The sequence below is a fragment of the Manis javanica genome, chromosome 11, assembly GCF_040802235.1.
Source record: "Manis javanica isolate MJ-LG chromosome 11, MJ_LKY, whole genome shotgun sequence".
NCBI classification, from domain to species: Eukaryota; Metazoa; Chordata; class Mammalia; order Pholidota; family Manidae; genus Manis; species Manis javanica.
Window position 1 is genome coordinate 114,422,713 of NC_133166.1, and position 60,583 is coordinate 114,483,295.

At 53.1% G+C, this 60,583-nt stretch overlaps 4 protein-coding genes across 21 annotated transcripts; 3 read left to right on the forward strand and 1 right to left on the reverse strand.

The window, feature by feature from the left end:
* The first annotated feature begins 2,137 nt into the window (after positions 1-2,137).
* LOC118967855 (calcium-binding protein 2) lies at positions 2,138-23,984 on the forward strand. 16 transcript variants are annotated; one of them, XM_073217475.1, is made up of 10 exons: positions 2,146-2,427; positions 2,593-2,813; positions 10,174-11,214; positions 17,514-17,669; positions 18,804-19,031; positions 21,197-21,227; positions 21,976-22,110; positions 22,607-22,716; positions 22,985-23,132; positions 23,744-23,984. In XM_073217475.1, exons 5-10 carry the CDS (start codon positions 18,867-18,869, stop codon positions 23,770-23,772), a joined length of 618 nt encoding a protein of 205 aa, XP_073073576.1. In that variant the 5' UTR covers positions 2,146-2,427; positions 2,593-2,813; positions 10,174-11,214; positions 17,514-17,669; positions 18,804-18,866; the 3' UTR covers positions 23,773-23,984. The 16 variants fall into 16 exon arrangements, 10 of the variants coding, with proteins under 10 accessions (XP_073073580.1, XP_073073576.1, XP_073073584.1 ...); XM_073217483.1 differs by having other exon boundaries at positions 18,804-19,010; XM_073217481.1 differs by having other exon boundaries at positions 2,148-2,427; positions 23,747-23,984.
* Positions 23,985-29,433: 5,449 nt separating this feature from the next.
* CDK2AP2 (cyclin dependent kinase 2 associated protein 2) lies at positions 29,434-31,612 on the forward strand. Of its 2 annotated transcripts, none has more exons than XM_017653814.3 (4): positions 29,434-30,100; positions 30,406-30,506; positions 30,594-30,726; positions 31,101-31,612. In XM_017653814.3, the coding sequence occupies exons 1-4, from the start codon at positions 30,019-30,021 to the stop codon at positions 31,166-31,168; spliced, it is 384 nt and encodes a 127-aa protein (XP_017509303.1). In that variant the 5' UTR covers positions 29,434-30,018; the 3' UTR covers positions 31,169-31,612. The 2 variants fall into 2 exon arrangements, with proteins under 2 accessions (XP_017509303.1, XP_017509304.1); XM_017653815.3 differs by having other exon boundaries at positions 29,440-30,241.
* A 1,121-nt stretch (positions 31,613-32,733) lies between these two features.
* Positions 32,734-45,519, forward strand: PITPNM1 (phosphatidylinositol transfer protein membrane associated 1). Of its 2 annotated transcripts, none has more exons than XM_036995401.2 (24): positions 32,734-32,934; positions 33,856-33,974; positions 35,303-35,517; positions 35,604-35,725; positions 35,928-36,152; positions 37,361-37,687; positions 37,776-37,871; positions 37,955-38,062; positions 38,731-38,792; positions 38,885-39,135; positions 39,452-39,641; positions 39,737-39,844; positions 40,083-40,240; positions 40,325-40,530; positions 40,999-41,169; positions 41,793-41,957; positions 42,190-42,338; positions 42,470-42,580; positions 42,929-43,045; positions 43,287-43,435; positions 43,524-43,673; positions 43,754-43,937; positions 44,219-44,347; positions 44,999-45,519. In XM_036995401.2, the coding sequence occupies exons 2-24, from the start codon at positions 33,897-33,899 to the stop codon at positions 45,260-45,262; spliced, it is 3,735 nt and encodes a 1,244-aa protein (XP_036851296.2). In that variant the 5' UTR covers positions 32,734-32,934; positions 33,856-33,896; the 3' UTR covers positions 45,263-45,519. The 2 variants fall into 2 exon arrangements, with proteins under 2 accessions (XP_036851296.2, XP_036851295.2); XM_036995400.2 differs by lacking the exon at positions 32,734-32,934 and adding an exon at positions 33,168-33,317.
* A 554-nt stretch (positions 45,520-46,073) lies between these two features.
* AIP (AHR interacting HSP90 co-chaperone) lies at positions 46,074-56,885 on the reverse strand. The gene is made up of 6 exons (XM_017653811.3): positions 56,666-56,885; positions 48,867-49,046; positions 47,533-47,721; positions 46,925-47,101; positions 46,705-46,846; positions 46,074-46,377 (listed from the first exon to the last, which is right to left on the reverse strand). Exons 1-6 carry the CDS (start codon positions 56,762-56,764, stop codon positions 46,172-46,174), a joined length of 993 nt encoding a protein of 330 aa, XP_017509300.1. The 5' UTR covers positions 56,765-56,885; the 3' UTR covers positions 46,074-46,171.
* Between the last annotated feature and the right edge of the window lie 3,698 nt (positions 56,886-60,583).

Sequence of the window (60,583 nt, forward strand, 5' to 3'; positions counted from 1 at the left end):
CCAAGGGCTCCCACCCAGATATACAGCCTGCTGCTCCTTCCGCCCAGCCAGCACTGGCTCACTTGCAAACCTGCTGACCCCGCCACTGTGCCAGGCCAGCCAGAGGGCAGCATAGAGGCTTCTTCCTGTGCGCTTAGCCCACTGGCCCTTGCAGGTGGAGGCAGGCCCTGCACTCAGGAAGCAGAAAAGAGCTCTTTCCTCCCAGCAAGCACCAGTGCCACTTGTGTTGCAACCCCAACCATCACTCCAGGGACAGAGCAGCTCCAGAGAGTAGAGCTTTTAGGCAGTAGAGAGTGCTGCCTACACCAAGTTATTATTCCAAATATGAAACACCAAAAGAACCAGGTACAAACCAAAATCCCACAAACACCAGAAAGAGGGCAAGTGAAACCAAATTCACCAACCTTCCAGGAATGTGACCTTGTATCAATCAGGAATTTTCTGGTCAGCACCAGTGAGGTCATCTGTCACACGGACCCTCCTCAAAGAAAATGAGAAAATCTGTAGCCTGCTCTTCCTTCTAAAGGAAAGTAACCTTGCCTGAAACAATCCTTTCTGTTCTTTTGTTAATAACTTTTTGCTCTACCTCCTTCCTACAAAAACCTTCCCTTCTACACAGCTCCTCAGGGCATCTCTCATCCTGCCGGGTGGGATGCTGCCGGATTCATGACTCTTAATAAAGCCAGTAAGATCTTCAAGTGTATGCTATTGAGTTTGTGTTCTAACAGCTGACTCTACGAGGTGCTCTGTCAGAGTGTGGGGCCACCTGTGCCACTGATCTTATAGCAAGTCACCCAGAGTCAGAGCAGGATTTAGGCAGAAAAGAGCAGCGGCTTCCCCAGACGCCATCCATAAAACACAGCTGGAATAAACCAGTTATAAAGTGCCCGTGTACTGCCCCCTCCGTGGTTCCTTAAACAGCTGGTGAAACAGGATTGGCCCTGCCCCACTGAAGGAGTCAGGAGGGAGAAAGAAGACCTTGATAACCTTGGCCTCTCTTTCCTGAGCACATTTGCAAGGCCTATTCACTAAAAGTCATTGTCAACTGAAAGTCAGAAATTATAAACCGAATACTGTATGAGGCCATGCTGTGTATTGGCAACAAGTGACTTATTGTATCATCTACACGAAAGGCTAGCATAGGCGTCCCCACTGGTTCCCTGGCCGGAAATGGGAGGAGACAGGGGCAACGCCCTTAGTGTGACAGAGGGAGCCAGGAGCCTCGGCACCCCCACGCCACGGACCCCCCACGCCACGGAGTACGGACACCAGCCCCATGCACATGGCGCTGGACTTCCAGTTGGGCGAGAGAAACCTAGCTTGGCTCTGCAGGTTTTGTGACCTCAGTTGAACTTTTATCTAATTAATACACAACCTGAAGCAAGAATGAAAACTATAAGGAAGTAGGAAAAGGTTGGGGATTTTTTTTTCAGATACTCAAAGTGAATCTGTTTCAGTAAGCAAGTTACAAAAATTAAACCAGCTTCTATGCAGTCAAACTAAGTATATTTTCAACAAATATTTAAAGACTGGTTTGAAGGAGAAGCAAATTGCTAGCACACCTGTGCCCATATTTCACAGCCAGCCCAATTCTCAATGTAAAGAAAAAACATTTGCTGTCTTAAGGTTATAGCAGGTCAATAGTCAGGCTGAGCAGGGAGGGGGGTGGGGACTTTGGTAAGTATTTACATTCGGTTAGATTCTTGTATATATTCTAAACATTCCATGTAAACTGCTCTCTGGGGAGGGAGGGTATAGATACCAGACCTGCCCAAACTTCCCCTGAAAGTACACGCTATTAGCATACTGAAAACAACATCCCTTGGGCCACACAGTTCCTAGGCAGACCATCTAAGGACAAAAAGGGGATGTCAGCCTATTTCCCAGAAATCCCCTCGTTACTCCGAGAGGGCCTCACCTGTCCAGGTGAGTATTCCATGCCCTGCGTAAACACCAGCCATAAGACCACCCACCAAACCCGTCCGCGCCACCCGTCTCTGGCACATGGCCGCGCTCCCCCCTTGAGTGTGTACTTCCACCTCATTCAACTACCCTTTGCTTGTCCTGCTCCACCTGCTCATGGTGCCAATCAGTCAAGACCCCTTTCCCCCGCTGAGGTCTCACCCAGCGCACAGGGGCATCTCCCCGGATTGGCCGGCCCGACAACTTTCAGTAGTTTGTGTGGCAATATTACACAAGCCTTAAATGTACGCAAAGTCTCTCGGCATCATTAGTCATCAGGGAAATGCAAATTAAAACCACCTCACGTATTGGATCACCACTACACACCCATCAGAAAAACGGAAAACACCGACAATTCCAAACGTTAGTTCACAGGGATGTGGCAGCCACGCTCAGGCACTGTTTGTGGGAGTGTGAAAAAGGCCCCGCCACCTTGAGACTCTGTCTGCGGTGCTCCGTTCCCAGGTATGTACTGACAATGGTTAATTTTATGTGTCGGCTTGTGTATGCCATAGTATCCAGACATATGGTCAAACATTATTCTAGATGTTTCTGTGAACGTATTTTTTTAGATGAGATTTTTAATGTTTAGTAGACTGTGAGTAAAGCAGAGTACCCTCCATGTTACAGGAGGGCCTCATCCAATCCCTCGGAGGCCTTAAAAAAGCACCAACCCCTCCCCAGGAAGAGGGAATTCTGCCAGGAAACTGCCATCAGACTCACCCGCAGCATCAAATCTTCCCTGGGTCTCCAGCCTGCCAGCCGACCTGCAGATTTGGGATTTACCAAGCTTCCATGATCGCATGAGCTGATTCTTCATTCATAAGAGCCCCAAACTGGAAACAACCCAGGTATCAACCAAGGGGGGAGGGGAAAAATCAGCTGTGTGGTCACCCAGTGGGACAGTGCCACACTCTACGGTGAATCCCACAGATACTGCGCCAAGGGAAAGAAGCCCACAAAACAATACATATGTGGATAAAATGAGAGTTCCTGTGGCCAGGATTCTCACCCAGCCGTGCTTGACTAGCTTCCTGCACACCTGTGGGCAGTACATGGCTGTTGACTCTATAATAGAGCTCTGCCCAGTGCTCTGGGCGTGACACAGTGGCAGGGCTGCCAGGCTGCAGGAGAGCAGAGCAGAGAGGCTGGAGTGGTGGCAGCGCCGAGGACAGAGGCCCAGAGGACGGCTGTGAGGACAGAGGGGCCCAGAGGCAGAGACCGGCTTCTTGCATGCAGACTCGCTCTGAGTGAACGGGATTCTAGTGACTGACCTGCCACCTGGAAATGAAGTTGGGTAGAACCCTTTCACCCCAAGAACGTTTTGCTGTCATTTTCTTTGGTCACACTGAATCCATAGCGAATTTGCACGGGGCTGAAACCCATTGGCAAGACAACATAGTATAGAACTCCATTTATATGAAATTCAAAAACACATGTGGTACTCATTTATAGTGTTAGAAACCTGAACAGTGTGTCCCTCTGAGGGTGTTAACTGAAAGAGAGCCCGCGGACCCCTCTGGGGTGCTGCAGATGTCCCGTATGATCTGGTGGTGGCTGCCCAGGCGTGCACACACATGAAAGCTCACCGCGAAGCCACTCACGAGCAGTGCACCTTACAGTACATGCAGGATGCCTCAACAACAAAAATTTAAAAACATTAAATCCCTAAAATTAAAAAGAAAAACAGTTGAGGAAGATTTTCCTTTGTGTGAAGGCTTACTTTCAGTGAAGTAATGAATTTCCTTAGCACTTGTGGTTCGGTGATTCTGAACACGGTGTGAAGGCTCTGCAGACCCTCCTGAAGCAGTTCTCTGTTTAGAATTGGACCCCAGCTCACTTTATTGTGTACAAAACATACCCTACGATTTCCATCCACCGAAATGTGTTGACTTTTCTGGCCCACTGTAGGATCGATTTTGTGGACATTCCACGTGTGCTTGAAAAGCAAGTGTATTCTGCAGCTGTTTAACTGTTCTGTATTCTGATTGTTTTCTCTGTCTGTTCTATCAGTTACTGAGAGAAGTGTGTTAAAATATCCCACAATGGACTGGGAGAAAATATAAATGAAACAATATTGGCAAATAGACACACACACACTATCACAGTTTAGTTTATTTCTCATTGTGATTCTATCATGTTTTGCTTTATGTAGTTTTGAGGCCATGTTATTAGATGCATACAAATTTAGAATTTTTACAACTTTCTGATTAATATGGAAACTTTTCCCATGAACAAAATTCCCTCCATATTTTTAACTGTTTTATTTGTTATTTGTTTTTTGTGTGTTTTTTTGCAATAAAGTACTGCCAGCCTGAAATTAATATGATGCACGGGGTTTCTTTAGTTAGTGCCTGCTGGCATACCTTTTCCATTTTTTCATTTTCAAACTTTCTATATCCTTATGCTTTGAATGTGTTTCTTGTAAAAAAGAATACAATTTAATGTTTTTTTGTAAGTTTGACAGACACATCCTGTCTTCTAACTAGGGCATGGAAGTCTATTTCATTTTTTTAACTAAACTCTTTCCTTTGGGACAAGTCAACCTCTTGTCTTGTAAAAATGAATTACAATATCACACCCAGGATGTTCACATTGGTACAAACTATCAGCCTCGTTCATATTCCTCCCGTTTTAGTTGGACTCCTGCGTGTGTGTGTGTGCATGTATGTGTGATCTATGCAATTTTATCACCTGTGTAGATACATGTATCCATCACCACAGTCAAGACACTCAGCGGTCTATCACCCAAGGATCCCTTGTGTCACCCCTTTACAGCCACACCTACTTCCCTCCCCACACCTGCCCTCTCCCGTCCTTAATCTCTGGCAACCACTAAGCTGTTCTCCATTTCTATAATTTAGTAATGTCAACAACATTATATAAATGGAATCAAACAGTATGTAACCTTTGGGATTCTTTTTTTTTTCTCACTCAGCACAACTCTCTAGATTCATCCAGGCTGTTCTGTGTATCAGTATCTTTGCTGTTCAATGTATCCTTTTTTGTTGCAGTTACTCAGTGAACCACAGTTCATTTAACCACTCACCACTGATGGATATCTGGGATTTCCACCTCGGGGCTGTTATGAATATATAAACACCCATGCACAGGGTTTTATGTGTGTGACCACTGATTTCCATTTCTTTGGGATAAATGTCCAAGAGATTGAAATTGCAGGGTTGTATGGTAATTTGCATGTTTAGTTTTATAAGAAACCGCCAAGCTGGTTTTCAGTGACTATGCCGATTTCCATCCCCACTGGCCCTATAGGAGTGATCCAGTTTCTTCAAATCCCTGCCAACACTATCTTTTAGCCATTCTGGTAGTACTGTCTCTTTGTGGTTCTCATTTGCATTTCCTGAGTGGCTAATGAAATTGAACGTCTTTTCATTTGCTTAATTTCTATCTGTATATTATCTTCACTAAAATCTCTTCATTTCTTCTACCCACTTTCAAATAGAATTGCTCGGGGTTTTTTGATAGTTGAATTTGAAGAGTTCTTTATGTATTCTAGATACTAGTCTCTCATTGGGTATGTAGTTTGCAAATATTTTCCTCCCACTCTAAACTAGTCTCTTTATCTTCTTACTAGGGCATTTTACAGAGGTCCAATGTATCAGTTTTTTCCTTTTATGGGTCCTGCTTTCAGTGTCAAGTCTCAGAACTCTTTCCCTAGCTCTAGATCCTAAACATTTTCTCCCATCTTCTTCCGACGGTGCTCTAATTGCTCCAGCACCCTTTATTGAAATATTGTCATTCCTCCCCTGAATTGTCTTTGCATCTTTGTAAAAATAATCAGTAGAGCATATCTGTGTGGGTGATCTATTTACATTTAGTTTAATTGCTAATACATATTTGTGTTTCAGTCTGCCTTATTTTGTGCTGTTCACCCTGCCTGCTCTGTTCTCTTTCTATTTTGCTTGCCTTCTTTTACATAGGTTGAATATATCATTCCATTTTTCATTACTATTAGTTTATGTGACATACATTCTGTTTCTATTCACTTAGGGTTACTGTCTTGCCAATGGGTTTCAGTCCCAAACAGGTTCACTACAGATTCAATGTGACCAAAGAAATGACAGCAGAACGTTCATGGGGTGAAAGGGTTATACCCAACTTAATTCCCACGGTGGCAGGTCAGTCACTAGAATCCCATCACTCAGAGTGAGTCTGCAGGCAGCAAGCCGGTCTCTGCCTCTGGGCCTCTCTGCCCCCGCAGCCATCTCGGTCTCTGTCCTCGGTGCTGCCACCACTCCAGTCGCGTCTCTGCTCTCCTGCAGCCTTGCAGCCATACCGCCGTGCCACCCAGAGCCCTGGGCGGAGCTCTTTATACAGAGTCAATAACACCATATTGCCCACACGTGTGCAGTGAGCCAGCCGACCAGGGCCAGGTGAGAATCCTGCCCACAGGAACCTCCACTGTCTACTCTCACCCTAAAAATAACCCACACATCCACCTCTTTGCTTGCTTGCATCTCAGTTCTTCCACCTGACCAGTCACTTTCTGCTGAAGAACATCAGTGACTGACAGCAAATTCTGTCCATTCTCCTGAGCAGCCCCTCTGCAATGTGAGTTCACTGCTCCTCCACCAAGGACTTTTCTGCCTCCTGAGCCTGGGCCGGGCCCTGCGGCATCCCTAATGTCTGTGGCCATCAGCAAAGTGAAAAGCCCTTGAGCACTGAGGTGAGCCCTGCTTGCTGCTGGGAGACCTTCTGCCGCTATTCGACCAAGCTTGGGTTGGTCTCCTGGAGAACAAGGGATCGTGTGGAAGGAGGTCATTTCAGCTGCAGGGTGTCTGGGAATGAGGGAGACCTGGATCATCAAGCCCCAGCGAGCTGGCCCAGACTAGGAGAGTCACTGGGCCATGTCCCAGAACTGGGAGAAATAAGACATGTGAGTTGTCTTATTCATATTGGGATGGCTTGTTATGTAACAAATAAACATAGTTACAATCATTTTGGGTTTTCTTGGGTCCCGTGACACCAGCAAACAGAGAATAACTCTCCTTTGGGAGGCAGAACTGCACCTGTCCCCATGTGGAAACATTTGTCGAGCTATGTAACTGAAGTGCACCTACTGTACGGAAGTTATAGCTCAGTTAAAAGGTGAGAAGAAGAAAATGATAACATAGTCCCTCTCTGTAAAGGTTTCTCATCATATAATACGGAAACAGACATGTAACTGGGCATGTGAACACAAAACACAATGTGCTTTTAAACCTAGAGGCCCAGACAGTGGTCTGGAGGCATAGTGGAGGAGAAACGAGGGCCACCTTGAGAGCTGGTACAAATTGTTGGGGTGCAAACTGACCCTATCCATCAGCACGTCTTGCATTGGGCCAGAGTGAATGCTGAGCAGCTGCATCTCTCACTTCAAAACAGCTCAGGCCAATTCCCGGCTCCTCGCATCAGCCCTCCCAGGAATCAGGGAGATGTTCTAGATCCGAGGGCATCTGCGGCCTGGGAGAACGTCGCCATGTGGAAAAAGACATGAAGCCTCGGGATGTGCAGCGTGGACAAGCTGAGCCGTTCCCCACAACCGGGTGTGACGACCCTGTAGATCTGAGGGCTCAGATGCACACCTGAAAGGAGCAGAGATGCAGAAGGGAAAACTACCAAAGCTCTTTGTGGTGGTTTTACCTTTATGTGCCAATTTGACTGGGCCAACAGATGCCCAGGTAACTGGGTAAACAGTATTTCTGGGTGTTTCTGTAGGGGTATTTCCAAAAGACATTAGCATTTGCACTGGTGGACAGTAAAACAGGTGGCCCTCCGCACTGTGGGCAGGTGTCACCTGATCTGTTGAGGCCTGACTAGAACAAGAAGGCAGAGGAGGGGTGAACTCACTCCCGGCCTGGCTGCTGAGCTGGGACAGCCAGCTCCTGCCGGCCGTGCTCCTGGTTCTCAGGCCTTCCAGCCCGGACTGGACCCTCTGTCAGATCTCCGGCTCTCAGGCCACACCACTGGCTCTTCTGCTCCTCCAGCTTGCAGACAGCAGATGATAGGACTTCTCAGCCTCCATAATCATGTGATCCAATACCTTGTAATAAATCTCTCTATATATATAAATATAGACAAGTAAAGCTTTATAAATGCATATGAATAAATCTCTTTACATATATGTATCGGTAGGGAAAATGGAAGTTTGCATGGCCAGGATCCTCACCGGACCTTAATCTACTTGCTGGGCTACTGCTGCCACACCCATTGACAATGAGCCATTATTATTGGTGTTATTATATAAAGAGCTCCGCCCAGTGCTCCACCTTGGAGGCAGAGACAGAGATGGATTGCAAACTTGCCAGAGGCAGACGTGATTCTGGCACTTGACCTGCCACCTGAGAATTAAAGCTTGGTATAAACCCTTTTACCCCCAACTTTCCAAGGTTGCTATTCACTCTCACTGAAACCAGAGCAAACTTTCCTAGGGCTGAAACATTCCAGCAAGATGGTATCTTTTTGATTTTGTTTCTCTGGAGAACCTTGAGTAATTACACCATTTAAGCAAATCACATACTGAGGGCTGTGTGTGAGAAAAGAGCTTTTCAACCTGCTTAATGTGATTAGAACAATTAATTTCATTTTTATTCTTAAATAATGTATTGATTTTCAAAATGGAATAATAAAGAACTTGGCTTTAAAAAATTCTCTTGGAAGCCACAGTAATCAAGACAATTTGGTACTGGCACAAAAACAGACCCATAGACCAATGGAACAGACTAGAGATCCCAGATATTAACCCAAGCATATATGGTCAATAAATATACACTAAAGGAGCCATGGACATACAATAGGGAAATGTCAGCCTCTTCAACAACTGGTGTTGGCAAACTGGACAGCTACATGCAAGTGAATGAAACTGGATTATTGTCTATCCCCATACACAAAAGTAAACTCAAAATGGATCAAAGACCTGAATGTAAGTCATGAAACCGTAAAACTCTTAGAAAATAACAGTCAAAAATCTCCTGAATATAAACATGAGCAACATTTTTTCTGAATGCATCTCCTCAAGCAAGGGAAACAAAAGCAAAAATGAACACATGGGACTACAGCAAACTTAAAAGCGTCTGTATAGCAAAGGGCACCATCAACAGAACAAAAATGCATCCTACAGTATGGGAGATTACATTTGTAAATGACATCTGACAAGGGGTTAACATCCAAAATATAAAAAGAACTCATGCCTCAACACGCAAAAAGCAAATAACTCAATTAAAAAATTGGGTGGAGGATATGCAGACAGTTCTCCAAAGAAGAAATTCAGATGGCCAACAGGCACATGAAAAGATGCTCCACATCACTAATTATCATGGAAATGCAAATTAAAACCACAGTGAGATATCACCTCACACCAGTAAGGATGGCCAAGATAAAAAAGACTAGGAACAATAAATGCTGGTGAGGATGTGGAGAAAGGGGAACCCTCCTACACTGCTGGTGGGAATGTAAGCTAGTTCAACCATTGTGGAAAGCATATGGACGTTCCTCAAAAAACTAAAAATAGAAATACCATTTGACCCAGGAATTCCACTCCTAGGAATTTACCCAAAGAATACAACTTCTCAGATTCAAAACAACATATGCACCCCTGTGTTTATTGATGCACTATTTACAATAGCCACAATATGGGAACAACCTGAGTGTCAATCAGCAGATGAATGGATAAAGAAGATGTGGTACATGTACACAATGGAATAATATTCAGCCATAAGAAAGAAACAAATCCTACCATTTGCAACAACATGGATGGAGCTGGAGGGTATTATACTCAGTGAAATAACCCAGGCAGAGAAAGACACACGTGCCAAAAGATTTCCCTCATTTGTGGAGCATAACAACGAAGCAAAACTGAAGGAACAAAATAGCAGCAGACTCACAGACTCCAAGAAGGGACTAGTGGTTACCAAAGGGGAGGCGTGGGAGAGGGCAGGGGAGAAGGGAGGGAGAAGGGGATTGAGGGGTATTATGATTGTCATACAGGGTGTTGGGGGGATAAGGCAAACAGTGTGGTCCATCTTACTACACTGATGGACAGTGACTGCAATGGGGTGTGCGGGGGTGGGAACACGATAATATGGGTGAATGTAGTAACCACATTATTTTTCATGTGAAACCTTCATAAGTGTATATCAAGAATACCTTAATTTAAAAAATTCACTTGGAGAGGACATTGCAATGCAGTATTATTTCTTTGTTTTGTTCTAGAATCAAAGACCCAAGTGAGGATTTGTTTGAAAAGTCAAACTTCGAGTTTTGCTAGAATTCAACTCATCACCTTTTTCCCCCTCTTGTTTGATTGCATATTTGTACAAAACATATGGTGAAAGAAGGAACATGGCTTCCACAACATGTTGATGGGGATAACACCAAAGAAAACGGTGCTGTTGATATCTCCAGAGCAAAGTTGTTTTCGGCCATTTACCGAGCACTTATTCGGAGCCAGGCCCCGTGCAAATGTTTTAGGTGTGTTTTCTTCTTGGGGAGTCTAGCTCAGGATCACACAACTACTCAGGGGCACCGTTGGAGCCTGAAGCCCCTCTCCTCGCCTGCTCCCTTAGCCACCGTGGGCCCCGCCTCTTCTCCAGGAACGAGCCCCACTGGGGGGGCTTCAGGGCAACGCGCATCTTTCAGGCTCCACCACACTGGGTTCACAACCAGGAATCAAGATTATCAAAGGAAAGACTCCTGTAGGAAGGATGAGAACTTGTCCCAAGCACCGACCACCACCTGTGCAGGTGACCTCCGAGAAGACACCAAACCTCCACCAGAGCAACGAGAAAACCTCCGGAAAAGGCTCCTGGAGCCTCCGAGCGCCTGCGTCGCGTTGTGAGCCGTGAAAGCTGCGCCCCTCGCGTCCGGCCCTGAAGCCGGGTGGTGTCAGCTTGGTTGCAGCCCTGTATTAGTCATCTACTGCTGCCCAACAAATTACGTCAAAAGTCAGCCACTTAAAACAAACATTTTCATCTCTGTTTCTGAGTCAGAAATTCGGGAGTGGTTTGGCTGCGTGGTGTCTGGTCAGCGTCCCTCTTACACAGAGGCTTTAGTGCCGTTATTTAGGTGAGGCAGGGCCAGCAGACTAGGAGGCAGTGCCGTTGAGAGGGTACTTCGTTCCGATCCCAAGGGGAGGGAGCACGCCACACCACAGGGGCCACGCGAGGAAGGGCCCCCCACCGGGGTCGCTCAGGAGGCACAGGGAGGTGGGGGCTGTGCGCAGGAGCCTTCCTGGGGTCTTCATGGGAAGGACAGGTGAGGCAGGGGAAGCAGCCTGAGAACTGGCTGGTCTGGGTAATTCCAGGGGCTCTCAGGGGCAGGGGCTGTCCTCGGTCGGGTGGTGCCTGCCCTGGGGTGATGAGGGCAGGTGGACCCAGTGGAGGAGGCAGTGGAGGTGTGGGCGCTGCATCGCTTGGTTTGCAAGTGAAAGGTGTGGTTCTCCGGCAAGTTGTTCAGCAGCTCTGGGAACTGGCTCACCCTGGGAGTTCTCCAAGCATCAGAAGACAGGAAGTAAGACACGAGGTTAGCACAGCTGTCATGAGGCTGCAATCAGGATGGCGGCCTGGCTGCAGCCATCTGAAAGCTTGATGGGCTGGGGGATCCCCTCCTGAGATGGCTTGTCACATGGTCGCTGGGTCATGTGACACGCCAGCAGCTTCAGTGCTGGCTTGGCTGAAAGCCTCGGTTTCTCGTCCCCCGAAGCTCTCCACAGGGGCTGCTTGACTGTCCTCCTGACATGGTGGCTGGCTCCCGCCAGAGCGTAGCATCTAAGGGGGAGTGAGGAACAAGCCACTGGGGCTCTGGTGACCTGGTCGTGGACAGAATGTGCCATCACATCGGCCATACAGAGGATTGGAAGGCAGTCACTAAGTCCGGCCCACCTTCAAGGGGTAGAGGATTTGGTCCAAACTTTGCAGGGAAATTATCAAAAGAATTTCTGGACATATTTTAACACTACATCAGTTTCAGCTAGTCACAGAAACTCAACCCCAAAAAGGAGGCATTTATGACAAAAGCAGGGAAGGATGGAGTAGTGCTGGCCTCTCGGTATGGCAATCATGTCCACCCTCTCTGTCTCTGTCTCTCTCTCTCTCACACACACACACACTTCTCTGTGTAGACGCTGCACTCTCTCAGCTATGAACAACCCCACAGTCTGCTCCAAATTTGCATCCTTGCAGGCTCTTGAACAGCAAAGCCAGCTTGTGGCCCCTGGCCAGCGGCCACCTGGGATGGGTCGGGGCAGGACCCTGAAGGGGACCAGCTCTGCCTGGGGGCTCATGCCTTGGACCCAGCACTGTGCCTGGGACTGGGGATCAGCACGTGCATGGGCTTGGGTCGCATGTGTCTGGAGTTCAGGACCTGGTCCCAGGGGGCAATGGGGTGGGTGGGGGTGGAGGGAGAGATGCACACAGATATGGCCAGGCTGGGGCTGGGGGAAAATCCCTGCTGGGCTTGCGACTCTTCCTTGGCTGGATTTATGAGCCAAAGTTGTAGTTGCCCTATTTTTGGAATAACAGGAAAAGCAACTGATTCAAATTCAAAATAGTAACTATCCACAGGTGTGGCCTGATCAGTGTGTCTCTAAAGACTTACAGGCACTGAGCCTGACTCCTTGAGAGGCCACGCCCTTCTCATTGCTGACAGACACACTTCTGTGCCAGAATCCAGTCGCAGACTCATCACATGGGTAGTGCAAACATCTCCATTCAGTCCCCCCACGCCGGGGTGCCCCCCTTAAGAACAAGTTTATACAATGAGTTCAAGGGGCAGCAAACCTGACCTTGGGGAAGATCCTGCCTGGAGACCAAAAGGCTCCCCCACACCCTGTCCAAAGTCTTCCAACGGGAAGACTTGGAACTCAAGTGCAGTTTTGTTGCCAAAAACGCCTTCCAGACCAACATTCAGCAGTTCTTGGGTAAATGTCTCTGTAGGTTCTGCGAGGAGGCTTCCGGCCGCTCCCGCTTACCGGATTCACCCCCACAGGGGTGCAGAGTGGCTGCGGCCCCGCCAGCTCTGAAAGCAAACAACGCAACAGGCCAGAGGTTGGACGTGACCTATACTCTTGCCTCTAACATTCCCGAGGCTTCCACTGGCTTTCAGTCAGGGTATTTAACATTTAACTAACATTAGATTTTAGAATAACCACTTCATTGATTCTGGATTCGCCCGGAGCATGTTCAAGCCCTGAGCACTTTCCGGGGCTGTTTGGGAAGCTTGCAGGCTTGGGAGTCAGGCTGCCAGGGAGAAGATTCCACTCTCACCTGTTTGCTCATCTGTAAATACAGATTTTAAGAGCTGCCACGTGTCTGGCCAAAGGAGGTGCTCGGTAAATAGTGGGGCCCTCGGTGACACTCCCTGATGTCAGAGGAGGAAACAGACCCACTTGTCCAAGTCTGCACATCCGGGTAAGGATAGCCGGGGCCTCAGCCTCCAGTTCTAGGACCCCGACCAGGGCAGGGAAGTCCTCAGGCAGCTCACAGGCCGCGAGGGGGGACAGTGGGGACCGGGACGCAGCTCACGCCAGGGCCACGGGGATGTCGGCAGCTGGAGGAGGTGACGGAGGCGGGAGCCGGAGGGGAACAGAGCTGCAGCTCCTGCAGCAGCTTTCCAGCCCGGCTGTGTGGATGGGAGCCGCCTCCGGGTCTATCCGGGTCTATCCGGGGTCTGGGACCACTCCCTGCGCCCCGCCCCGCACCTCCCCAGGCTGCTCTCCCAGCCCCTGGGCTCCACCCCTTCTGGCCCAGCAGCAGCAGGCCAGAACCAGGAGCTCCCAGGAGGACAGAGCTCCAACCTGTAAGGAGCACTTCCCACCCCCTCCCCCAGCTGGGGAGCCCACCGCACCCCCAGTCTCTAAACTTCCAGCCTTCAGAGTAGAGCCAGCCCCACTCCCATCCCCACCCTGATAGCCAGACGCTCAACCTTTCTTCTAGGGTTCCTGTTCCCCATGTAATTAGGGGGTCACCAGAGTTACCCTGTACCAGGATACAAGAAATAGTAGCTCAAGCTTGACCTATGGCAAAGAGAGCTTGGAACTAGGGTGTCTGGGTTCAAGTCCTGGCCTGGCCTCTTAACCAGCTGTGTGTTCTTGAGCCGGTTACTTCACCTCTCTGTGTCTCAGTTTCATCTGTAAAATGCGGATACTAATAACCTCTACTCCTGGGTTCTTCTGTAAGGATCAAATGAGTTCATTCATGTAAATGCTTGGGAACCGGGGCCTGACTGAGCCTGACCTCTCCACCTGGTTTTCTTGGCAGAGCAGCCTGGGGAGGTGCGTATCCTTCCCAGGTGCAAAGTACCCACTCAGTGCGTGGGGAAGGCCTAATCAGGAGCCTCTTAGCCTCCTTTGAGCCCACAGCTGCCTGCGGCTGGGAGAGGGAGGTTTTATCCCCAACTCACAGCTGGAGGAACATCTGCTGAGCTTTTTGTAGCAGCTTACAAAAAGCTTTCATGCACATGGTCTCATTTCGTCCCCACAAGCACCCTGGGGGGAGGGGGTCTTATTCCCTTCACACAGGTGAGGACAGCAGGGCCCAGAGAGCTGCATGCACCTGCTCCGGCCTGGAGCGTGCACACCCTCCCTTTGTGGGCGAGCACCACACACCTGGGAGAGGGGAGCTCTCCTGTCCAGCTGCCGGCTCACGCCCTCCAGCCACCACGGTGGGGGCCCCGGGCAGGCGGCACCCCAGGAGGACTCGGCACTGTGCTGTGGTGTTACAGGTGACTGCTTTTACCCCCAGTCCTCTGGCTGCACAGCCCCTGACTGTGGCCCAGCTCTGTGGCCACCCGGGGCTTCCTCCCCTGGGCCCAGAAGGGGCCAGGACCTTCCACCAGGTATTCATCAACGCCTGTCTTTGGAGGGTTTTTAAGTATATATAAACAGCTTTATTGCCACTTAAAATTCACCTTATAAAGTGTACATCCATGGGGTTTAGTATATCCAGCTGTGCAGTCATCACCACTGATTCCAGAACATTTTCATCACCCCAAGAAGAAACCCCACACCTGTTAGCAGTCACTCCCCATTCCCCTGCCCCCCCTCCGCCCATCCCCTGGCAACCACTAATCTATTTTGTTGCTATGGATTTACCTCTCCTAGACATTTCGTGCTGGAATCCTGTACGCTGCGGTCATCTGTGTCTGGGTGCTTTCACTGAGCATAATGTCTTCCAGGTTCAGCCACCGTGTAAGGTGTGGGCAGTGCTTCACTCCTTTTTATGGCCGAATAATATTCCATTACACAGCTAGGCCACGCTTTGTTTGCCCGTTCATGCACTGCTGGTCACCTGGGTTGTTTCATTTTTTGACTGTTATGAATCATGCTGCTCTATACATTTGTGTACAAAGTTTGGTGTGAACTTGTTTCCAGTTCCCCTGGGTATACACCTGAGTGGAATTGCTGGGTCATAGGGTAACTAGTTTTGAAGAACTACCAACCCCTTTCCAAAGAGGCTCTACCATTTCATACACCCAGTCACAGGATATGACATTCCAGCCTACCCACATCGTCACCAACAACTGGTGCTGACCGTCTTTTTCACTTTAGCTATCCTGGTAAGTATGAAGTCGTATCTCAACATGGCTCTGTGCGTGGTGCCTATCAGGGGCCAGGCTGGGAAGCAACCATGGTGGAGAAAGAGCCCCCGTCTTTGCCATCAGAGGAATCCCAGCTCAGGGTTGGGGGAGACGGACACAAGTCTTCATTCACACGTTGCTTAGTATGTATCATGTGACGAGTGGGCCAGACGTCACCAGAGACACCCAAATAGGAAAGATGTGCCTCCATTCTAATGGACTTTAAATGCAGAATGTGAGATCTCTGCCAGCAATGCATCTACCCAGCTATCTGTCTGTCTCTCTATACACCCATCTACCCCATCACCCACCCATCCAACTACCAAACATTTGACCAGGAATCCATCAAAACATTTACCTATTCATTTATCCACCCAATCTATCCAACTACTCATTTACCCACCCAGGCATTCTCTACCTGTTTACCTCTCCGGCTTGTCATCCATCCATCTATCCATCTGTATAACCATCCACCCAGCAATCTCTGTGAACAATCACCCATCCATACACCTACCAACCAGTTAACCATAGCTCATCACCTACCCCCCTTCCATCCAGTCAGCCATTCACCTCCTACCCAAGCATCCATCTGCCCATTCATCCACCCAACTTTCCATCTACCCAAAAAACTATCCATCCACCTATCCATCTGTCCAGCTACCTGTCTATGCATCCATCCTTCCATCCATCTGTCCATCTATCCACCCATCTACTCAATCATCCATCCTTCCAACCACCAACCATTCAAACGCTGATCTGTCAAATCACCCACCGAGCCAGCCAGGCAGCAGCCACTCACTTACCCACCTAACTATCCATACATACATACATACATACATACATACATACATACATACATACATACACCCACCCATCCATCCATCCATTCATCCATCCATCCACCCATCCATCCATCCATTCATTCATCCATCCATCCATCCATCCGTCCTTCCACCACCTGGACATCCTGGACACTGGAGCAGGGTCTCCAGCTTAGCTAAGTCAGCCTGGACAGTCAAGGGCAGCAAAGGACATGTCCTGGTTGCTGTCCATTGAACACAAGCCAGGGAGGATTTCCAAGCCAGGCTTTCTCCCCCTAGACACAAAGGCTTTGCTTCTTGATGGAAAACTCTTCTACCCACTAGACCCTGACCAGGTATAGCCCCCACTACCTCAGCTTATACTTTGGGACACACATTTCTCACTACTTCCACCTTCTTAGATGGTCATTTGGAAATGGAATTGTTCATCATATGGCATCTACCATTTTTTAAGCCCTTCCTATCTGCCAGGAACCTGCTAGGTCCTTTATCACTTAATTTTCACAAAGACACCGTGAGACAGATACTAGGCCAACCCCCATTTTGCAGATAAAGGAACTAAGGCACAGAGAGGTAAAGTGCCTTGTCCAGGGTCACACAGCGAGTGCATGAGAGAGCTCAGGCCTGCAGGCCCTTCGTATAAACTTGCAGAAAACGGAACTCTCCTCTCTGAAGGATGCTTGCAGTGTGTGGGTGGGATGCAATGCAAGGAGATGTAACCCAGGCCTCCGAGGGCCGAAAGGATCCTGAAACTGAGCATTTGGTTTGTGTGAATGGTTCCAATGAGCCCTTCGCGCCCCTGACCACCTGGCTGGTGTGCAGTTGTCTCTCAGCCCTGGCCTTCCTTAGATCCTCAGACTCGCTCAGGCTGTGCACAGGCTGCTCCGTCTGCCTGCAAAGGCACCCTCCCTTCACGCGGTCTCTCCGTTGTCCCCTGGTTTGGGCACATGCCCCCCAGTCGTAGTTAGGCACCCTCTGCTCCCTCTAGGCAGCCTGCTGGGCATTTCTCTCCACCATTGAACTGGCTGTGTGTCTCCCCCAAGTGCAATTTGCCAGGAGGCAGGGGCTGGTTCCCAGGACCCAGGAAACCCCGTAGCAGGTACTCCACAGATGACTGCTGACGATTCAGCCCCTGACATTTTCTCCAATTTCTTGCAGCCCATACTCTCTCCAGGGGCTGCTGACCCCTGCCACCCTCATATGGCCTCCACTCAACATATCCTGCCAGATTCCGGTGCCTAGAACACTCCAAGTTCACAGCTGCTCCCTGCCGAGGAGCACAGCGCCCCCCCGGGGCTAAGCCTGGTTTAAACCGTGAGCAATGCCTGGAATGTTGCCCTGTCCCCTCATCTCCCCCGTGAAGGCTCCCGATGCCCCGTCAGGACCCCCAGCACTGGAGACTGTCTGCTGACCCTTTCTGAGTTAGATGTGCCTCAGAGCAGGGCCCCCAGGGCAGACAGGGTCTGGCGTGGTCCCAGGATTACATGAATGGATGGCCACAAGTGGCCGAGAGAGGCCAGAACCACTCGCTCAGGTGGCAGGTGTCTGGGGGGATCTGGTTCCCTGGGACAAAGCCTGGTGCGGGGGACAGGTGAATAAATCATGAGGGGCCTGGAGCAAGGCCGGGGCAGGAGACTGACCTCATTCTGGGAGGTGAGGAGCAGGCGGCTGGGTGGGAAGCAGACTGGGGGCATGACCAGGGGGCACAAGAGGCCAGTGGGGCTGCCGGCCCACCCTCAGCCTCGTCCCCGAGGAGCAGGAGGTTGGAGGTCAGCAGAAGCTGGGTGTTCAGTGTTGGCAGGGGATAGGGCAGAGCAGGGGTGCCCTGGGGCTCTGGGTGGGGAGAAGCAGGCAGAAGGGGTGGGGCCTGGTGGGGGGACCCAGGAGCCGGCCTGGGAGAGCGGGTGGGGAAACAGAATGAGCCCGGGTGAGCAGACAGAAGGTCAGACAGATGAACGTGAGCGTCTCCCGCGACAAGGGGAGGGAACTGGTAGAGAGACGGGCATGTGGGGGCAGAGAGACCCACAGAGACGAAGCTGGACAGAGGGCGGAAGGGGCAGGGGTGCCGAGCGAGGGCGTCCAGGGGAGACAGGCACAGAAGGCACCCACAGAGCAGAGGGTGCGGACATTGAGACAGAAAGAGGGAAGGAGGGTGTGGGGAGATGCCCAGAGACCAGGGGCCTCAGAGGCCAGGCATCCTGGGGTCTGCAGGGACAGTGTCGCGGAGCCCTGCGGTGCGTTCTGGGGCCAGCATGAAGGCTGGAGGGTGGTGGGGTGCGGGAGGCCTGGGGTCTGTGGGAGGGGCTGAGCGAGGGACCCGGGAGCTAGGGAAGATATGGGACTTGGGAGGTCTGGGGCCCGACCAGCCCATGGAACAAGAAATAGGTAAGAGTACAGGGACCTTGTGGGGCCAGCCCCACACATGCCCACTAGGCCCCCCTCCCACAGGAGCGGGGACCCCGGAGTGAGGCAGTGTCCCTCAGCCAGAAGGAGGTGCCCACCCTGGTGTCTATGGCCCTTTCCCAGGGCCCAGAAGACAGCAGTCTCCCCGTGGGGGACCCCAGCCCCTCTGAGGCCACTCCAGGGCCCAGCCAGGCCCCCGCCAGCCCAGCAGCGACCAGGCGGCGGGCGCTTCTCCGGGAGCTCGAGGCCCAGGTGCAGGCAGCCTATGGGCAGGTAAAGGGGCAGGGGTGTGGGGCTGTCATCAACCAGGGGCCGTGAGGGTACAACGGGTGTCCCACGCTTGAACAGGGGCTCTGTAGGACAGCCTGAGGGGCAGAGGCCCGGCAGGAGCCCTTGGACATGCGTGTTGATGGACTGGTCAGTCAGTCAATCAGCCACCTGGGAAGGAGGCTGGCGTCCCTCCCCACCTCTGCCCTCCTGGAGCCTGGCTCCCGGCACACAGGGCGCAGTCTGCTCTCCTCCGCTCCTGGCCTGAGTGCAGGGGTCGGGCGGCTGGTGAGGTCAGGCAGGCAGGGCAGGCCCTCTGAGCGGGAGCCCCGGGTCCGGCAGGAACAGGCAGGGGTGTCCGGGGCTGCGCAGACGTCACCTCCTCGCTCAGGACAGACTTTGCGGGAGCGTCTGCAGAGCTCATACCGCCTGGTATCATCTGCCATTCTGAGGAGAGAGATGCCCCAGCTGGCCTGGTCCACTGGGCACCTGGTTTCCCCATCCCAGGTCCAGGCCCTGCTTCTGAAGACATTAAATCTTTCCTGATTGGGAGACATTAGGGGTAGGGGTTGGGGAGAAGGCTGATGGAGAGGGGGTGTCTGGCAGACCCTAGGAGTGGGCATGGGATGGCCGTGCCTTCCAGGGGCCTTGGCCTCTCAGTAACCCCCCTCACCAGCAGAGATGCTAAGAGATAATCCCGGATCAGGGCCCAAGCCCCTGGGCCCAGAACTCCCCGCCTGCCCACCCGCCCCTGATCTTCCCTGCAAAACGCTAGAAAAATCCCCTGCAGTGCTCCCAGCCTCCCCCTGGGCGCGCAGGGGCGTAGGAGCCCGCAGCGCCCCACGGCCTGCCCAGGGCTGCTCCCCAGGACTCCAGGCCCCGCATGTTCCAAGGGCCCATGGGAAACTGTGCCAAGCGGCCTCAACCCCGGGGGCCTAAGGTAGGAGGGCTAAGGCTGGGCTGGACCCTGGAGGGCCCGGTGGGGGGAGGGACAGAGCCCTGTGAGAGGGCCGGGCTGGGCCTAGAGGTGGGGCCTGGGAAGGAGGCACGGGGTGGAGGTACTGGCTCCCCCTGCCCTCGCCCACCCAGATCTCCCCTGCACCCCCACACTCCGGCCTGTTCTGCTCTTGGCTCCACAGACCCCTGTGCCCACCCTGCCCTTGCTGGTCAGGCTTGGCCTGGGAGACGCAGAGACTGAGTTCGTGGTCTCACTCAGCCACTGGCTTTCTGCATGACCTTGGCCAAACCTCCTGCCTTTCCTGGGCCTCAGCTTGCCCAGAGGAGGTAGAGGTGGACCTTGCCAGCCCAGGATGTGGGTGGGGAGGAGAGGGCACTGCCCCTGCTCATGGCCTGCTCTGCTGCGGTACGGCTGGCAGTGGCCTGGCTGCCCCCCAGGGGACTCCCGCCCCAGCCCAAGCCCCAGCCCCAAGCCTGAAGAGCAGGGCGGCCCTGGGCCGGGCATCCAGGGCTATGCGGTGCTCAGCCGCCCGGTGGGGCCCGCCTGCATCTTCCTATGGGCCAGCGTCGCCGCCACCCAGCTCGTGTGCACAGCTGCCCACTGGCCTGCCTGCCCCTGCCCCTGCCCCCCACTTTGCCTTTCCTGAAGGAATGGGGGGAGGGTGGACTGGGGACACTGGAGCAAAGTCACACAGATCCGGGGGTGGGGGCCAAAGAGCAGCGGAGAAACAAATGAGATCAACCATCGCGGGGTCCCAGGGAGACGCCCAGGAAAGGGAGAAAAGGGGCAGAGAGAGACCCAGAGAACCAGCAGCAACAGCCCCCCGGGAGGGTGGGCAGGGGTCACAGGGTTCTGCAGAGGGATAGCGAGCAAGAGAGACATACAGTGAACCTGAGGCTCCCAGGGCCACGGCTGAGCTTCTGCCCAGCCCCAGACCCACCTCTGGCAAGTGAGCTCCGTGCCCTAGAAGCGCAGGGTGGCAGGGGTCGGCCCTAGGGGAGGTCTGGCAGAGGGGCAGTGAATGGGGATGAAAGAGGCCCGCACAGTCAGCAGGGGTGGGTGGGCGGACCCCGTCTGAGCAGCATCAGGGGACGCAGGCCCTGTGCACGCATGCTGTGGGGGGCTGAGTGGGACGCCCCAAAGAGCAGGGAGAAAGGGGTACAAGGCGCTCACAGTGACCCAGGAAGTTCTTGCCTTCTCTGTGCCCCCTCAGGACCGGGAGCTGCGGCCAGAGGAGATCGAAGGTAAAGAGTTTGGGGAAGAACCACAGGTTTGGGGGGGCATGGGGTGGGAAATGGGGCGGGGTCCTCAGCAGTGTCCAGGGGGAACTAGGAGGAAGAAGAATGCCACGGGGACCCGTGCCAGGACAGAGGACGAGACGGAGCGGGGGGAGCTGACAGCTGTCCGTTCCCTTGCCTCATCTGCAAGGCAGGTCATGGGCTTCAGGGAGCACTTCCTGTGTGTCCACTGTGTGCTTGTCCCTGTGCTGAGCACTGGGAAACGTGCAAACTGGACAGATATGGCCCATGTCTTCTGAAGACAGATGTCATTAAGTCAGCTCTAAGTACAAATGGTGCTAAGTGTTGTCAAGGAAATAATCTATGGGCTGGAGGGGACAAAATTTAGAGGGAAGGCTCCTTTGAGTAGGTGACATAAGGAGCAAAGCGGAGAGGAGAGTGTTCCAGAGTACGAGCTCCATGAGCGCAGGGATTTGTTTCTCTCTCTTCCTCCCTGCCTCCCTCCCTCCTGTTTCCTTCCTTCCTTCTTTCCTTCCCTACCATATTCCCAGTACCTAAAACAGCTTGGCGTATAGCAGATGCTCCTTCAGTATTTGCTAAAAGAATGCATAAATACCATGTGCAAGGGCCCTGAGGCAGTAAAGAGAAGCTGATGTTTAGAAGGCCTGATTGGCCCAAGGGGAGAAGGGTGGGCTGGCCCAGGCTGGGGTCCGAGGGGATGCAGGGGAAGGACTGACTCCACCCTACCTGGCAGAGCTGCAGGCTGCCTTCCAGGAGTTTGACCGAGACCGGGATGGCTACATCGGCTACCGGGAGCTGGGCGCCTGCATGCGGACACTGGGCTACATGCCCACAGAGATGGAGCTCATCGAGATTTCACAGCGAGTCAGTATGTGCCTCAGACCTGCCCCACCCCCAGGTCCCCAGAGGTCACGGCCATGGCCAGCTCAGCTGGGCGTCCTGCAGAACAGAGGGGCCTGCACAGGCTGGCTTCCAGAGCCAGGGCCCAGGACTCGGTCATCTCAGTGCAAGTTCTCCTCCAGGAAGTTTTCCCACCCCTAGGAGGTGGGTGGGACACGGCACATTAGCACCATTTTTAGATGAGGAAACTGAGTCTCAGAAAGGTCAAATGGCCTGTGGAAGGCCACACAGCCAGGTCACTGGAGCCAGGATTGACCCTGGTTGAACTGGTCAGGAAAGTGAAGGAAGCTGTCAGGAGACATGGATGACCAGCCTGTTGGGCCTAGAGGAGGGCAGGGCCCATGTGGGGCAGAGGGAGGCCAGGAGCACAGGGACAAGGCCAGAAGGGAGGGCAGAGGGCAGGGCAGGGCTGGGCAGGGGTCTCGTCTCGGATGTCCCAGTGTCTCCAACGGCATGGCCCCCAGGCGGCGGGAAGGTGGACTTTGGAGACTTCGTGGAGCTGATGGGCCCCAAGCTGCTGGCAGAGACAGCGGACATGATTGGTGTCAGGGAGCTGCGGGACGCCTTTCGGGAGGTGCGCTCACTGGGGCTGGAAGGCAGGGGGTGCCTACGGGGCTGCTGTGGGGGGATGCCTATGGGGCTGCTGTTGGGGGTGTGCCTACGGGGCCGCTGTGAGGGGGTGCCTATGGGGCTGCTGTGGGGGAGCGCCTACGGGGCTGCTGTTGGAGGGGTGCCTACAGGGCCGCTGTGAGGGGGATGCCTACGGGGCTGCTGTGAGGGGTGCGCTGAGCTAAGTGAATGATTTGGTCAGTGACCTCATGCAATGACCAATGTCACTACAGTTCGATGCCAATGGGGATGGCTGCATCAGCTTAGGGGAGCTCCGGGCAGGCCTCAAGGCCCTGCTGGGGGAGCGCCTCAGCCAGCGAGAGGTGGATGAGATCCTCCATGACATTGACCTCAATGGGGACGGCCTGGTCGACTTTGAAGGTACTGCCCACCACCCACCATAGTCAGCACCACGCACCCTGGCAGGATTTCAGCAGACAGAGAGGCGAGAAAGGGGGCATCAGCACCGTGCGCCTGGCCCTGGGCTTCACCTGTGTCCTCCCCCAGTGAATGGTCACGGGAATCCAGGAGGAAGGAACTATTATTATCCCCAGAGGCATAAGGAGAAAGTAATTTCGTAGAAAGTGTGGGTTCCTGGCAACAGAGGTGGGTGGCCCAAGGTTCGAATCCAGGGGCCCGGCCAGAGCGCTGCCCTTCCCCTGACTGCATTCCCACCGAGGAAAAACGAGGGTTAAATAACAACAGGGAGTCCAGGAAAATAGGTATGTAGAAATTCTCCAAAGTAGGCCTCAGCATTGCTCCTGAGATCCTAGTGGCCAAAAAAAGAGGAAAACAGGTTCAGTTACAAAATTTTCTTGTCCCTAAGACAAAACCCCTCTTTCCCAGGCTAGCAGCCCATTCCCTATCAGGCCCAGAGGACCCCCTTGCAGGCCTTTCCCTTGACTGCACTCCCTCCTACCTCAAGGCCCCTTTTCTGGTCTCACCCCTAATGGGGTCCAGAGAGCAGACCCGAAATCATGGCTTTGTCTTAGCAGAGTTTGTGCGAATGATGTCTCGCTGAGCCCGCACAGATGCCGGAGGCAGCCCAGGACTCGGAACCACAACCACTGCCCGCCCGTGTGCTCCTGGAATCCCGCCGCCTCCGGCTGGCAGTCTCCGCCCCGGTGGGCTCTGCCCTCACCCCACTCCTGCTCCTCTACCAAGCCCCCTTGCCCAGATCTGTCTCTCTCATAATAAAGGATCGCTGAGCCCAGGTGGACAGCTTTCACCCCACTTGTTCACCCTGGAGGACCCACTATTTGACCGCCAAAAGTTGAGTCCTGTGCCACAAGCCCCCTCTATTGTGAACTCCAGGTGGGCAGGGGCCCTCTTTAGATCCTGGGCCCAGCCCAGAGCAAGTGTCAGGAAGTATCCCTGGGTAAGAACCCGACTTCCTTCTCCCAGAGCTGGGGTGGGTGCTGGCCACTCATCCTGTGAATGATGCCTGCCAGATCCAGGTGGACATTAGAGGGAGAAGCAAGTGCCCAGGGGCTTTTCCCAAGCCCCATCTCACTGACTCTTGGCAGGTGCTGCTCAGAGCTCCCGGGGAAAGACCGTGCCCAGCATGGGGGCAGAATGAATGAGCTAACAGGCTCTGGCTGTCGGTCCCTTCAGGATACATCTCAGCTGATGCTTTGCCCTTCCCAGGAGCTATTGACCACTGACTGAGCACGGCGGGGCTGGGATGTGCCCATTTCTGCCTAACTCGAGGCTCCTCTCATAGCTGGCCCCCTTTAGGTAGTGGGCTGTGGTCAGGCTGGCCTTGGGTAGGAGGCTCTTTGGCCCAATCCCACCCCCAAGGCCTGTTCCATTCCTGCATTCCCGACTCGTCCCAGTGTCTGTCTCATCTCTTCCTGGGAGACCCAGTGCTGCACCTCCTCATCCCAACCTTGCCATGGTCATCAGAGACTCACTTTACAGATTGAGAAAACTGAGAAGTCGAGATTAAGCAACTTGCTAGAGTTCATGCAGCCCCCACCCCCACTCACCCCCACTGCCATTGTTCCTTTCCCGTCCATGTCACGTGCTCCAGAATATTCTTCCTAAAATTTTGCATTTTGTCACACAGTTTAGGAGCTGGCCATGATCCCCCATGACCCCCATTGCCAATGCAGTCCCTTTGCCTGGTTCCAGAAGGTTCCCGGAGGATGAGGGGCTGGCACAGAATCACACACAATTAGGCTCAGCAGAGGTGGGACTTGCACCCAGGCCCAGAGACTCTAAAATCACTGTGCCAACAAGAGAAGGTGTCTCAAGGTCAGAGTGGACCCAGGAAGGGCCTCATCCTCTTCTAGCTGCAGCAGAGGCCTGGTCTGCACTGCCTGACCAGCCACTGTTCCAGCCCACTGGGTGGGGGGATGAGCCCTGACCTCCTAGTCAGGAAGGAATGGGAGCTCTCAGCGTCCGTGCCGGTGCTCACCAACAAGACGGCCTTGGGACAGAGCAGACAGGAACCACAGTGCCTTGCACAGCTGGAGCCGGGACACCAAGGTGCCAGGGCTGGCTGCAGCTCCAACATCACAAGCCTGGCAGATCCCAGTCAATCCCTGATCCTCCATTAGGCGATACGGCAGGCCTGGAATGAGGAGCAGGTTCTCTGGGAGCCGTGGCCCCCTCCCACTGGACGGCACAGATGGCATTGCCACCTGAGAAGATGTTTGTCCCTCTGCCCTGGGGGTAGTGAAGGACCGGGACTGGGGAAGACCAGAAGCCTGCTCAGAGCCAGCCACCCACTGCCCCCTGGCCTGCGGCCTGGCAGGCTTTATGACTGGGTGGTGGGGCAGTTGTGGGAAAGGTCTCCATTGGCTGCAGTGTATCTGCTGACACCAGAAGTGCCCACAGCTCCCCAAAATCTCATGCATGCCCTGCCACCCTAAAAAGGCTACTGGCCCAAAAGTTCCCAGCAGACAACAGCTGGAGCTGGGACCAGGGCCAGGAGGGAACAGTGGGCAGAGGAAAACTGCTGAGCCAAGAGCCCCTTCCCCACCTGAAGGGGCACCTGCCCCCCAGGTCCATCAACTGTTGTCAGTTGGAGCAGGCCAGAACTACAAGATCTTCTGCTTTTCCAAGAGAAACTGTAAATTCAGATTTTTATATTAAGTACACTTTAAATAGTATAACATATATTCAGTAAGGTATATAAATCTTAAGTGCACAGCTCAGTGAATTTTTATACGTGTATGCACCCAGGTAACCGTCCCCAGATCAAAATATTACATCTGCTTATTTTACTTTAGAACAGTTCTAGGTTTACAGAGTTGTTTCAAAGAGAGTACATGGAGTTCCTGTATGCCCTACACCCAGCTTTTCCTATGTGTTAGTTGAGGCTCTCCAACTGAGTGTGTGTGTGTGTGTGTGTGTGTGTGTGTGTGTGTGTGTGTGTGTGTGTGTGTGTGTGTGTGTGTGTGTGTGTGTGTCTGTCTGTGTGTCTGTGTGTCTGTGCGCGCACGCGCGCAAAGATGTTTATGGTAAGGAATTGGCTCAGGTGATTGTGGGGCACAGAGCAGTCCCAGATCTGCAATCAGCAAGCTGGCAACCAGGAGAGCTGGTGGTGCAGTTCCAGCCCAAGCCTGAAGGCCTGAGAACTGGGAAGGTCAATGGTGAAAGTTCCGATGAGGCCAGAAGACCAATATTCCAGCTCACCAGTCAGGCCGGCCAAGTTCCCTCTTACTCAGCCTTTCTTTCGTTCCATTCAGGTCTTCAACTGATTGGATGAGGCCTGCCCACCCTGGGAAGGACCATCTGCCTTAGTTAGTCCACCAGTTCAGTGGATGTGATCCTACCCAGAAACACTCTCACAGACACACTCAGAATAATGTTTGACCAAATGTCTGGGCACCCCGAGGCCCAGTCAACTTGACACAAAAAATTAACCATTACACTCTATTAAACATCTTACATTAGAATGGTACAATTCTCACAGTTAGGGAACAAATGCCGATACATTAACTAAATGTATTATTAACTAAATTGCATGCACATTTTATCCGTTTTTCCCTGACTGTCCTTTTTCTGTTCCAGAAAGTCCCCCTCCCCCAGGACACCACGTTAGCTATCACATTTCTTTAGGCTTCTCTTATTTCTGATGATTTTTCAGACTTGCCTTGTTTTTTAAACTATCTTTAACCTCTGAGGAGGACTGATTAGGTATTTTGTAGAATGTTCCTAAATTGGGATTTGTCTGATGGTTTTTCTCCTGATCAGTCCAGGGTCACAGGCTTGAGGGAGGAAGATCACAGACGGAAGGTGCCGCTCTCATCCCATCATATGAGGTGCGTGCTGTCAACGTGACACCACGTGCGATGTTGACCTTGATCACCTGGCTTGAGGTAATGTTTCTCAGGTTTCTGTACTGGAAAATTGCTCTTCTTTCTTCTGTGACACACTATACTCTTTGGAAGAAGTTGTTATGCACAGCCAACACTTACATGGTGGCGGATTACCTCATTAAGTAATCTATATAAATTACTTGGAATTCTTCAGTACAGGAGATTTGTCTCCTCTCCCCTATTTATTTATTTATTCAATCAGTTATTTCTATCAGTATGGGCCCATAGATATATATTTTATACAAGTTATAATCCAATACTGTTTTATTTTGTTGTTCAGATTGCTCCAGCTTTGGCTGTAGGGTGCTCTTTTGGGGGGTTTGGGATTGGTGAACTTTTTTTGTTGTTGTTGTTATTAATCTACAATTACATGCAGAATATTTGGTGGACTTCTTGTTTGTTTTTTGTTGTTTATTTAGCATTTTCTTACTTTCTGCCACTACAAAATGCTCCAAGATATCTTGTATATTTCCCACCCCAGTCTGAGAATCAGCCATTTTCCAAGAGAGTTGGTTCATTTTATTGGAGAAAGATATTAGAAACCAAGGTCTGGGTGCTAGGTTGCTTCTAGGCCTCCTCAGCTGGTAGACTGAGGAGACATGTATGTATACTAACCTGTAAAAATATTTCTGTATGTAACCTCCCATATGTACATTAAGCTAAACATGAGTTCACATTGATGTCTCCAAACTCTAATCCATTACCACATGGATCATTCCAGCCTCCATCCACCCTTTGCTTCCTGATCACTTCTCACCCCAGCAGTGAGAAATCACCCATCCCACATTAACTTACTTTTCAATTCCAGTGTACATACGTGGTGGTTTCAAAATTTTTAACCCATGCCCCGTGGGAAACCACCTCATCAATGAAAGCACAGTGCATATGTGAAGTTCCTTTAGCCTCCATTCTCACAGACTCCACTCATTCCAGATTAGCACCTTATTCCTCCACCTTCCTCAGTGAGGCTGTTTCATACATGTGTAACAGACCTAGATTCTTATGTCACATAATAGTCTGCATTCCATCCAGGGACCCCACCCCCACCAACTCCTAAATGATGTTTTTAATTTGCATATGTTAAAGTTTATTCTTTGACAAATGCTTAATGTCTTGTATTTACCATTACAGTATCATATAGAATAGTTTCACTATCCTAAAAAAAAAATCCCTTATGCTTCAGCTATTCAGTTCTGTCCCTTACCACCCCTGGTAATCGGTAATTTGTTCACCTTCTGTATAAGCATACTTTTTCCAGAATGTTATACAACTTGAATCATGCAGTATGTGGCTCTTTCACACTGGCTTCTTTCATTTTGTGATACATCTACTTGTGTCTCTTAATGGCTAAATAGGTGATTTCCTGTTATTGCTAAATAATAGTCCATTCTATTATATATCACAATTTATTTGTCCATTCATCTACTGAATGCTGCCTCCTCTGGGAAGATTTGTATCGTGTCACTGGCAGTCCCCTTCCTCTAAGTTCCAAAGCGTTTGTCCCAGTCTCCACATTGTCTTACTGTACTGTGTGTGCTGTCTGTCTCTCCCTGAGACTACTAACTCTTTGAGGACAGAGGCCATGGCTAGTTCATTTCCATATCACCAGGGTCTAGCACAAGGCCTGGGATGGAGGATGGAGTCAGAAAATGTTTGTCAGATAAATGAATGAATGCCCTGGGGATGAGGAAAATCTGCATACCTGGGGGCATGAAGGGTACACAAGGCCTGAGAGGTTCTGGGGAAAAGTAGCCTGGGAGAAAAGGTTAGTGTTTGGAGGAGAGCCTAAGACCTAGGATTGTGAGGAATGAGATTTGTTGGGGAGGAGACTGGGTGAAGAAACAGGAAAGTAGAGAATGAAACGATCACTTTGTGAATATTAATTTAGTTCTCACAGCAACTCTATGAGTTGTTATTAGCATCCCAATTTTACAGATAGGGAAACTGAAGCACATCGAGATAACTTGTCCAAAGGAAAATCGCTAGCGGGGGTGGTGTGAGATAGGAACCGTCAGTCTGACTCCAGTCAGTGCTCTTGTCCACGATCTGTTTGGTACCGGGCCGGCATTCAGTAAGTATTCAGCGAAGGTTGACTGTTCCTATTGTCATTATGAGGCACAAGCGCGGGGCCTTTGGAGGCAGGTTGAGGGGCCCTTGAGGTCGACCTAGGACCTAACACCTGCTTAGACACAAGGACCAAGCAATGGGGAGGGAGAGGACCTGCGGTAGCATTGGCTGGAGACCTGTTGCCATGGGAACAAACTAAGGCTTTAGGAGGGCGCATGCGCAGCTCGGGGAAAGGGTGTTGAACCGGTGAAAGGTGACGTAAAAGCGCGGGTGTGGGGCGCCGGGTTCTGAACGTCAAACCCCTGCGTCCTACAGCACCAGAGTAGAGGAAAGGCGCGCTCAGCGGTGGTGGGAGCGACAGCGGCACCAGCTGGACCGAGGCCGGGTGGCGCAAGACTGACGTGCGAAGGAGCGCGAGCGAGGCGCGAGGGCGGTGTCTGGGCCCGGGAAGACCCCCATTGAGCGCGAACCGCGGCGGACCAGACCCAGGTCCGGGCCGCTGAGACTCCGCCTCTCGGGCCTTGGGACTAATCGGATTGAGAGCGCGCGGGCCCGAGCCGCGAACTCGCCAATTGTGGAGGGCGTCGGTCACCGCCCAATCCGGAGCAGACAGGTGCGAGGTCCGGAAGGCGGAGACCAATCAACAACGGTTGCGGCCTGTTGGGGCCGGCCTCGGCCAATGAGGAGGCTCGAGTGACATCTTCGTCTACCAATCGAGAGTAAGAGAGCCGTGGTGCCCGCCCACCCTTCCGGCCTGAGCTCTATTTACCAGGGGCGTGCAGCCGGTTTGCCAATCAGAGTGCGGCTGAGCGGCCAAGCAGCCAACCCCGGAGGAGCCGCCGGCCGGCGTCCGCCGCACCCAGGAGTTGGGGATGTCCTACAAACCTATCGCCCCCGCCCCCAGCAGCACTCCCGGCTCTAGCACCCCTGGGCCCGGCACCCCGGTCCCTACAGGTGAGGATCCACCTCCACCCCTGCTCGTCTGCCCAGGCGGTCGAGGTCTGGAAGAGAAGACGGCCTGAGTTCTGCCATACTGGGCCTGCTGCCTACCTCGCTGAGCCTCAGTTTGCTGTCCTGTGAAGTGGGCGTGGTCACGTAAGGGCTTGTTGGTGGAGCTCAGGGGGAGGGGTTTGTCTGAAGTTGAGCAACCTGGCGTGAAGCATCCCTTGGAGGGAATCGAGCGAATCCGGTTGGGGGCTTAGAACTTTGGGAGGAGGTGTCCCGGACCTGCGCTGACTTCTTACTCGCGCATGTTGCAGCCGGAAGTGTCCCATCGCCGTCGGGCTCGGTACCGGGAGCCGCCGCCCCTTTCAGACCACTGTTTAACGACTTTGGACCGCCCTCCATGGGCTATGTGCAGGTGAGTGGGGCCGAGCTATTTCCTGTAGATGGGTACTGGAGGCCCCCTCAGGGCCTGAGCTCACTGTGCTGTTCTCTTTTGACATAGGCAATGAAGCCACCCGGCGCCCAGGGCTCCCAGAGCACCTACACGGACCTGCTGTCGGTCATAGAGGAAATGGGCAAAGAGATCCGCCCCACCTATGCTGGCAGCAAGAGCGCCATGGAACGCCTGAAGAGAGGTAAGTGAGGTCAGTCCAACTCAGTCTCCTGACCGGGAGACTAACACTGGACAATCCCTCATTAGGGAAGGAAGGACATCTGGAGGCCTCCTGAGCAAGCCTAAACTAGGGCAAGTATCCCTACCCAGAGAGGCATTTCAAACTGAATTGAAATTGAGTCAGTTTACAGGGAAGGATCAGAGAAGTTGTATTTCAGCGGAAAATTTAAGAATTAGCCAAACCTCTAATCTCATCCAGCCCCTTATTATATTATGATTACTGAAAAGAAAGGGGGTGGAAAGGGCGGGGTGTTCTGGAAGGTCGGAGTGGGACTTTGGACGGTTGCTGAGACCCTGTATGTTACCTCCCCAATCTTGCCCTCATCCCCACCCCAGGCATCATCCATGCCCGGGCCCTAGTCAGAGAGTGCCTGGCAGAGACAGAGCGGAACGCCCGCACGTAACAGGACGTGCCTCCGCCTCGGCGTCTGGACCTTTCCCGGCCACTGCAGAACACCCGCTTCTCCCTGGCCTTCACCCCAAGTTGCACTTCCCGTCCTGGGCTTCCTGTCCTGTGTCCCCTGGTGGGTGCCCTCCAAGAACCAGGGGGCGACTCTCACTCCAGTCGGCAGCACTGGGACCCCTGCAAGAGTTAGCAGTGAGGTCGCTGTGCGTCCCACCCATGACCTGCCAACAGTGTTGATCCAACTGGAGCTTTCTCCCTTCTGTGGCCCCACCACTCAGCACTAACCCAGGACTTCTCATCACTTTTTCCAAGACCTCCTTGTCCCCCAACAGGCCTTTGAAGGCCTGTCACCTCCCTGCCTTGTCTTCTGGGCCATAGCGACTCTTTTCTGTGTGTCTTTTGCTAAATATGCCATTTTTGTATAAATAAAAGATAATTTGGAGTTGTTCTCTCAGGTCTTAGTCTTTGAATCTGGTATTTCCGCTAAGCCCAGATGGGCCAGGAAGAAAGAGGCAGAGAAGACTCCGGGAGTGGGAGGGGCGCCTGAGCCTGGCTTGGTCTTGCCTCTGCTGTGCATTAACCTTGGGTGGGAGCCTGCCCTTCTGTGGCCCTTAGCCTTCCCACCTCTAAGTAGGGGAAAGGATTGAACTCCAGTAGGTGAGAGCCTTGCCCTCCTTCATTTGGTGCGACGAGGGGGGAACGCAGGGGCCTTGGCTGCCTCCGCAGCTGGAGGGCACTATGCCCAGCAGGACCTAGATGGTTCTTTGGATTGGCGGTGGTGGTGCTTGACAGGGTAGAAATGCAAGTTCACTTAATGCCCTCACATGCCTCTATGCCCTAACATCCTAAACTCCGAATCAGCTTTGAGAGACTCTTGACTATTATACCCCATCTCTGACTCAGAGGAGAGGGGCCACTGCTTCCTTCCCGCCAGCACCTAGGACGCAGAGCCAAGGAGAGAGACCCAGCCCGCTCCTGCCATCCCGTTTGAGCGCCTTGTAGCCGACTGGGTGTGGCCCCATGAACCCAGCCCTCTGGTGTCTCAGCCTTTGCCCGGGGTGGTTGGTTGGTCATATTTGTGGACCCGGAAGGTATAGGTGGGGAAGGCCATGGGACCCCATGCGGGGCTAGCCCCAAGATCCGGAGTGCCTGCAGGCTTGTGCCAGGGTGTGTGGCTGAATGATCCTAGAGGCATGGGGTGCTGGAACCCCGCCCCCTAGGTAGAGGCAAGTCAGAGATCAACTTCTTTCCAGTCTTGGGGGCTGGGGGAGGATTTCCACTAGCCTGGGTCCCAGGTTGGAGGGCTTGGGAGGGAAGGGGATGGGGCTCTACCCTACTTCCATAGCACACAGGAGGGCACGGTGGAGATAGGAACCTAGAGTGCTTTGGGATCCCAAAAAGCCCTGAGGGAGTGCAAACGCGCCTGCTTTTGCACACCGGCCTCTTCCAACGCTGCGTTAGGGAAGGAAGGCAGGGGCCGTCCTCCCCGCTACGGGCGGGGCTGAAAGGACCCCGCCGGGGTAGGGGGGGCCAGCCGGGCCCAGGAAGAGGGCGGGGCGGCCGCAGTGACGCGGCGGGGAGGGACGGCAGGGGCGCCGGCGGGCGGGCGTTGAGGAAGGTCGGGGCCATGGGCCCGCGCTGCGCCTCCAGAGGGTCCGGCCTCTGCTGGAACCCGAGGCCGGGGCTGGGGGCGCTCGTGGCTCCGACTCACGGCCCGTCCGCCCTGGCCCGTACAGGGTGAGGGGAGCCCACCCTAAATTAGAGGTGAGCCGGGACGCCGGCGGGAGGGCCAAGAGCACGGCTGGGGACTGGGACTCTGGGGAGCAGAGGGAAGTGGGGACAGCGGGGCCTCTCGCCTGCTCACTGGGTGCGAGGTGGGGGTGGGAGGGGTACCTGCAGCGGAACCGGGGCGCAGGTGGGCCGAGCGGGTCTCCCAAGGCGAGGGCCCGTGGGATACCAAGTGTAGCCGCTCTTGCCTCAGCCCGAAGAGGGGTCCACCCCCGGGAAGGACGGTGGCATGGCTGCGTGGACGAGTGCCGGGGGTCTGGGAAGGATGCTGGGGAAGAGGAAGTCGAGGTCCGGGCTGCCGGCCAGGGCGGGGAAGGCAGGTCCTGGGGCCGGAGGGATTAGTTATCCGGTCCTGGGAGGTATGTTCGGGTTCGGGGGTGGGGAACACAGATGCTAAGAGGAGGGGTGCACGGGGCTGTTCCGCGGAGAGACACTCGGCGGACAAGGTTCTGTGTGGATGTCCAGGAGTGAGGGACACGGGGAAGCGGATGCAGGGGGCGAGCCCCGAGGGCGGCCGGTTGTGGAAAGCGGGCCCGCAAGGAGGGGTCCGGGAGCTTCTGGGGACGAGTCCCCAAGGGATGCTGTTTCCAGGGGGCTCAGGACGCGGCCGCTGCCGATAAGGCGAGGCTGGCCAGCCGGCCCGAGTCCGCAGCTCGGGGGGGCCCGCGTCAGCGAGCGGTTGCCACGGCGACGGACGGGGGGTGGGGGTACGAGGAAAAGAGGTCAGCGCTCAGCCCTGCTGCGGCTCCCGGCCCCCGGCGGCGCTGGGCTCGCCTCTGCCTCCCCCGTGGCGGCCCGGGCGTGGGGTCTCGCGGCCCGAGCTCCGTGGCCTGCGCGCCGGTCTCGGGGCCGCGCACCGCCGCCCCGCACTGACTGCCGCGCGGTGCGCTGCGCTAGGCGGAGCAGAGGCGGCGCGCGGCCGGCCGAGAGCCGTCAGGATGCTCATCAAGGAGTACCACATTCTGCTGCCCATGAGCTTGGACGAGTACCAGGTGGCCCAGCTCTACATGATCCAGGTGAGGGCGGTGGGAAGCCGGGGCCCCCGGGGGGCCCTGCTTCATTACGGAGTAAGGGCTGGAGCGCACAGGCCACACCTGGGACAAGGGTCTGGGCCCAGCTCAACGTCCTGCCCCGTCGCCCCCCTCCTCCATCCCTGCTACGGGTCTTGGACGGGCCCAGAGGCTAGAGGAGAGAAAGGTCCCCCCTTCGGATGCGGGGGCGGGGGTGGGGGTGGGGGTAGGGGCTGTGAGAAAGGAGGCAGAAGGGCCTGGTGGTGCTTCCCCACCCCTTAAGTGCCCAGCCCCTGACGGATGCTCAGCCCACATCTGATCTCCTGTAACCCTGCAGGGGCAGGGAAAGGAGCACAGGAGGGGGTGCGAGTGAGAGGCAAGCAGTGAGGAGGGGTTCTGGCTGACAGAGAAGGCTGAGAGGGGGGTCCACAAAGGGTGCAGAATTCTGGCAACCTCAGGTGGTCAGGGAGATGGGATGAGGATCAGCCTCCAAAACTGACAGAGTGGGGCAGGCAGGTACCCCAGAGGGTGAGGTTGGAGTCTGGGCTCAAGCTGCGAGAAGAATGAGCCAGGGTGGGCTCTCAGAGAAGTTGGCGCAGGGCCTCACAGAGGCCTGTTCCAGGGCACAGAGTGTGAGGAGGCTAGCGGGCCAGTATCTGGCCTCCCAGATATGTAGGCACAGAGTGTGAGGAGGCTAGCGGGCCAGTATCTGGCCTCCCAGGGTAGAGTGGACATGTTCAGGTCCCAGAGTTATAAAAGGGCAGGACCTGAGTGCTCTGGGTCAGGCCCTCAGGCCCCCACAGCACATCCTTTCGGTGCCTCCCCCTCCAAGTCATGTTCACATCACGGTCATGTTATCTTCTTAACAAAGCCTTCCCTGTCTTACCAAAATTGCAATCCCCAACTTGATCCCCCTTACCTTAATGCACCCTTTCTTTTCTCATGACACTTAATCACCTAACATGCCATATAGTTTGCTTTTTTCCTGCTACCTGTCTCCCTGCACTAGAACATAAGCTCCACGAGGGCAGGCTGGGATCTTTCTTTGGCTCACCAACAAATCCCAATTAAGATCATCTAAAACAATGCCTGGGACAGAGCTGAGGAAAAATACTTGAATGAGAATGAGTGCTGAGTGGCAGAACCCAGCGGGGGATTGGACAGCAGCAGTGATCCTGAATCCAGGGAGCTGCAGGGAACCAGGGTCAGGTTTCAGGGGGCTGGAAAGGCTGGGACTAGGGCTCCAGAGTTGTGCAGGGGCCTGACCCAGCTGGGGACCCCAGGAGCTGAGCTGGGGCTGAGCCGCCCTGTCTGCTCTGCCCCCGGGGCTGCAGAAAAAGAGCCGGGAGGAGTCGAGTGGTGAGGGCAGTGGTGTGGAGATCCTGGCCAACCGGCCCTACACAGATGGGCCTGGCGGCAGCGGGCAATACACACACAAGGTGTACCACGTGGGCTCCCACATCCCAGGCTGGTTCCGGGCACTGCTGCCCAAGGCCGCCCTGCAGGTGGAGGAGGAATCCTGGAATGCTTATCCGTACACCCGAACCCGGTGAGTGGCAGGGGGTGGGCCTGGGATGCCTAGAGAAACAGTCCTGGTGTGCCCAGTAGTGACCCTTGCCCCTGCCCCCTGCCCAGGTACACCTGCCCCTTTGTGGAGAAGTTTTCCATTGAAATAGAGACCTATTACCTCCCTGATGGAGGACAACAGCCAAACGTCTTCAACCTGACTGGGGCTGAGAGGAGACAGCGCATCCTGGGTGAGGGCTGGAGCCAGGGAGGGGACCCTGAGGCCACTCTCAGGCCACCTGCCACCTCAATGGGCAGTCTCTGTCATGTCCCAGGCTCTCTCTGGGCCTCAGCCTCCTATCCGTGAAAGGCTACCCTCCCAATCCCAAATCGGTAAGGGGGTGGCCAGGGCTGGAGGGAGCTGGTGTTGCATAGTGCTGCTGGAACCCCCAGACACCATCGACATTGTGCGGGATGCAGTGGCCCCAGGCGAATACAAAGCAGAAGAGGACCCCAGGCTGTACCGCTCTGCCAAGACTGGCCGAGGGCCCCTAGCTGATGACTGGGCACGCACAGCGGCCCAGATGGGGCCCCTCATGTGTGCCTATAAGCTGTGCAAGGTTGAGTTCCGCTACTGGGGCATGCAGGCCAAGATTGAGCAGTTCATCCACGATGTCGGTGAGTTCCCAGCTTCGGGAGGTTTTGTTTACCCAGAATGCACCAAGCCCATGTTTGAGCCAGGGAGGCTCCCAGTCTACTGGGGACATGCAGCATAAAGCTACCATTTCCATCTGATGCTGTGAGCACTGAGGCAGAGGGCAGCGGCACAGCCTGGAGGGGAGTCAGGGGAGCCTAGCCTTCTGAGTCAGGAGAGCAGGAGGCTGGCAACGTGATCTCTGAGGTCCAGGCTGGTGCTGACATTCAGAGGTGCTGCTTTTCATCTACTAAGATGCTAATGTTCTGTGAGTGGATTCTCATCCTACAGACTCAGGATGGTCACCAGCTCTAATCAGCAACATGTGAAGGAGTTCAGGCTAAGACTGTGACTCTGATGTCATCCCCCTGGGTCTCTCCCACTCCCAGTTCCTGGGGTCCCATCCTTTGGCCCTGGTATGCTGTCTCATGCCCCCATGAACCTAACCCCGCAGCTCCTGCAGCTCAGCCCAGCCCTACCTCCCAAGTCTGAGGATGGGCCACCTGCAAGTAGAAAAAATGACTCCTGGATGGGATATAAGCTCCAGGTTTTGCATTTGGAAAAATACCAAAACGTGCAAACATGAAAAGGAAAGTTACCCACATATAACTGCTATTAAGATTCTGATGTGTTTCCTTTCAGAGCTTATAATTATAATTCAACCAACATTACTTTATTTCCTAGATATTGAAGTTTGTAACTTTATTCCTCTGCTTAAGATGAAAATATCCCAGAATGGGTATCATCTTTTGCCACAGTGTTCATTAAGTGCCAGCACTTCCATTAACCATTAGCACCTTCCTTAACCATCGACAATTTCATTAACTGTTAACGCCTTAATTATTAATTCCTCTGAAGAAGTCAGTAGGAAGACCGCTGAAAGAGAGCAAGAACAAGCATTGGTCCCAGCTTCCCCGGGTGGGGCGGGCCAGGCATTGTCAGCGCTCCGAGCTGGCTTGTCCAGAGGGATAGAAGAGGAAGTGGGCAGGGAGGGAGGTGCGGCTGGAAGACAAATGCCCCAGTTTCCACTCCCATCTCCTGGATGGTACTTGCCCTGCCCTACTTAGTGGCTCTGGGTGGGTGGTGTGCCCAGGAGAGCCATTACCCAAGCTGGAAGTCTGAGCATGTGGTTGCAGGGGAGTTCTGGCTGGGGGCAGGGGGGTGTGTGATTCTGATGCTTGAGCACCTGCAGGTCTGCGTCGGGTGATGCTGAGGGCCCACCGCCAGGCCTGGTGCTGGCAGGATGAGTGGACAGAGCTGAGCATGGCCGACATCCGCGCACTGGAGGAAGAGACTGCCCGCATGCTGGCCCAGCGCATGGCCAAGTGCAGCACAGGCAGTGAGGGGCCCGAGGCCCATCCCCCTGGGAAACCAAGCACTGAGGCCCGGGCTGGAACCAGCCATGTTGGCACCCCTGATGGGCCCGAGGCCCCCTCTCACCCTGACGCCTCACCTGACGCCAGCTTTGGCAAGCAGTGGTCTTCATCTTCCCGTTCCTCCTACTCATCCCAGCATGGAGGTGAGGCTGGAGCCCAGGGGTGGGAGGGAGCCCCCTCCACCCCCCACCGGGTTTGGACTCTGAGGCTGAGGCGGACATGGCCCTCCAGGGGGCGTGTCTCCCCAGAGCTTGTCCGAGTGGCGCATGCAGAACATTGCCCGGGACTCTGAGAACAGCTCCGAGGAGGAGTTCTTTGATGCCCACGGTCAGCACCACACCCCTACTGGGGGTGGGGGGTGTCCCTAAGCAGCTCCTACCACCCCATGACACAACCCCTTGCCCCTTTAGAAGGCTTCTCTGACAGTGACGAGGTCTTCCCCAAGGAGATGACGAAGTGGAACTCCAATGACTTCATTGATGCCTTTGCCTCCCCCATGGAGGCTGAGGGGGCACCAGGTAAAGATCTCACATCAAGGTGCTGGCCACCAGCATCTTATATAGAAGTCAACTCAGTCCTGTGTTTAATGGCCTGCTAAGGTAATGTCAATCCAGAGAGGAGGGCTCATTAAATACAGAGATGAATAGTGAGTACAGGAGTGTATGGTTGGAGTTTATTCAAGGTTCAGACATAGGGCAAAAAGTAAAGGGATTAATGTGGAGTCCGGGAAGGCTGCATGTAGAAGGTGGCACCTAAGCTGGATTTTGAAGGACTAGACCAACAGAACTTTCTGTGCTGATGAAAATGTTCTAGCCACATGTGGCTATCAAGCACTTGAAATGTGGCTAGTGTAACTGAGGAGCTGAATTTTGTATTATTTTTTAACTCATTTCAATTTAAATAGGTGCATGTAACTAGTGGCTACCATATTGGACAGGGGAGGATTAGAAGGAATTTTCCAGGCAAACAGGCATTGTGGGGAGAGGCATCTTATAGCAGCAGGACCGGCATGTGCAAAGGCCCAGAAGCATGAAATGACCTAGGAGAGCAGGGTGAGAATGAGAGGGTCAGAGGGAGACGGAGTGCGGAGGGTGCTCAGGCAGACAACAGAGCATACATACCTGAGATGCCAGATGAGGAGCTCCCCACATACCCCTCTGTCTCCACTGGCTTCCCTGTCCTACAGACCCTGGAACTGAGGCCACCAAAGACATTGGGGATGGGGCCCGAGCACCCAGGGACTCAGAGGTGAGTATGGTTGGCCACCCCATGTTGCAGCTGTGTCCCCACACCAGCCAGGCCACCCCTCTGACACCTCTGGCACCCCATTGTGCCTGCAGGGCCGAGATGGAGCTGGGGAGCTGAGGGCTGAGGCATGTGCAGTGCACGCCCTCTTCCTCATCCTGCACAGCGGCAACATCCTGGACTCGGGCCCCGGAGATACCAACTCCAAGCAGGCAGACGTGCAGACGCTGAGTCTGGCCTTCGAGGCTGTCACCCGCGTCCACTTCCCTGAGGCCCTGGGCCATGTGGCTCTGCGCCTGGTGCCCTGCCCACCCATCTGTGCCGCTGCCTATGCCCTGGTCTCCAAGTACTGGTCAGGGGTGGAAGGGCAGGGTACACACAGGGTCCCCAAAGTCTGAACAACCGCCTGGGAGCTCCTAGGACCAGAGAGGCCTTGTGGGCAGAGCGGGGAAAGCCTGGAAACCAGATGACTGGGCCAGTCACCCACCCAGCTGGACCTCAGTTTCCAGTCAATACCTTTATCACAAAGGCCCCTTGGGTGCTAATGCTCCCATGAAGGCCCCTCGGTGCTAGCACTTGCCAGCAGGGGACTTGGCTGGGGCAGTGGAGGGGCAGGAGGCCTCCACCCACCCACCCACCCACTATACTCCCTCCTCCCACAGCCTGAGCCCCTACAGCCATGATGGCGACAGCCTGTCCCGCTCCCAGGACCACATTCCACTAGCTGCCCTGCCATTGCTGGCCACCTCGTCCTCCCGATACCAGGGTGCTGTGGCCACCGTCATTACCCGCACTAATCAGGCCTACACTGCTTTCCTGCGCTCGTCTGAGGGCGCCGGCTTCTGCGGGCAGGTCAGGACTTAGGGATGTTCCTGGGATCTTGCTCCTGGAGCCCTCCATCCACCCATGGCAGTCCCTGCTGATGGTGCCACCCTCTCTCCAATCAGGTGGTGCTGATCGGAGATGGTGTTGGTGGGATCCTGGGCTTTGATGCCCTCTGCCACAGGGCCAGCGCAGGCACTGGGAGCCGGGGCAGCAGCCGCCGGGGGAGCATGGTCAGTGCGGCCGGACCCTGCCTCCTTAGGTGGGGGAGGGTCTCTTCAGCCCTAGGTCTCTGCCCCCCTGGACCTCTCTGGATAGCTCCCCCACTGCCATGTCCCATCCCCTCTGGGGCTCTGCCCCCACTTCTTTCTCAGAGTCCCTACCCAACCCCCAAGCCTCTCCTCAATTCCAAGTAAGTAGAAATTGAGCATTTCCAGGGCTAAGGATGGTTCTGTCTCCTGTTCCATCTAGAATAATGAGCTGCTTTCCCCAGAAGTTGGCCCAGTGCAGGACCCCCTGGCAGATGTTGGGGAGGGGCTGGGCCGGGCCAGCCCAGAACCCTCAGCCCTGCCTGTCCAGCGCACCTCCAGTGACATGGCCAGTCCTGAACCCGAGGGCTCTCAGAACAGGTGACATCCCTTCCCCATTATCCCTGCACTGAGCGTGTGCTGGGCTTCTGAGGTAGCAGCACTGAGCACCCCTTCTCCCCACAGCCTGCAGGTGGCACCCCCAACCACCACCTCTGGGGAGCCCAGGCGGGCAAGCACAGCCTCCTGCCCACCCGCTGCCGCCTCGGAGGCTCTTGAGGGCCCCACCAGCGCCCCCTGTCTTGACTTCAAGGTCTCTGGCTTCTTCCTCTTCGGCTCCCCACTGGGCCTGGTGCTGGCTCTGCGCAAAACTGTGATGCCCACCTTGGATGGTGAGCCCGCAGGGTGGGGGCGGGGTGGCGACTTGTCCTTCATCTGCCCCTTCACCATCTTCGTCTCACCTGAGATGCTGGCATTATTGCCATCTCCCACCATACAAATTAAAAGTCCCGGCTAGAGAAGGAGACCCTGAGGCTCAGAAAGAAGGGCCTTGCCAAGGCCGAGTTTCCCAGAGTGCAACAGGAAGAACTCACACCCACAGATGCTCTGCCTGAGAAGGGCTCCGACAGGCAGGGGAATCGCTTCATCCTGAACCACATCAGCAAACCGAAGGCTCTGATCCCTGCTTGGCCAACAGACCTGAGTCACTTTAAACAGGACTCCTGTGGCCTCCCGTGGGGTGCAGTTTGGGAGGTGCTGGCTCAGGGTCCCACAGTGTGTCAGGGTGCTGCTTCCCACAGCCCCTACTTCCCAGAATGCCCAGCTAACCCCCACTCCCCACTTTATCTTCTGGGTACCAGTGGCCCAGATGCGCCCAGCCTGTGAGCAGATCTACAACCTCTTCCATGCGGCCGACCCCTGTGCCTCCCGCCTTGAGCCCCTGCTGGCCCCCAAGTTCCAGGCCATCGCCCCACTAGCCGTGCCCCGCTACCAGAAGTTTCCCCTGGGAGACGGCTCATCCCTGCTGCTGGGTATGCCCCCAAACAAGATAAAGGGGAGAAGAGGGAGGGGCACCAGCAGGGAGGGATGCAAATGGGTCCCCCTCAAGAAAAAATGAGGCAGCTCCTACGTCATTGATAACCTCTCATGACACCACTCCCAGGACCAGGGAGCGTTACCCTAGCCCCTTGGGGTGTCTGGATCCCCAAGATCCTCTGACACTCTCTGCCCAGGAACAGAGGCCAGTGCTGACGACTGGGCTAGCAGAGGAGGCAGAGTGACACTGGGGTGCCGGGGTCTGAGAGTAGCTGCCAGTGCGGGGAGGGGAGTGTGCTGCCGTGTCTGTGTGTAAGGGCGCTTTGTGTCTCCAGAGGCACTCGTATCCATGTGTCAGTGTGCAGCACGTACCTGTATGCATGCAAGTGGGTCTGTGTTGGGGTGGGGGTGGCAGGTGGGATGAGCTAAGAGGCAGAGCGGCCCCACCCTGCACTTCCACCCAGATGCGGGGCAGTTCAGTCTTGGTGAAGACCTAACTAGGGAGGGCTGGCAGGGAAGACGGTGGAGGTGTGGCGGCTGAGCTGTCCTGGAACCCCTGGGTGGGAAGGCAGGAGGGCAGCCTGCCCACCCTGCCACTGAGGTTTCCCCTCCTTCCCAGCTGATGCTCTGCAGACCCACTCAGGCCTCTTTCTGGAGGAGCTGGAGATGTTGGTGCCCTCAACACCCACTTCTGCTAGCAGTGCCTTCTGGAAGGGCAGTGAGTTAGGCACAGATCCTCCCACGCAGCCAGCTGCCCCCAGCACCACCAGTGAGGTGGTTAAGAGTAAGTCAGCCAGCCACCCAGCCTTGGGAGGGGACACACTGTATTTCCAAAGTCCAGCTGAAACACCCGTGCCCCCAGCATCTGCTCTGGAATGTAGGGACCCCAGCCCCCCATCTGGGACTTGGCCAAGACTAGGCTTGGTGGAAAGGAGGGCGAGGAGAGCACCCAGGGGCCAGACAGGTAGCCTCAGAGGGGGAGGCCACCCGACTCACTGCCCGCCGTGGCTGTGCAGTCCTGGAGCGCTGGTGGGGAACCAAGCGGATTGACTACTCGCTCTACTGCCCCGAGGCGCTCACCGCCTTCCCCACCGTCACCCTGCCCCACCTCTTCCACGCCAGCTATTGGGAGTCTGCGGATGTGGTAGCCTTCATCCTGCGCCAGGTGGGCCCGGGGATATGGGGTGGGAGATGGGAATGGGGCAGGGATGGGGAGCCACAGCCTGCGGAGGGGCAGGGCCAGGGAGGGGCAGCCCCAGGCCGCCCATTCACATGGCCTTGCCGGGGCCTGCGCAGGTGATCGAGAAAGAGAGACCACAGCTGACCGAGTGCGAGGAGCCCTCCATCTACAGCCCGGCCTTCCCCAGGGAGAAGTGGCAGCGCAAACGCACGCAGGTCAAGATCCGAGTACGTGCCCCGCCCCTGCCCCCTGCGGAGCGCGGCTCTGCCCCCTCGCCCGCGCCCCCTGAGGACCTGGACCCCCTCCTTCCGCTCCGGTCCCGCCCCCGGGAGCCTCTGGTCTCTGCCCCCGCCAGCAGCATCCAGGTCTTCCCGGGCTCTCCCAGCCCGCAGCACCCTCTGCATGGCGTCCGGTGATGGCCCCGCCCCTCTCGCGACCGCGACTGGGGTGGGCAGAAGCGCCCCCCCTCGCCCTCCCCCAGGCCCTGCGCCCAGCCTTCCGCCGGTCCCGGGGCAGCGCCTCCCGCGTCCCCGCTGTCCTCCGGGCTGCCGGCTCACGCAGTCTCTTCCCGCCAGAACGTCACTTCCAACCACCGGGCGAGTGACACGGTGGTGTGCGAGGGCCGCCCGCAGGTGCTGAACGGGCGCTTCATGTACGGGCCCTTGGACGTGGTCACACTCACCGGAGAGAAGGTCAGGACGCAGTGGCCTTGGCCCCGGGTAGACCCGCCCCTGTTGCGCGGACCTCACCCCAACCAGGAACGCCTGGCCCCTCCTCCTGCCCCGCCCCCCCAGACAGCTCCAGGTGCCCCCAGGTTGAGCTCCCAGCCCCATCCACCCCCGACAACAGTCCAGCCTTGGCCCTCCTTCATGCAGGCTAAGGGGCTCCCCGGGGGCTCACCTCGTGGCCCATCCAGCCCCTCCTCTCCACCAGGTGGACATCTACATCATGACACAGCCACTGTCAGGCAAATGGATCCACTTCGGTACTGAGGTCACCAACAGTTCGGGCCGCCTCACCTTCCCGGTGCCCCTTGAGCATGTGCTGGGCATTGGTGTCTACCCAGTGCGCATGGTGGTCAGGTGAGCGCCGCATGGACGGGCCTCTGTGGGGCGGGGCTCTGCTGGGCCTCACCCCATGCCACTCATGCTAGCCGCCTGTGGGCCCCAGGGGCGACCACACGTACGCTGAGTGCTGCCTGACCGTGGTGGCCCGCGGCACCGAGGCCGTGGTCTTCAGCATCGACGGCTCCTTCACTGCCAGCGTCTCCATCATGGGCAGCGACCCCAAGGTGCGCGCCGGTGCTGTGGACGTGGTCAGGTAGGAGCAGCTGCTGCCCAGCTCACAGCCGTGACCTGCTTCACCCCAGTGTATGTTGCTGACTGTGCCCCACCCCACAGGCACTGGCAGGATGCAGGCTACCTGATCGTTTATGTCACTGGCCGGCCCGATATGCAGAAGCACCGCGTGGTGGCCTGGCTATCGCAGCACAATTTCCCCCACGGCGTCGTCTCCTTCTGTGATGGCCTCACCCATGACCCACTGCGCCAGAAAGCGATGTTCCTACAGTGCCTGGTGCAGGAGGTGTGGGGGCTGAGAAGGGTCCCGTCCATGCCCTGGGTGGTAGGACAGCAGAGGCCCACCTGGCCCCACTCCCATGGGCCCCTGGCTCCTAGCTGACCAGAGAGGCCCCTGGTCTTTAAGGCCCACTAGGGAAATCAGGCTGGTCCTGCCCACTTTGGGGCCTGGTGAGATAGGACGGTACCACCTCACCTCCACCTGGCTAGGCCGGCCCCCATACATAACAAGGTGATACTGAGGCCCACCCAACTCCACCCCCAGCTTTACAACCTCTCCTGTTGCAGGTGGAACTGAACATTGTGGCTGGCTATGGGTCCCCCAAAGATGTAGCCGTATATGCCGCGCTAGGCCTGCCCCCGAGCCAGACCTACATCGTGGGCCGTGCGGTGCGGAAGCTGCAAGCACAATGCCAGGTAAGGACCAAGTGAGGAAGGGATTGGGAGCTGAAGCCTGGGCCTAAGGCCATAGAACCACCTGTTAGCAGCAGCAGATGGAGGTAGCCATGAGAAGGCTGGCCGGCCTCAGGAGACCTGGGCTTCTCCTAGAACAAGGGTTATGTGCAGCTGGGAGCTACTCAGCTAATAGACACACCAGGACTGATAGCTTGGGCTGGAGTGCGCTCAAGACCTGAGTGCTGGTTCCACTCTGGCACGGCCCTGGGCATGGGCCTTGACCTTTCTGAGATTCAGCTGCTTATCTGTAAAATGGAAATGGTGAAATGGCACCAACCCTGAAAGTGCTCATGAAGATCACATGACTTACTACTGCACACAGACATGCACGGGGCTGGACACAAAGCAAGTGCTTGCTCAATGTTAGCTGGTGTTACTTCCCCCTAAGGTCATCTCAGGAAACTGAGGCCCAGAGAGGGCAGAGCTGGGAGTAAAGTCAAGGGGCCTTGGCTCCCAGCCTGGGATTCCCACCTCTGGGAGGAGACTCCAGGTCAGGCTATGCCAAGCCTCTAATGTAGTCGGCACTGCCCAGGGGCCTACGGAGGACAGGGGAGGGCAGCATGCGGGCCTGAGACCAACCATGCCCTCATCCCTGCCCACCGCTGCCCACAGTTCCTGTCAGATGGCTACGTGGCTCACCTGGGCCAGCTGGAGGCAGGCTCCCGCTCTCACGCTCCTGCAGGCCCCTCAAGGGCCGCCTTGGCCAAAAGCAGCTATGGCGGGGCTGCCCCTGTGGACTTCCTCCGCAAACAGAGCCAGCTGCTTCGCTCCAGGGGCCCCAGCCAGGCCGAGCGTGAGGGCCCAGGGACGCCGCCCACGACCCTGGCCCGGGGCAAGGCCCGAAGCATCAGCCTCAAGCTGGACAGTGAAGAGTGAGGCCCAACCTGTGGCTGGACCTGGGTTATTTATTCACAAACTTGAGGGGCCCAAGCAGCTACGTGTAGGAGGCCGGGGGCCTAGACCTCTGGCCCCAGCCCTGGCCTCCAACCCCACACCCTGCATTTTGGCCCCTCAGCATTACTCTTTCATGTGGGGGGACCCAGCCCCAGGGGGAGGGAGGAGGGAGCAGTGAGGGCCCAGAGGCTTTTCCAGTGTGTATAAATCCATGAAAATAAACACCCACCTGCCTCCCGGCTGACTGCCCATCTGTCCAGCATCACAGGGCAGCTGAGCCCATAGTTCCCCGTACAGTGGGGACACTGAAGGGCAGAGAGGTGCCAGGATGTGCTCAAGGTCATGTAATGGGCCAAAGGCAGGACCAGGAAGGGAGCCTGGGCCTCGGAAGTCTCATGGACGGCCCCATCTTCCCCCTCCAGGGCCCACCCAACCCACCCCTCCACACCTGCAGCTTTTCAGTTCCTGGGGCCCAGACGGCTCTGCCTCCAGAAGCTGAGGCCATGGGACGTGGGACCAGAGACTGGAGGGCCTTCCTGGTTTGTGCCTGCTTTGTATCCCCCCGAGGACTGAAGGCTTCCCAACACCCTGGCCCTGACAGCAAGAGACACTTCCTTTGTGACAAATCTCTTCCCCATTTCTGCAGGGTCACTGAGGCCCAGAGAGGTCTCAGAGCTGGTAAATGGGGAGCTAGGATTAGGACCCTGACCTTTGCCTCCCAAGATCACTCAAGTACTAGGAACTGTGAGCAATGACCCCAGCTCTCCCAATATATCAGCTTAGCAGGCCCAGAGAGAGATAAATAAGGCCTTTATGTACAGAGAAGGATGACGTCGCAGGGGTGGGTAGGTGGGCATGGCAGCAGTAAGGCGGGCATGGCCAGCAGGGCCATCAGTGGGAGAAGATGCCCCGGAAGCGGGCCTTATCCTCCTTGTCCTTCTGCTGGATCCGTGACTCTAGGGCCCGCAGCTCACGGCTCACGGTGGGTGCCAGGGCAGGGTCCAGCTCCAGCACCTTGGCAAAGTCAGCCTGGGCCTCCTGGGCATTCCACACAGCCGCGTGCGCCTTGCCCCGCTTGAAGTAGGCCTTGACATTATCTGCCGGGGGTACCAGCGGGCAGCAGACACATAAGAGTGTAAGGGGGGAACCAGCAAGCTGCCCAGCCTGACTTATGACATGATGGAAACAGCCCTCCTGACCGGGGATACCAACCCCATGCCCGCCCGACACCACTCAGACCTCACTGGCGTAACAAGTCCCAAGGCCCTACCTGGGTGGGGGCTATTTGGTCAGGCTTCTGTGGAACTCAGAGTGGGCTGATGTCAAAGGCTCCGTCTTGTGCCCCGGCACCCAGTGGTGACAGGGAGGAGGCCACCCACCTGACCGCCCTGGGCCCTCCCCGGGTACCAGCTCCGAGCACTCACCGTCATACTTGTTGAGGATGGAGGAGCAGTGCTCCAGCACCTCGTAGTACTCCCGGGCCACCAGCTTGCACTGACAGTAGTTGAGCAGCAGCGGCGTGATCTGCTGATCCAGCTGGATCCAGTCGGGGGACCCCGGCTGCTCCTGGGGGAAGGGGAACAGAAGAGATGCTGAGACCCAGGCCCCAGCGCCCCCACCCCTTCCCTGCAGCCCCGGCAGCACCTTCATCTGCAGGTTTTTGAGGCAGGCGATGGCATCATGGTACTTGGCAGCGGCCTCCTTCACGCGGCCCTCACGGTACAACCGGTTGCCCTCCTGGTGGATGACAGGCACCGCCCTTGCTTTCTCCTCATCCGTCATTGCCCATGGGTCCTGCTGGTATGTGCCAGGGCTCTCCACCTGCCAGGGCATGGGCCAACACAGGGTGAGGCCCCAGGGGTGCCACCGCTTCTCCAGTGGCAGACCTGACCAGACTCGGCCGGCCAGCCTCCTGACTCTGGGTGCCAGGGGCAGAATCACCTGTGGATTCACTGACTGTTCAAAAAACATTTATGTAGCATCTTGTATGTGCCCAGCATGGCACCAGGTTCTAGGACTAGATCGGCAAATGAGGCGGTGAAAACCCCTGATGTCCCAGAGACCTGAGAAAGAGGGGCCCAGGGGACCCATGAGGACTTCCGGGGACCCGCATGCGTGTCCTGCACCTGCCCAGGCCCCCAACAGTCAGTCCCCCAGACCCACCAGCCCTGGGTGGGCAGGCAGGGCTGGCAGCCTTTCTGAGGTGGGGCACGGTGGTTTGGCAAGCCTCCTGGGGCTTGGTGGCCTCTCACCTTAAGCATCTCGATGTCAAAGATGAGAGGCTGGGGGTTCTGCTGCAGGGCGTCCAGATCGGCATGGCCCAGGGAGCTGTGCTCCTGCATCTGGGCAATGCCACAGCAGTGCCGCTGGCCCTCCAGGGGGTCCTTGCCGGCTGCAATGTTGCGCAGACTCTTGGCCACCATAGGATACAGGACCACGTGCTGCAGAAGGGTGAGTGGGCACCAGAGGCTCTGTCAGCTAGCTGGTCACCAGGCTGAGGCCCAACTGCCCGCCCATCGCCATCTGAGAAAGGACACTGAAGCCCAGGGAGGGGCAGCACCTGTTCGGGCCCCGCTCGGCTGAAACTCAGGGGGGCTCGTGCCACAGGACTCCCATCGCCTCCCAGCCCTCCACCCTGGTAAAGGCCCAGCTCCCCCACACTCTGACCTCTAAAGCAAGCCGAGCACCCCCACTCCCTCCCACCCCCCTACAGACACACTCCCACCGTGCTCACAAGGCCTCTTCTCCTCTTCCTGCGGTGCAGTCCCCAGCTGAACTCCCCACCTTTTCTAGGGTCCCTGGACATTCTGTTCCCAGCATCCCTTCTCTCCTGCCCCACCCCACCCCATTCAGGGCCCACCTCAGAGCTGGGCCCAGGGCAACAATATCAAAATTCTCTGGGAGACCCTCAGGGACAGGGACCTAGCCTTTGACCTTTCACTAAAATGAGCTACGGGGATGGTGGGAACCAGACTACCTCCCCACAGCCAGCCCTCTCACTGCCCTGGTTGTCTGCACAGGGAGGGACTGCTGGGCTAATGTACATTTAGCCAGCAGACATATCCTGAGTCTTGGCCCTGGGCTGGCCCAATCCCTGCCCTGCAGTAGCTGAGACCCAAGCAGAGGCTCAGATCTTGGCCATGTTAGGGGCATTAGTGGTTGGAAGATGCAAAGAAGAGGTTCAAGTCAACCACCAGCAGTCAGGGAGGGCTTTCCGGGGGTGGTGACCCAAGAACTCTTTTTGAAGTATGAGGGAGGAGGTTGGCCAAGAAGGAGATGGAAAGGAGGGGCAGAAAGGTGAGTGGGAGGGAGAGACTGGCAGGGGCCAGACGCTGCAGGGACATGTGAGCAACTATAGCTTATGCTGTAGCCTGGTGGTGACTAGGAGCCAGAGAGGTTTGAAGCGAGGAGTTATAAGGGTCATTTGCATTTGAGAACCGGTCCGCTGGCGGCAGTCTGCCTAATGGAGAGGAGAAAGCAGTAGGCCAGGACACCAATGTCCTGGCTGCGTGGTGCCCTGGAGGAGGCTCGTGGCGGCTTGGCCAGGGCAGAGGCTGGGATGAGGCAGGCGCGGGACATCAGGTACCTTGATGTCACAGCAGAACTGGGCAATCTCCCCCTCGCGCATGGTGCACACAATGGTCTCCCACACGGGCAGCTTGAACTTCTTGCCAATGATGAGCTCCATGGGTTTGCCGCACACGCGGCTGTCATCCAGCACAGTCCCCTCCTCGTTGCTGCGCAGAGTTCGGTAGTGGAACGTGGCCTGAGGGCCACAGGCAGGATCAGGCCAGGGCACAAACCCCCACCCAGCCCCCAAGACAAGCCCAGCTCCCAACCTCAAGACGGCACAAGGGCAGGGCTCACCCAGGGGTCACCACTTGGCCTTTACCCCACTACCCAGGTGAGGAAATTAAGGCACAGAGAGAGAAATTTGGGGCTCAAGTCACATGGCTAGGGGATGGACAGGCTGGGAGGCCACCCCCAGCAGTCTGGCTCCAATCATTCTCTCAACAAATATTTATTGAGCACCTACTATGTGCCTGAGCTCTGCACTAGACACAGCAGTGAACAAGAAACAGAAGTCCCTGCCCCCACGGAGCTCATGCAGAACTTCTAGAGGAAAGAAATGGGCCACAAACAAAACAACAGGCTCTATTTGGTGGAGTTAAGGGCTATGGACGAGAAAACAAAATACAGCAGGTTAAGGAAGGGCGTGTTTACGGGGCCAGGGGGCCTCACTGAGGAGGCAGCATTTAAGCAGGCAGGCAGGTGCTGGGGTTAGGAAGGAGGTATGACCGTTCTAGTCCAAAAGAACAGCGGGTGCAAAAGCCTTGCCGTGGAACCGTGTGGTGTGTTCCAGAAGCAGCCTAGGCCAGCGTGGCAGCAGCAGAGTGGTTGAGGGGAGGGGTGCGCATGGGGTCACCGGGGTCAGCAGGGACGGACCCCACAGGGTCTGTAGGCTGTGGCGAGGACTTTACTTTGCTGCTCTGAGATGCAAGCAGAGCAATGTCATCTGACATGGGCTACCCTGCTGGGACGGGAACAGGGTGGAGGGGGCGAGAGCAGAGCACGAAAGCGTGAGGTTCCTGCAGTAACCCCGGGCCAAGGACAGCAGCCAGGCCCTGAGGGGTAATGGCACAGTGGTCAGATCCCGGGTGCATTCCTGGGACTTGCTGCAGGGTGTGCGGAAGGAGGAGCCACGGAGCCTGGGAGGTTTGGGCCTAGCAACCAGAAGGCGGGAGGTGCCCTCTGCTCAGATGGGGGAGGCTTGGGTGCAGCAGGCGACCTCTGAGTTGCCAACCAGACATCAAGGTGGAGATGCTCAGTAGGGGGCTGGGTATCAAGTTTAAGGGAGAAGTTAAGGCTAGAGATATAAATTTGGGAGTAGTCCAGACATGGAGAATTTTTTTAAAGAGGAAAGACTGGATGAGATCGTCTGGGGGTGAGTTCAGAGGTCTGAAGACTGAAGCCCAGACAGCACGCGGATGCGGGAGCCCACACGCTTTGCCCCCATGCTGCCACTCCGAACCCCCACATGAGCAACATGGGGTCAGCAGTAGTACCTATCCCACATCTGGGGATGAAAGGAAATACACCTGTGAGATGATGGGTCTTTAGTCTGAACCATCTGTTCCTTCAGTGCCACTGTCCACAGATCCTCCCAATCGTTACAGTGTTCTCTCCTGGTGGCTGTTCAGTCCTGTTCCATCTCCCTTGCTGGGACTTTCTTCAAGGCCGCTGACTCCCTCAGCTCGAGGGAGCATGTGCCCACACCTGCACCCCTTCTTTGACTCAGAAAGGCTCCCTCCGCACAGACTGACCACTGAGTTCTGCAGCTCCGCTCTGCTCCCAGAGCAGTCACCACTGGGCCAGGACAGGCTCTCCGCTAGCCCAGCCTTGGCCTAGGCTGGACAGGGAGCACGCGGTCATTCACAGTAGCTCTTACTTTTGGTGTCCCCATTCTCTGCCCGGATCTTCAGTCAATATGCATGTCCTTCATGACTGCTCTGCTGGGCACAGGGCTGCCCGGGGGAAGCTCCTTTCTCTACAGACAAGTGGCAACTGGAAAGGCTCTCCAGGAGGAGGGAACCGCAGGGGAAGAAGCAGGGATGTGCAGTCGGGGACCGCGAAAATGAGAAACCGAGTCAGAATGACGTTTAATGCAACTCGGTTTCTCATTTTCGTGGTCCCCAACTGCAACATCTGGCCCCCAACGTGGGGCTCGAAAGTGGCAGGCTTCGACTGACTTCAGGCCGTCAGAACCGAAAGGGAATTGGACGCTCTGAGGTAAGCGGAACTTTTGGCATTATTTTTGCAGAGCCTTGGGAGATTCCCAGACCGCCCAACAACAATATGCTGTTTTATTGCATACTTTACTTAAAGGCTCCGGAGTTAAAGTTAAAAAATCAACTATGATAGAGTTGTTTGAATTGGTTAATAAACACTGTTATTGGTTTAATCCACAAGGGAAAGCTGTACTGAATTTAAAAGTCTGGAGACAGGTTTTGCCGAGCTCACCAGCAGGGAGAGCAAATTCCCTTGTCTGTTGGGTCTCTGTGTAATTTAATTAATTTAGCCCTGGAACCTTTACAGTCTGAATCTGAGGAATCTGTGAGAGTGGTCAATGCTGAATTTGATGATTAAAATGAAAATGGAGACCCAGAAAATACTGGGGGAGCATCCTCATTCTCATGAATCTTATGCAGGTCAATATGAAAGTCTAGGGACTTTACATATGGAATCATTATTTCCTAGTGAGGAATCAGACATGGAAAAGGATTCTGAGATGGAGCTGACAAGGGATAGAAAACGTAGCTTTTCTCAGCTGCGTGCGGAAACTCCATCTTTAAATAATGACTCTCAACATTCAACTGAAAAACAAATAGCTACTTTGACAACATTATTGGAATCACTAATTTCAATGCTAACGCCGTTAAAAAGTAAAGGTGAATCTCCTTTAATTAAGGAAGATGATAAACACATCTATCCAGTAAAAACTGTTGACAGTAGAGAAAAGGGAGCTTGTCCCTACAGCTCCCCCTTCACCTCAGTATCAGGAAATTCCACCTAAGTTAACTGTTCCCATTCCTCAACTTTCAGTAATAGCCCAATCCATTCTAAATGCAAGAAAAGAGAGAGATAATGATGCTTTCTCACTGCCTATCAGTTTCTGCATTTTGTGTTGCTGTACAACAAATGCCTGCTAATGATCAATATCCTCAGGGATATCAACAGTTTGAATATACTCCTTATCTTTTAAAGTTATAAAGGAACTGAAACAAGCAGTGACTATGTATGGGATACACAATATGATGTTAAGGTATCAGTATTCCCTTCTGAGCATTCCCCTACTGGTATTTTATGGCAAAAAGGAAAAATTTTAGAATGGATTTTTTTACCACAAAAGGCATCAAAGAAATTACTTACATGTACAGATAAAATTTGTCAGTTAATTATTCGTGAGCACTTATGATTGCATACCTTGACTGCATTAGACCCTTCCCAGACTTGTTCCCCTTACCAACACCCAAATAGCTGACAACTGGAAATTGAATGATAACTGGCAAATAGCCTTTGCCAATTATATAGGAACTATCAGTAATCATTTTCCAAAAGACAAACGTATTCAATTTCTTAAAAAAAAAATCAGTGGATTTGTACTGACATTATTAAAACTCATCCTATCCCAAAAGCTGATACTTATTATACAGATGCTAATAAGGAAAGCACAGCAGGATATAGTGGAAAAACTACAAAAATTGTCCAAACTTCTTATCGCTCAGTACAAAAGACTGAATTATATGCTGTTATTATATTATTACAAGATGTTACAAGTCCCCTTAATATTGTTACTGACTCACAATATGTTGAATATATAGTAAAACATATTTACTGTTATTCTATTTGATAATGGTACTGAATTGTATCAATTATTTTGTACTTTGCAACAATTATTGTATGATAGACATCATGATCTTTATATCACTCATATCTGAGCACATACCTCCCACCCTGGTCCAATGACTAAAGCTAATGAACATACTGATAAGTTACTTATTGGATCCCTATTGACTGCTAAGGCGTGGCATGAACAAACTCATGTTAACAGGAAAGGTTTACAAGTTAAATTCCACCTCATTAAAGAACAGGCTCAAAATATTATTTATCAATGCCCTCAGTGTACTCAAATCCAAAGTAAATCTTACACCCCAGGGGTCAATCCAAGAGGACTGCACCCTAATGAACTGGGGCAGATGGATGTTACCCATCTCCCAGAGTCTGGGAAAGTATCCTATGTTCATTGCTCAAGTGATACATATTCTGGTTTTAGATGGGCTTCTGCACTTTCAGGAGAAAAGGCTGATAATGTGATTCAACACTGCCTTGAAGCTTTTAATGGTAAGGGATTACCAGCTAAATTTAAAACAGATAATGCCCCTAGTTATCTTTCCGCAAAATTACAAGTGTCCTTCCCAATGGGATATTAAGCATGTTACCGGAATTCCATATTATCCTCAGGGACAAGCAGTTATTAAAAGACATAATCGCACATTGAAAGATATGTTGCTTAAACAAAAAGGGGGATATGGTGGCATAGAAACTCCCCATATGAGAATACACAGGACATTATTGACCCTGAATTTTTTGAATTTAAACGATACAGGTTCATCAGCTGCCAACAGACATTGGGTACAGGAAAAGCCTGCTTTTTATAAAAATGACATGGGAGAATGGGAATCAGGGATGGTTCAAAGATGGGGTTGAGGGTATGCTTGTGTCATTACAGAAACAGGAGAGACTATGTGGATCCTAGCTAAAAAGATAAAACCCAGAAAATGAATAAAAGGCCTCGAGTTGATGTTGAGCCTCCCATTGATGAGATGCGAGCCATGACTTGGAAGATCCAGAGTTCGTGCTCCGTTACCAAGAACTCGAAAAGTGAATCCCCCAACATAGTGACAACTAAAAAAGATGACACAGGAGCCGAGAAGATTGTACAAGAGACTGGACAAGCATGCAAACGCTTCAGATTTGTTCCTGGTTGTGACTGCTGTGGTCACCATGGGGATAAGTTCTGCCAACGGCACTAATTATCCATATTGGGCTTACATTCCTAACCCCCGGATCAATCAAACTATTCATGGGCTCTCTGAAATGGTCCCAATATATGTTAATGATTCCAACTGGACTCCCGGTCCTTATGATGCTCATGGTCCCTTACGGCCAGGAGAAGTGCATGAAAATTGAGAATTATACAGTGGGAGTAGAGGGGATACCCATTTGTATTGGACATGAAAACCATTGTTTGAAAATGCAACCAGCTGCATGGTTATCAGTTGTTGAAAATGATCCCTATAAAGAATCAAAGAAAAAATTATTCCTTCTTCAAGCATTTAGATTCCACAAAAAAATTAATACAAATGACATAACAGATCATCCCCCTGATGTGCCCATCTGCACCCAGCCAATAGCTGCAAGAAACAGTGAATGGGTGCATTGGATGAACTGTCGAGGAGAAATAGGTCAGGTTTTACTTAATACTTCCTATGGAAGTCATTGATTGGAGCCCTCAAGGTTCCGCCCAGACCAGAGGACAGGGGCATGACCTGAGATGGCATAAATATATTAATGGCACTAATTACACCATTTATACATTTTTCTAATGGGACCATTTATTGCCATGGAGGTGAAATGTCTCCTCCTGCCCCGCATTTACCTTTTGGGCACCTGCAATATCACTTACGGAAAATTCCCTCAGCTCTATGGGGTCTCACAGCTTGGAAAGGCCATATTTGGAATAATAGTATTACAAAAAATAGTCAACTGAGTTTTACTAAAAACGAAAGTCATTATATTCAGCCTGTGTCAGACTGCCCTTTTTAACTATGATTGGTCACACAGCGTGGAGTTCATCTGGATAATCCGGATATTCTGTCCTGTATAAATTGTTCATTCTATGCTTGTATTAATAACTCTGTTCCTTTTTTCACAAAATATAGTCTTTATATTCTTAAGGCTAGAACAGGTCTCTGGTTTCCGGTTCAACTACAACAAAAGTGGCAAGATTCTCCAAGCATGATGCTTCTCCAATACACTATTGACAATCTTCTGAAAAGAACTAAACAAATGATTGGATTAATCATTGCAGCTGTCCTGGAAATCATAGCTATAACCGCAACTGCCACGACCACTGGAGTTGCACTTCAGCAAAGTATTCAGACTGTGGACTTTGTTAATAACTGGTATTCTTACTTGTCGAAATCGTGGTCCACCCAAAGACAAATAGATAGTGAAATTAATGCACAATTGACTGATTTGCAACAAGCAGTTATTATGTTAGGAGATCAAATTGTTAGTTTGCAACATCAAATTTCTATGAAATGTGATTGGAATACAACCGGGTTTTGTGTTACTCCTGTACCTTATAATCATACTTATTTTCCATGGACCAATGTTAAAAGGCATTTGTTAAATCATGGCACTATGACTCAAGAAATATTAGACCTTCAACAGCACATACCTGATACTTTCCAGGAACAATTACAGGTATTAAGTGGTTCCAATTTACTGTAAAGTATTGCAGATGAAATAAGTAATTTGAACCCAACTCAACACTTTAAAATATTTAGTGTTTCACTGCTACACTTACAATAATTGTATTATGTTTGTTATTTGTTGTTTTGTATAGTCTGGAGAAGAGCTGCCCGAAAACGTCAACGTGCTCAGCAGCAATCAGCAATCTTCTCACTAATGTTACAAAAGATGGAAGCTAAACAAAATGGGGGAAATGTAGATACCCTAGCAGTTAACACTGCCGTAATTTAGCTCTTGCTTAAACTTAATCTATAGCCGAAACTAACCTAAGAGAAAAGAACAATAGGTGCTGCGTCTTGGAATTTGGTGTGGGTCATGAGTGGTGTGACAAGGGCTGCAAACAGTTCTCGTCATCCTTACTGAGGCAAACCCAGATAAGGAAAACACCTTGAGACTCACGTGGCCGGATGACTTGACGAGACATAAGAGAAACTTTAAGAGGATTCGTTTGCAATTGTTTAGCTTGATGATAAAACTTATCCTATAATCCTGTCTTTTTGCTTGCTCTAACTTAATAAAAGCGCAGGGGAGCGCTGACTTGGTGCTTAGTCTCCAGAGGAAGTCTAAGCCCTCTGCATTAAGCGGCATTCTGACTCGGTTTCCCATTTCTGTGGTACCCGACCGCAATACAGGGAAGCCTAGGTTGTTTGGGGAAGGGGCCAGGGAGGCTGGAGCAGGGAGCATGGATGTAAGGAGGAAGGTGGGAAGCTCTTTATTTCCAAGCCCTCATCTGTCCCAGGAGACACTCCTAGAGATCTGGGAAAACTGGCAAAGGCTTCCACTCTGGCAGATCTGACCTCTGGGCCTGTTCTCAACGGTTGCACATCCCAGGGCCTCAGTATTCCCATGTAAACAATGGGTACTAGTCTAGGTGTTTTCAAAAGGCCCTTCCATCTATAATGGATCTTGAACCTTGCAAACCAGAGGCTCCGGGGCCCTTCCCCAGTCCCCGGACCCCTCCGAGGTTGCGGGATTCCAGCTGAGGATCTTCTTCAGTGCCGGGTCTGTGCAAGCACTGAGATCAAATCCCCATCAGAAACTCGCTTCTTATGAACTACGGCCTCCTGGATCAAAGAAACCACAAAGTCCAAGGCAGGGGGCGGAGCAGACGCAGCCAAATTAACCTCCCTACTTAAAGTCAGACCAATCAGCGTCGAGCTCGGCACGTTCGCGGTAGGGTCACCTGCAGCCGCTCTCTGGGCATGCGCAGCCTCTCGCCTCAGGCCTCCTCCCGCCTCGCATGCGCACCGCGCCACAGAAGGGTTGACAGGGTGAGTAGGCACGAACCTTAGTTCCATCCTGGTAGTCGGGGAGCTCTCCTCGGCCCTCCTGTATCATATGCTTTTGGATCCCGTCCTCCCGGAGTCTTGCGATGATATCCGCCATCCTCCTTCCCCGCTGCTCTCTTTCGGTAACTTCCGGACTAGCTCGTCAGCTTCCGGACCTGCTTCGGCAACTTCTACAGCTTCGGCAACTTCCGAAATGGCGCCATTTTGGCTGAGGGCAGATGCCAAAAAGGGACTGAACGTGGAAACGGACGATGATTGGTTCTCTGCTCGGCGGCTGAGCGCGCGGATCTGATTGCGGGCAGGGCCTGAGGCTGTCTGGGGGCGGTGCCTGGGCCGGTCCCAGAGGCGGGGCGATGTGGGCGCGGTGGGCGCGTCTCCAGAGGTTGGGTCAATGGTTGGATTTGGACTTCCGCCCTCCCACTTGGCTGTGTGCCACTCCATTTAAAGATGTGGGAGTGTAACGGCATAACAGGGCTAGGAGAACGGCGAGGAGGCGGGAGAGTCCATCCCTAACGCCACCCCCAGCACTATTTGTGTGTATTCCCTTTTGGCCTTTTCTAATTGCACATCTTGTACAGTAGTCGTGACTTTTGCGTCCTTGATTTTTCTCTTTCAAAAAATTAATAAAACCAGGACTAAGACAGGGGAAGGAGGGGTTCGGTATCCCTATGGGAACCGTAAATTACCCAAGAGACTGAGAGAGCCCCTCGTGGTTGGGAGGATTGTCAGCACCCTGAGCCCAAGTGTCTTAGATGCCCAACCAATATGAGGGACTACATGACCGATAGAAGTGACGTACTTTTGAGGCCAAGTTTCCTGTGCCTCTGGATGCTAGCTGTGAAAAAATCTGTCTTCTGCTCCCACTTTGGAGGTTTAGGTAACAGGAGGCATGTCTTGAGGCCTGTGCACTGTCTTCATCCCATCCGCATAACTATGAGGGATTAGTATGTGTCCCTTGTGACCCAGCTGCTAAGTGCTTCAGATATTTTACACTGGTTCGTTTCTCACAGGAGGTCCCCTGAGAGGCCTGACCTGTGAGGTCAAAGGGAAACATGCTTTGTCTGTTTTTCGCTTTTGTTTTTTACCAACATGGGAAGCTTTACACGCAAGTTCTGCCACATTTTGAAGCAACAAGTAGTCAGTATCTTATGCAGATTGTTCCAGAAAATGGAAGAAGAGGGAAAGCCAGCAATATATTTATGAGGCTAGTTTAACCTTGATTCCTGAACCAAAGGCAAAAAAAGCATATACCCGTTTTACTAATATAGATATGAAAAATCCTAAATGAACGATTAAGCTAATTGAATCCACTAGTGTAAATAAAAATGCATCAATATGCTAAATGAATGTCATTCACAGAAAGACAAATACTATATGATTCCATTTACATAAGGTACCTAGAGTAGTCAAATTCATAAAGACAAATTTGAATGATGGATGGCTGAGGGAGGGAAAAATGAAGAGTTGTTTAATGAATAGGCATAGAGTTTTGGTTTTGCCAGATAAAGAAATCCTGGAGATTGGTTGTGCAACAATGTGATTATACTTAACACTACTAAACTGTGCACTTAAAAATGCTTAACACAGTAAATTTTATGTTGTATGTATTTTACCAGAATTAAAAATTAAAACTTTTTTTCAAAAAAAATATCAAGATCAAGTAGGGCTCATTCCAAGAATGTAAAAATGGTTTAACGTTATTACTGTAATTCATCATGTCAGCAAATGAAAGGAGAAACCTCATATGGTTATCTCAAAATATGCAGAAAAAGCTTTTGATGAAGTTCTATGACTATAATAAAAACTCATAGTTAGGAAAAAAGAGGAACTTTCTTAGGTTGATAAAAGCCATATGTGATTAAGTATGATGGAATAAATATTCATATTCCCTTCAAGATCAGGGACAAGACAAAGAATGCTCTCTTTCAAGATGCTGTTTAGTATAGTATTAGAAGTCCTAACCAAAGCAATAAACCAAGAAAAAGAAATGAGAGTGATTATATCTACAGAATCCAAAAGAATCTACAGTTTTAATGAGAGAGTTTAGTGATGTTACAGAGATATAAAATAATCTACCAAAAATTAATAATACTCTTCACATCATCAATAACCCATTCAAAAATATAATAGAAAATAAGGTACCATTCACAACAGCAATAAAGGAGGGAAAAGCAATTAAACTCAGAAAATATTTAGGAAAATGAAACACAGCCCAGAACTTTTTGGAGAGAAAAAAATTTAAGGACATAAAAGAGGACATGAATAACTGAAGAGACACACCTTGTTAATGAATCAAACAGCTTAACTTTTAAAGCTGTGATTTACCCTGAAATTAATCTAGAAATTCAGTGAAATCCCAATGAAAATTGGGAAGATATTTGAAGAACCTGGAAACTTTCTTGTAATATTTCTGTAGAAAAATGAAGGTCCGTGAAAAGCCAGGTCCAGTTTGAAAAAGATGACCAAAGAGGGGACTTGCCCTTCCATATTAAACCACCCTGCAAACCATAGTAATAAAAAGTGATATGATACTGCCTGTGAATTAGTTAAGTAGATCAAAGGAAACCAAAAGAGAGCTCAAGATAGATAGCTATGTTAAGATCTATATACTAGACAGGTGATAAAAGTGGCACCACAGTTCAGAGGGAGAAAGAACTGATTGGTGGATGGTACTGGGGAAACTGCTCACTTTACACTGAAATAAATCTGGATCCCTCCTTCCACCACATTCAAAGGTAGAATCCATAGGATTAAGAATCTTAATATGAGTGTAATACCTCACACTGTTCAAGTGCTTATAAGTGCCAGACACTGCGTTATCTTCCTTACTATGTATTAACTATCATTTAATCCTAAATTAATGCTATAAGGGAAACACTATTATTACCTTCCTGTGACAAATGAGGAAACTGAGGCACAGAGAAGTTACATAACTTGCTCAAGGCCATGCTGGGACTAGGGTGAGGTGAGTTGGGTGAGTCATGCAATGTTGAATCCTGCCTTCAAAACTGTTATATTTTGTTCATCATAGATTTTTGCTTCAAATTTGATAATGTGTTCAAATATTACTAATACTGCTTGCTGAATTTTTTGGTATCCCCTTAAACTTTTCACCCAGGGCAAGTGGCTCACTGCTTTCACCTTAGTCCTGGCCCACCAAGATTCCAAAACTAGTAAAAAGATGGAAATCCCAGTGCAGGCAGTATGGCTCCAGAGTCAGTGAACTATCTTTTTGCAATACTTTTTTAGATAGTAAATCTATCAGGCTAGTAGAATAAGATGTTGGAGAATATTTGTGTAACCTTAGGGTGAGGAAACACTTCAAGTAAGTCTCAGAAAACACAAACATGATGGGTTTGACTATATAAAAATGAGAATTGTTCTTTACCTAAGGGCATCTTAGGCAATGCAAGGAGATAAGGAGATATGTGCAACATCAAAACCCAGCAAGTGACAATGTTTAGTTAGATATGTACAGACATGGAACTCAGCAGAGAAAAGGCTAGAACTCAATTTTTTAAAATGGACAAGGGATATGAACAGAATTCACAGAAAAAGAAACCACTGCAACAGACAAGTGCATAAAGAGTTTTTCAAATTCTCTATTTGTCAGGGAACCCAGGTGAAAAGGAGGCCCACTTTAGATTGATCCAACTGGCAAGCCATTAGAAAGCTGGCCTAGCAACTGCTAGGAGAAAACCAGAATGCTTATGGTGGGTGTGCACATTCATACAGCTACTCAGGAGAGCATCTGTGGTACTTTGTCAAGTCAATGGTGCATGTACCCCATGGCCTTGAAGTCCTATTTCAAGAAGAATTCTTCTGCAGTCCATAAGAGCACAGTGTGAAGATGTTCGCAGTAGTGATGTATGTAGTGGGGGCACTGAGGCCAGGCTAAGTATGCGTCACAGAGGGG

Excerpts from the sequence above, each read along its gene's own strand:
- LOC118967855 (XM_073217486.1), top strand. The coding sequence starts at position 19,909 with ATGTTCCAAGGGCCCATGGGAAACTGTGCCAAGCGGCCTCAACCCCGG. Across the intron at positions 22,111-22,606 it reads CGAGATTTCACAGCGAGTCA|GCGGCGGGAAGGTGGACTTT; the intron begins GTATGTGCCTCA and ends CATGGCCCCCAG. Across the intron at positions 22,717-22,984 it reads TGCGGGACGCCTTTCGGGAG|TTCGATGCCAATGGGGATGG; the intron begins GTGCGCTCACTG and ends ATGTCACTACAG.
- CDK2AP2 (XM_017653814.3), top strand. The coding sequence starts at position 30,019 with ATGTCCTACAAACCTATCGCCCCCGCCCCCAGCAGCACTCCCGGCTCT. Across the intron at positions 30,101-30,405 it reads CGGCACCCCGGTCCCTACAG|CCGGAAGTGTCCCATCGCCG; the intron begins GTGAGGATCCAC and ends CGCATGTTGCAG. Across the intron at positions 30,507-30,593 it reads CCTCCATGGGCTATGTGCAG|GCAATGAAGCCACCCGGCGC; the intron begins GTGAGTGGGGCC and ends CTTTTGACATAG.
- PITPNM1 (XM_036995400.2), top strand. The coding sequence starts at position 33,188 with ATGGCTGCGTGGACGAGTGCCGGGGGTCTGGGAAGGATGCTGGGGAAG. Across the intron at positions 39,642-39,736 it reads GCGCCGGCTTCTGCGGGCAG|GTGGTGCTGATCGGAGATGG; the intron begins GTCAGGACTTAG and ends CTCTCCAATCAG. Across the intron at positions 44,348-44,998 it reads AGCTGCAAGCACAATGCCAG|TTCCTGTCAGATGGCTACGT; the intron begins GTAAGGACCAAG and ends CGCTGCCCACAG.
- AIP (XM_017653811.3), bottom strand. The coding sequence starts at position 56,764 with ATGGCGGATATCATCGCAAGACTCCGGGAGGACGGGATCCAAAAGCAT. Across the intron at positions 47,102-47,532 it reads TTGACATCGAGATGCTTAAG|GTGGAGAGCCCTGGCACATA; the intron begins GTGAGAGGCCAC and ends ATGCCCTGGCAG. Across the intron at positions 46,847-46,924 it reads TCAAAAACCTGCAGATGAAG|GAGCAGCCGGGGTCCCCCGA; the intron begins GTGCTGCCGGGG and ends CCCTTCCCCCAG.